Source organism: Lissotriton vulgaris, chromosome 1_2 (assembly GCF_964263255.1).
Source record: "Lissotriton vulgaris chromosome 1_2, aLisVul1.2, whole genome shotgun sequence".
Lineage (NCBI taxonomy): Eukaryota > Metazoa > Chordata > Amphibia > Caudata > Salamandridae > Lissotriton > Lissotriton vulgaris.
In genome coordinates this window covers 102,038,440-102,110,528 of record NC_141686.1, presented here as the reverse complement: position 1 = coordinate 102,110,528, position 72,089 = coordinate 102,038,440, and the positions used below count along the sequence as shown (strand labels likewise).

General features: G+C 45.4%; 1 pseudogene; it reads left to right on the top strand.

Annotated features, from left to right (window-relative positions):
* The first annotated feature begins 41,714 nt into the window (after window positions 1–41,714).
* LOC147734628 (uncharacterized) lies at window positions 41,715–69,427 on the top strand (annotated as a pseudogene).
* The last annotated feature ends 2,662 nt before the right edge of the window (window positions 69,428–72,089 follow it).

Here is a 72,089-nt window from a genome sequence, read left to right as displayed (position 1 = left end):
TGTCTCTGCCGATTTCGGGTAGAGACATTATTTTAAAATCACTGACCATTTTAAATTGATTGGTTGCACTCCTCCTGCATAGCGCTGCCCCCCCCCCCAGACGGTACAGCCGATTTCAGGGCTGTTTGACCTGCTGGCAAGGGTGGAACTATTGCGGCGGCCATCTTGAGTAGGGAGATCCTTCCTTAGGGGCGAGAGTCACCGCTATAAAAATTGACGGCCATGACTCCGCGCAGCGGACGCGATCAGCGGACGCGCCGGACTCGCGCCGGAGTCAAGCCAGAGTCCTGCCCGTCTGCGCCCGTCCGCGCACGGGCCGGGCACAGGGCTAAGGACTCTGCTGGGACCAATAAAAGAAATTACAGCAGGCAACAACTACTAGCATTAAAACCAGTCCATGATTGTGATCGTCACAACTTAAATCCTTCAGACTGGACAGGTCCGGTGAGCTGTCATAAATGCCACAACGCATTTTCATGGTCTCAGGTATCCGCCCTTACAACACTTACCGCCCCCACCCATACTATAAAAGTGGTTTTAATTAACGCTAGATCTCTACCGAAACATGCTCAGCACATACATGACCTCCTTATAGATGACAACCTGGATTGTCTCTTTATTACAGAGACTTGGCTCAAACCCTGGTGCACACCGGATCTGGTACATGCCCTCCCTTTAGGGTATGGTATCCAGAGTGTTGACAGAGGTAATGAGCAACGGGGGGGGAGTGGCCATTATACACAGAGATATTTTTGGGTGTGTAATGATAGAACTCCATGATATAAAGGATGCGGAAGGGATGGGCTTCAGTCTTAAAATCCATGACAACTTCTCTTTCTCTGGGGCCTTAATTTATCGCCCTCCCGGCACCAGTACTGACTTTTTAGGAAGTGTGGGAGAAGCGCTAAGCCCATTGATACTCAGATACTCCAACTTTACCTTGTTGGGGTATGTGAACGTTCATCTTGAGTCTATAACTGAGGCATCTACTGCCTCCTTTAGAGAAACCATGGAAGTACTGGGTCTCAAAATATGTGACACCCCAGCCACCCACGAGGCGGGACACACGATCGATTGTATTGCTACCAACTTAGATACTTTAACAAAAGACCAGCTGAAACCCCAAATATGGACAGACCATGTACTGATACCTTTCTCAATCATACCAGAAACCAATGCCAATAATAAACATACCTGCAAAAATAACCAGGCCAGACAAGAGGACTGGAAAGCCACTATGAAGCACCCCGAATTAATACCAATAGCTAGAGAGTGTAAACCTAAGTTAGCAGGATCCCCAAATCTAAACACCTTTAGGGAATGGATGACGGAACTAAAAAGCATGACCGGACAGGGAAGACACAAGCGTAAACCCGGGAATAAGAAGAGATCCGCCCCGTGGTTTGACCTAGAGCTCAAAAACAAACAGGGGGAACTTAGACGGGCTGAACGTAGCTGGCGGAAAAACTACCTCAGCACCAAACGCAGTAAATATAAAAAGACCAAGAAAGCGTACCACGCACTAATCAAACTAGCCAAAACAAAGTACTACACGTCAGTCATAGCAACAGCCGTACAATCAGCCTGGAGGAGTCAAAACGGGCTATCTTGACAACCAAGTCAGGATCACCGCTCAATCCTATGTCCCCCCTGAGTGGAAACTGGCAGCTGTAAAACCCTTACAAAAAAAACAACTCCCCGACCCCACCACACTATCTAATCTACGTCTGATTTCATTACTTCCAGCATTGTGCAAAATCACTGAGTCCACAGTGAATAAACAACTGACACGCTTCTTGGAAGAGAATGAGGCATGGCACCCCAACCAAGCTGGCTTTAGGACTCAGCATTCCACCGAATCGGCTCTCCTGTTCACTACTGAAACCATCCACTCAGCTCTAGACCAAGGCAAGAAGGCCGTCCTGATACTATTAGACCTGTCGGCGGCCTTCGACACGGTCTCACATGCTATCTTAATAGACCGGCTAATAACATCTGGCATCAAAGGCATTGCCTTAGAATGGATACAAAACTTTCTTAGTGACAGGCGACAAGTGGTGACCTTGGGGGAATTCCGTTCCAGTGAGAAGCCACTGTCAACGGGAGTACCTCAAGGTTCTAGCCTGAGTCCGACATGCGGAAAAACCACTTAAAATGTAACACAGGCCGAGATCATGCCCATAGGCCCAAACAATGCTTTCATCCCCAGACTGTGGTGGCCCGAGAAGGCTGAAATACCACCCCACACTACCTCCTCGGCTCGCAACCTTGGGGTACAGTTTGACGCCGACTTATCGTTTAAACATCAAGCGTCAAAAGTGGCAGGCACCTGCTTCGGGGTAATAAAAATGCTCAGAAAGTTCTTTGACTTGCTGCCCTCGAAGCTAGGAAAACAGTCACGATTGCATTAGTTACTTCTCGCATCGACTATTGCAATAGCCTGTATGCTGGAACCAATAAGGTGGTTACCCATAAACTCCAGATGGTACAGCATGCGGCGGCAAGGCTGGTTCTGAAATGGCCAAGAAAATCCTCAGCAACCAAAGCCCTCAATGTATTACATTGGCTGCCTATAACTAAAAGGGTCCTCCACAAAGTATTGACAATCACCTTTCGCGCTGTACATAATTCAGGCCCCATGTACCTAAGAAAACAATTTGTAAAATACTGTCCAAATCGCGCACTACGGTCCTCAAATGCCAATCTTTTGACCATTCCAGGTTTCAGACTCAAAACCCGCGGGGGTAAATCCCTAGCGGTATTGGGTGCCAAAGCATGGAATGCGCTACCCCTCCACTAAGAGCACTGGACAAGGAATCTGATTTCCGTAAACAATTGAAAACCTGGATTTACAATCTTCCAGACTCAATGGCCAGAGCACTGGTGTGACTCCAGTTTCGGTCTCCTTAAGCAGTAAGGCAACCTTTTCATCTGGTTGTCCCTTTATTGGCGCCGAGACGCTCCTTGGAGCGATTGTTAGCGCGATATAAATTGACTTTACATTTACATTTACATTGGGGGCTCTGCTCTGGCTTGGATCTGCTCATTTTTGGGGACCGCACCCAAGCCGTACATCTGGCTGACTTCTCCGCCCCTGCACACAAGGTGCAATGTGGAGTCCCTCAAGGCTCTTCCCTATCTCCCCTTTTATTTAACTTATATATTTCTCCTCTCATTTTTGCTTGGCAGAAAATGGAGGTTCAATTACGCCGATGACCTCCAGCTTATTTTTAATTTGTCAGACTCTCTTCACTCTATCCATAATTTCCAATGGGTGACGGTTTTCATCAGGGATTGGATGAATTTCAACCACCTTAAACTCACCCCTGACAAAACCGAACTCCTCCTCACTGGTGGAAATTCTAGTCCTTGGTCCTCGGTTTTTTGGCCCCCTTCCCTCGGTCTTCCACCCACTCCTTCTTTTTCTGTCATGACCCTGGGAATTACACTTAATCAACACCTCACCCTTCACTCCCAGATTAGTTCGGTGGTTTCCTCCTGTTTCTTTGCCCTACGCACTATCTGTAAAATTTCACGATTCTTATCCTTTCCAGCCCTCAAATTGATGCTTATGGTAATGGACCTTCCCCATCTAGACTACGGCAATGTTCTGTACAATGGTGTTCCCGCCTATGCTTTTTGACGACTTCAACTTGTACAGAACCAAGCCACTAGACTAGCCTATGGTTTATCTAAATGGCACCATGTCACCCCTCTCCTCAAATCCCTTCATTGGCTCCCCATTAGAGAATGAGCTCTTTTTAAGATGGGCTGTATGACATTTCAGGCTCTCGCTGGGACTACCCGGTTTTTATCAATTCCAAAATTACACCTTACATTCCCAGCAGACAATTACGGTCCTCCTCTTTGTCTCTCTTGGTGGTTCCCCGGTTCAGGAAGAGCAAAACGGGTGGCTCAAAGTTTTCTGTTCTTGCTCCTGTGTTCTGGAACTCCTTGCCTTTTTCCATCAGGATGACAGTGTCTTATTTGGAGTTTCGCAGCACGCTGAAAACTTTCTTGTTCTCACAGGCTTTTGTGTCCTAAATTAACATTCTCATTGTTTCCCATTAAGGTTTTGTCCCCTCAGCACCAAGAAAGCGCTAGGTATACGAGCGCTTAATAAAACACTTTCAAATTCAAATTCAAATTATTATTAATGGGTGACTTGCCTTCTTCACATATAGTGGTTGCCATATCTCCCAACATTCAGCTATTGTGCGACTGAGGCGACATGGTATTTTGGGAAGGTCCGTTGTCCTCTTTTGCGCTGCTTCGGTCGTAGTAGCGGGGAGTGGTCCGGGTGGGGAGGTTCTGGTTGATGGTGGCGCTGGGTGTTGTGGCCTTGTTGGGTGTCGGAGCTGCATGATCAGTAGCTCTATTACGTGTTGGTCTTTAGATGTGGCTGTGAGTTGGGTCGAATTCACGCAGTAGTCGACCTCCTTACACCAGTTAAAGATTGATGTTAATTTGTTAATGGTAATGCGGCTTATCGTCTGCTTTTTGGATAGTATTGCAGATTTGGCTGGTTGTTGAAAATATGGGGAAGTGGTGTTTTCGTGTTCTTTTTTGCATGGGAACGCCAACTATGCATATCATTAGCGTTAGTTGTGGCTCTCATTTATGGCGATTTTGTTGGCGGAAGGTATCGATGGAAGAGTGGTGAGATTTACAGTTTTCACCAAGCTGAGAATGGGATGATAATTAAAAAACACAGAAAAAAAAGATATGTTTAATGAACATTATAATAAGAAATTATCATTTAAAAAACCTTTGAAATTCCATGAAGAGAGCGAAAAGCAGAGGTGATAATGGATATCCCAGCCGCGTACCCGCAGAATTGAAAAAGTTGATGAGAGTGCCCCAGCATAGCTAATTTTAGCATTAGGGTCCTTATATAATGCCTGTATACTACTCAAAAAATGCCCTCTGAAACCGAATTGCCTTAGGACTCCCCACAGATATCCCCACCCCACTCGGTCGAACGCCTTCTCCGCGTCTAAAAGTATCATACCGAGTGGGGTGAGATTAGTTGTAGCCACATCGAAAGCAGTAATAGCCATATTGACATGTGTGGTGGTATCCCTCCCAACAACAAAGCTGTGTTGTTGATCATTTACTAATTGGGGCATAAGAGGAGCTAATCGTATTGCTAAAAGTTTAGAATAAACTTTAGCATCAGTATTTATCAGAGAAATAGGTCTGTAAGACCCACACTCCACAGAAGGTTTATTTTTCTTTAAAAAGAACATAATTTTAGCTGTCTTCCATGAATCTGGGGCCTTCCCAGTAACAGCAATTGAATTAATGACCAAGCAAAGCAATGGTAGGATTTCATCTGCACAAGTTTTGTATAGCTCTATGGGAAGTGTGTCCTCGACGGCCGCTTTATTAGATGGAAGAGAAGTAACAGCGAGACGAAGCTCTGTTAATGTAACCTCCTCTTCCAATTGGTCAGTTAATGTTTGTTCCAAGTATGTTGTTACAGGCAAGTTCTTATTAATATAGGATTGTATCTGAGCTTCAGTGCATCTACTTTTATTAACGCTTTGGAAGCTCAAACTAAGATTGCCCCTATCTTGCATGAAGGTAAAACTTTAAAAATTACTGCATATGCAGATGATTTAGCCATTTATACCACCAATGTTATTGATGCATTAATAGCGATAACGACAGAAGCTAAAAATGTTGGGACTATTTCAGGCTATAAATTAAATATAAATAAAACTCAAGTCATTATGAATTATCAGGCCAATCTACCAGTGCAAGGACTTTGCCAATCTGCAGTATATCTCGGGGTAAAGATATCATCTAACATTGCTGATATAAATTCTTTAAATTATGATCCCTTATTAAAAGAAGTGTCTAATCTTTTGAAAAAATGGCACAAGATCCCATTAAACCTCATAGGTCGTATGAATTTGATCAAGATGAACATACTGCCAAAGTTTTTATATCTTTTCCGTTCCATACCTTGCCACGTTAATAACTTATTCTTTCAAAAATTAGATGCCATCCTAAGTAGTTTCATTTGGGGCTATAAGAAGGCTCGTAGGTCACTTGTGGGACACCCCCGCGCCGCACGGCCACCAGCTGCTGCGTGTGCCCCTTGCCGCCCTCTGCCTCGCTGCTGCCTCGTTTTGCCGGCTGCCGCCGCTGCGAGTGGTTTCCTTGTTTTGACGGTTCTTTGTGCTTGTTTGAGCTAAACTTGTATTTTTCCCTGTTTTAGCGTGCATTTTTGCCTGTTTTCACTGTATTTTAATTTTTGTTCCGTGTTGCCCTCCTTCCTTGTTGTCCGCCTACCTCGACGCCCCCCGCCCTCCCTTCCCGCCACCGCCGCTTGTCCCCGCCCCTTTTTGCCTTCTGTAACCCTCCCCGCTCCCGCCTCCCAGCTGCTCCGCCCACCCGCGCACTTGGCCTTAAATGGCGACCGTGCGACGCAGGTGAGTGTGACCCACTTGTGGGACACCCCCGCGCCGCACGGCCACCAGCTGCTGCGTGTGCCCCTTGCCGCCCTCTGCCTCGCTGCTGCCTCGTTTTGCCGGCTGCCGCCGCTGCGAGTGGTTTCCTTGTTTTGACGGTTCTTTGTGCTTGTTTGAGCTAAACTTGTTTTTTTCCCTGTTTTAGCGTGCATTTTTGCCTGTTTTCACTGTATTTTATTTTTGTTCCGTGTTGCCCTCCTTCCTTGTTGTCCGCCTACCTCGACGCCCCCCGCCCTCCCTTCCCGCCACCGCCGCTTGTCCCCGCCCCTTTTTGCCTTCTGTAACCCTCCCCGCTCCCGCCTCCCAGCTGCTCCGCCCACCCGCGCACTTGGCCTTAAATGGCGACCGTGCGACGCAGGTGAGTGTGACCCACTTGTGGGACACCCCCGCGCCGCACGGCCACCAGCTGCTGCGTGTGCCCCTTGCCGCCCTCTGCCTCGCTGCTGCCTCGTTTTGCCGGCTGCCGCCGCTGCGAGTGGTTTCCTTGTTTTGACGGTTCTTTGTGCTTGTTTGAGCTAAACTTGTTTTTTTCCCTGTTTTAGCGTGCATTTTTGCCTGTTTTCACTGTATTTTAATTTTTGTTCCGTGTTGCCCTCCTTCCTTGTTGTCCGCCTACCTCGACGCCCCCCGCCCTCCCTTCCCGCCACCGCCGCTTGTCCCCGCCCCTTTTTGCCTTCTGTAACCCTCCCCGCTCCCGCCTCCCAGCTGCTCCGCCCACCCGCGCACTTCGCCTTAAATGGCGACCGTGCGACCGCGCAGCGGTCACGCGCAGCGGGCGCGCCGATTGTGCGCCGAAGGCGCGCCAAAGGTAAGCCCGTCTGCGCCCGTCCGCGACCGGATCACGACCAGCGCCAGGACCCCTGGACCTCGAAGACCCCGACCTACCCGCCTGACGTACTCAGCCGCCACCCTCATCGCTCTCAACACCGGCCGACTCCCAGAATGCCACCAAGCCACTCCAAGAAGCACCCACGGACCCTTCAGCTGCCACGCCTGCAAGTTCTCCTGCATCCGGACCAGCCCCGCACCAGCACCCGCCAAGTCGAACTCCAGCAGCACCCACCTCAAGTGCATCCTGCTCAACACCCGCTCCGTCCACAGACACGCCATCGAACTCTGGAACCTCCTAGACGCCACAGCCCCTGACGTTGCCTTCCTCACGGAGACCTGGATGAACGCCTCTTCAGCTCCCGACATCGCCATCGCTATCGCAGAGGGCTACAAGATCGTCCGGAGGGACCGAAACGCCAACCAGATGGGAGGAGGCATCGCCATCATCCACAGGAACACCATCCGTCTCACGACCAGCACCGACAACACCCTGACCAGCGCCGAACACCTGCATTTCCAGATCCACACCAACCCGAACACCACCCTCAGAGGCACCCTGATCTACCGACCCCCTGGACCACGCACGCAATTCAGCGAGGACATCGCCGACTTCGTCAGCCCGCATGCCCTCCCCTCCGCTGACTACATCCTCCTGGGAGACCTCAACTTCCATCTGGAGAACAACAACGACCACAACACCAGCACCCTGCTCGACAACCTCGCCAACCTGGGACTCAAGCAACTGGTGTCCACCCCCACCCACCTCGCCGGACACACACTCGACGCCGTCTTCTCATCCAGCACAGACATCGACTTCAGCCACGCCACAGAGCTTCAATGGACGGACCACAGCTGCGTCCACTTCACCTTCAAGAGAACGACGACCCACCAACACCAGCAACAGACCGCCCGCAGAAGCTGGAACAAGATCACAGCAGACCAGCTCGCCACCTCCCTGAGCCAACACCCTCCTGCCAGCTCAGCGAACCCCAGCCAGGCCGCCGACAACCTCACGAAGTGGATCAGCAACTGCACGGACGAACTCGCCCCGCTGAGGACCCCGCCTAGCAGACCCGGCAGCAAGAAGGCCCCATGGTTCACCGACGAACTCAAGAGCTCCAAGAAGAACTGCCGAGCCCTCGAGAAAGTCTGGAAAAGGGAACCGACACCGGACAACAGGACCTCCTACAAACTTGCCACCCGGAAACACCACCAGCTGATCCGCGCCGCCAAGAAAACAGCATTCAAGGACCGGTTGGACAACAACGCACACAACTGCAAGGAACTCTTCAACATCGTGAAAGAGCTTTCCAACCCCAGCGCAGGAAACAACGACATCACCCCATCGCAAGACCTCTGCAACTCCCTCGCCTCATACTTCCACAACAAGATCACGGACATACACAGCAGTTTCAACAACCAACCAACGCACACCACGACCGACCAGCCACCCCCCCCCACCACCACCCTCCACGCCTGGACCCCGATCAGCACCGAAGACACCATCCGCACGATGAACTCCATCCACTCCGGATCACCGACCGACCCCTGCCCTCACCACGTCTTCAACAAGGCCGACGCTGTCATCGCACCCCACCTGCGAGACATCATCAACACCTCCTTCGACACCGCCATCTTCCCTGAAAGCTGGAAACACGCCGAACTCAGCGCTCTACTCAAGAAACCAACAGCGGACCCCACCGACCTCAAGAATTACCGCCCCATCTCGCTTCTCCCGTTTCCAGCCAAAGTCATCGAGAAGACCGTCAACAAGCAGATGGCCGCCTTCCTCGAGACGAACGGATCCCTCGACCCCTCACAGTCCGGCTTCCGAGCCAAACACAGCACCGAGACCGCCCTCATCGCCGCCACCGACGACATCCGAGCCCTGATGGACAATGGAGAAACAGCGGCCCTCATCCTCCTAGACCTCTCCGCGGCATTCGACACGGTCTGCCACCGCACCCTAGTACGGCGCCTCAGCAACATCGGAATCCAGGACAAGGCGCTGGAATGGATCATCTCCTTCCTCAACGGAAGAATACAGAGAGTCCGCCTACCACCGTACAAGTCAGAGGCCTCCGAAGTCATCTGCGGCGTCCCCCAAGGATCATCCCTGAGCCCCACCCTCTTCAACGTCTACATGAGCCCCCTCGCGGCCATCGTACGCAAACACCACCTCAGCATAATCTCCTACGCCGACGACACCCAGCTGATCCTCTCCCTGACCAACGACCCCGCCGCCGCCAGAGCCAACCTGCACGAAGGGATGAAAGAGGTAGCCGAGTGGATGACGACCAGCCGCCTGAAACTGAACTCGGACAAGACGGAGGTCTTCATCCTGGGCTCCTCACCCTCCGCCTGGGACGACTCCTGGTGGCCTCCCGCCCTGGGCACCGCACCCAAACCGACAGACCATGCACGAAACCTGGGCTTCATCCTGTACTCCTCCCTCTCCATGACCAGGCAAGTCAACAGCGTCTCCTCGGCGTGCTTCAACATCCTACGCATGCTACGGAAGATCTTCTGGTGGATCCCCACAGAGACCAGGAAGACCGTCACCCAGGCCCTCGTCACCAGCCGACTGGACTACGGCAACGCCATCTACGCCGGGACCACCGTCAAGCTCCAGAAGAGACTCCAGCGGATCCAAAACGCCTCAGCCAGACTCATCCTCGACATCCCACGATCCAGCCACATCTCCGGACATCTGAGAGACCTTCACTGGCTCCCCGTCAACAAGAGAATCACCTTCCGCCTCCTCACCCACGCACACAAAGCCCTACACGACCAAGGCCCGAGCTACCTCAACAGCCGAGTCAACTTCTACGCTCCCCAACGCCACCTCCGATCAGCCAACCACGCCCTCGCCGCCGTCCCCCGCATCCGAAGAGCGACTACAGGAGGAAGGTCCTTCTCCTACCTGGCCGCCAAGACCTGGAACTCCCTCCCGTCCGACCTGCGCCTGACCCAAGACCACCTCTCCTTCAGGAAGAAGCTGAAGACCTGGCTGTTCGAGCAGTAGCGGCACCCCCCCCCCCCCCCCCAGCGCCTTGAGACCCTACGGGTATGTAGCGCGCTTTATAAGTGTCACTGATTGATTGATTACTACTATATTAAAACTCCCACTCGAAAAGGGAGGCTTAAACTTCCCTGATTTTAAAGCTTATTTTTTTGCCTCTTTCCTAGGTCGGCTTCGTAGCCTATTTGTCGTTAATATTCAATATTTTTTCCACCAATTTATGCTCGGTGGTCATTTCAAACAATTCCTGGAAAATCTACAAGACCCAAATTACTTCAAACGTGTAAAATTTAAGACTGCGAGAGATGCTGTATTAATATGGAAACAGATGTTGACTAAGTGCAATACTTAGTTTTTCCATAAAGAGTTGCCAATATGGGACAATCCTGGGCTTCCAGATATTTTTAGAGATAAAACTGCCCGAGAATGGGCTAACTATGGTATTGAGACACTAGGGGATCTTTATGGTTCGGACTTTTTTTTACAATTTTCAACATTGCAACTATTGTATAAAATGCCCGAACAAAAGAGATTCAAATATATTCAAGTTAAGGATTATTTAATACGTAAAATGAATCTGGTAGAAATTACCAGCTCAGATATATGGACTTGTTTTTATTTGGTGCATCGAAAATCATTAATTAGTCCGGGATACAAGTGTCTCAGTCAAAATAGTTTTGATGAAGCCCCTAGATTGGCACTAAAATGGACTGCTAGCTTAGGATTCAATGTGACAACCTAGAACATTTCTTCTGCCTTAGTCAATATTAGTAAAGCCGTCCAGTCCTCTAGCTTGAAACTCCAATCCTATAGGACGATTAGTCAATTGTACTACACTCCATTAAAAATTTCAAAATGGGCACAAAATAATTTCTATATTGATCGCACTAAATGTCCTAAATGCGGTCTGGTGGCAGCAGACCTCATACATATGATTTATTTGTGCCCATCATTAGCGAAATATTGGTTGGACATAGAAAATATTCTAATTCAAAATCAACTGATTAATTTTTCATTAAATGCCGCCCCGGTACTAATGTCCATATACCCGGCTAGCTTTATCTAAGATCTGCTAAATATTATATTGGCTTGTGCTAGACTGGTGGTAGCTAGGGCCTGGATTGCTCAGAACCCTCCTCATACAACCGAATGGTGGACATTGGTTTATGAAATTTACACTATGGAAGATGCTATTTCTAGGAATAGAGGAATTAAAGCTAAAAATAGGTTTACCAAAATATGGGGTCATTTTTTGCAATGCCAGTAACGATTAAAACCTTGTATGTTTTTTCGGTTTACGATGCTATTAATTATTAGTGATATGTCCTGACTAGGAATTACATCTTTTACTTTTGTCTCTGCTTTCTTTTTTTCATTTGTTATAATATGAACTCGCACCAAATTGTACTCGATTTATCTTATTTTTTTTGATTTTGTACTTGGATATGTTAATCTCCTTGACTTGCTTGTCAAATAAAATAATTTAAAAAATAAATTCAAAAAAACCTTTGAAATTCACTGAAAAAACCATAGGTTTCAGGTACGTTATAGTTAGAAATTAGCATTTCAAAAACCTTTGAAATTCACTGACATAAACGTAGGTTTTACAGACGTTATAGTTAGGAATTATCATTTAAAAAAACTTCGAAATTCATAGAAAAAACCATAGGTTTTAGGGACGTTATAGTTAGTTGGACATTTCACTCATACAAAACGATAGAAATTCCGCTGTTATAGTTAATTGAGCTAACTATAACTTGCGCACCTGCAATGCACTGCTGATGACGTCACATATTACATCATTCATTACATGGTCAGTGACATCACTGATGACATCTCAAATGACATCACTGATGACATCATCCCTGTGAAAATCAGCTGCATCTCATCAGACCCTAATATAACACTTGATACATCCACTCTAAAATACAGACTATATTTTTCGAAACCATGAACACACCAATACCAGTTATTACATATTCACTTACTAATTCCTAGATCTACACACAAATCCATTCATCGTCCCATACAATCACTCATATATATAGTTAGCCATCAATACAGCATTATCATATCCAGTCATATATCTGTACAGACACTCAGAGACTGCCTCTCATTCATAGAGTTATTCACATTCAATGGAAGTCATTAAATGGAAATAATCAATCACACTTTCATTTACTCACCTGTACAGTTATACACATACCACCTCACTTATTTAAACATATACTACCACAGACTCACACTCTAATACAATAACTAATACAAACACACAATGATCCATACAGGCACTCTCACAATCAGTCACTCTCACATATAGTCATTTATACAGTCCAAAACTCACATATACTGCCTTTCACATATGCAGTTACTCACACATGTACCACTGAGGCATCCATTTACTCACCAACACACCCATACACACACTCTCCCAGCCATACGGCCCTTCACAGATACAGACTTGAACACATATACCCAGTGAATTATCCACTTACACATCTATGCACAGAGTCACAGCCCCCACCCACACAGACACTCAGGCACCCATACAGATACTCAGACAACCAATCAATATGAATACTCATTTAATTGCTAACCAACCTATGCAACTGCTTACACACCAACTGATAACCTAAACTGTGTGAATGTCTCTATCAGTCGCTAACACATGCATTAAGTAATACATAATTAATCACTCAGTTATACAGTGAGTCACACACCTACTTAATCATCCATCCTGACTCTTATACACCTATTCATTCTTCAATACACTTTGGCATATATATATATATATATATATATATATATAAAACATATTTACATTGTATATAAACACACATTCACTGGATGATGTCATCAGTGATGTCATTTGAGATGTCATCAGTGATGTCATCAGTGATGTCACTGACCATGCCATGAATGATGTAATATGTGAAGTCATCAGCAGTGCATTGCGGGGGCGCGAGTTATAGTTAGCTCAACAAACTATAACAGCGGACTTTATATCGTTTTGTATGAGTGAAATGTCCAACTAACTATAACGTCCCTAAAACCTATGATTTTTCTTTGAATTTCTAAGGTTTTTGAAATGCTAATTCCTAACTATAACGTCTGTAAAACCTATGTTTTTTTCAGTGAATATTTATATATATATATATATAGGTTTCACTTACCAGTTTCTTGAGCCCACACTCTGTGTAAAGGTATGTGTGGTAAAGGTATCTGCTTGGTAAAGGTTTGCGTGGGAAAGGCAGTGCGTGGTAAAGCCACTTTGTAAATGCATGCGTAGCAATGTCATACAACCCACTTCAAAAGGGCACATAACTAACCATAACGCACAAAACAACAAAAGCAGGAAAAAATACCTTAGTGTGCCAGTTGCAAGGTGATGGAACAAAAGTGCTCTTGACTGGAACATTGAGGGCCAAGTAGAAAATAGAAAGTTCACATTTTGAGCTTTGACGATGACTAAAATGCAGGTGAAACTGAATGATTTAGCGGTCAGTTTACTTGAGGCATGAAACCGCGCAGGGGTCGAGGCACTAAAACTTTCAGGCTGTACGACAGGTTGGCAGGTAGTTTCACCACACTCCCTACACTCTGGTGGGAACAGCATGACTGCGCCAAAAGTTTATGGATCCTGGGAGGAGCTTGGGGATGGAGAAATTATCAAAATTGATGTCTGGCCCTGGGCAATGAAGGGGTTAAATATACAAATGGGTCACCATATCAATTGGTCAATTTCTCCGGGAACAAAATTTACATTTACAAAATGTGTGTGCTAAGTCATAGCTGGGTGGAGGCCAGGGAGAATTCAGCCTTGCAGTTGCAAATAGCATTACATACATCAATAAACCAAACTAGGCAGGTTGTTTCTAGCTCCCTGAACACGAGGGGAGCTGTCCCACTGGGATCACCACAGCACACATCCATGCCTATCACATTCGGCCACCAAACAGACGAGGGGCTGGTATTTACTAAGACAGGCGTGTGGCGCAAAACGATACAAAGCATTGCGTTGATATATAGTTACCATTATACCAGCCTGCAGATTTAGCGCATAATTGTGCTCCAGTGCGCATGAACCGCTCAACCCAAGTAAGTAACCCTGAAGTTTCTAAAGCGGACTACAGACCATGTCAGAAGATCAAAACTGTCTTCAGGGTGAAGTCCCTTTTAAACCTGGTATTTTTATTAATTATAATATTTGAAGTTGCTTGCTGCGGGATGTGGCTAGGTAGTTTGCTGAGGGGAAAGTCACAAAACGTCTTGTAGTATATAAACCAGATATCAAATATATTTCTACTTCGATTGTCCAGGGATTCCACGTATAACAATAGTGATAATAATTTTAAAAAAAAGTGTTACCCCATGGTTATTTTTTATTACCATTATCCACGGAATGTTCATTTGCAAGTACATTACTGTTAGTCTTTTGCTTTGCGGGTGTATTAATGGTGCAGCAAGTGCAGTAGCACCGGGGTCCAGAGTCCTTAGGACTGACAGACAATTGCTGAATTTTCCTACCATAGCTGCAGTCAAGGGGTCCCTTTTCCCTGCTTGCACCAGACCCCATTACCTCCTTGCTACGCTGCTGTCTGGATTTATTTTTTTAAGGTTGCGCCTAAAATGGAAAAGGGCTTGAAAGTACGGAAGATGTTAAATAAATATTTAATATTTCATGCTCTGAAACAGTGAAGTGACTTCTAACTGAAAAAAAAATAGCAAGGCTAACGAAAAAAAAGCAAGGTTAACAGAAAAGAACTGCAAGGTTACAGCCATTCCCGATCCAAGATTAGATATTTCAAACCGTGGACCCCCCCCCCCGTCCCCCCCTCCTCCCCGCCTCCCCCCTGCTGGCCCCGCCCCACCCGCTTCTTTAGTGAGCCCGCCCTTTGACACCGCACGCCCTTGCAGCTGTGCAGGATGTTGTGCTGTCTCTTGCAAATAAGCCCGATGCTGGTCGTGTTTCCTTACCTTTCTAAGGTCTGGCAAGGAAATGAAACGAAACTAAGTGCTCTCACAAAACAAGCACTGGCAAAGGCAATAGGACACGCTTTAGTGTGTCAACGCATACAAACATACACAAAATATGTTTGGTTGTGATAGCAAATTGAGGCGGCCATCCGATGACTGTTGTCACAATGCACCCTACCCTCAATTGACATCATCAGTCACACGAACATTCTAGAACTCCTATAGTTGCTGATTGATACAGGTGTAGAACGAGGCAAAGAGAACGTGTCTTTTTATCTGCACTCTGTGGCCCCTTTACGGGCAGGCAGAAGTGTTTGGGTTTAATAGGTTTCTACGAGTTCCAGCCAAGCCCAGGCACACACGTACTGCAGCTACACATCACATCAACAGAATGAGCGAATTAAAACAAAAAAACATGGAACGTTCCTTGTTGAAGTTTGGAGTCTTTCTTATCTCAAGTGATAGCCACACCCATACAAATGAGGTATCATTTTTAATGGGTGAAGTGTGGGAACAGATATAATAGAACATTTGTGCATATCAACTGAATGGCTCTCCAATTTTTACTTCCACGTGTAAACGAATGTGCAAGAAAACACATTTTGCAAAATGTCCTCTGAATCTCTATAATTGGGAAGAGGATGTGGTCTAATGGTTAGACCAAGGTTCGAGCCTCAGCCTGTGATTCTGGACAAGTCACTTAATCTCCCCGTGCCTACCAAAAAAATGAATGTGTCCTTGTGTAATGTAACTGGTGCTCATGTAAAGCTCTCCAATACCTTCGGGTCGAGTTTGCGCTATATAAATCTGCAACAAAAAAATAATAATATAGCAAAGCCAAATTCATTGGATTTAACATAGCTACTATTCCTAAACTCATGCTCTTGGGCACATTCCAAAAATGCAAAGGTTTACTTTATACCCATTTTTCATTCATTAGATTTTACCATTTGTATTTATAGTGTCGATACACAATAAAAAATTATTTTATGCTGCAGCTCAGCTGATGGCTCTAGGTATTATGGGGTCGATTATGATTGCGGTGAATCCGCATCCTCCGGGCCGGTGGAAGCCACCGCCGGCCCGGAGGATGCGGATTCACCGCCGCGGACCCTGAAAACACCCCCGCCAGATCATGATGGCGGTGGGATCAGCGGCGGACGTCAGGTCCGTTCGCCGCTGATCTGCGGGGTGTTGACCGCAATTTGGTGGCGGTGTCTGCAAGACACCGCCAGCCAAATTACCATGTGTGTGCAAACCTGCTTTTCCGCGGCGCATTTTCTGCCGTGGAAAAGCATGTGGAGATTTGTTTCTAGGGGGCCTTTGCGGACCCCAGGGTGTCAGGGGTGGGGGGTGCACATGGGGGGTACCTATCGTACCCCCCTGCATTTACATGCACAAAGCGGCAGGCACCGAGCGGTGCCTGCAGCTTTGTGCATGTAAATGCAAATCATGCATTTTGAACCTTGCGGCGGGTGCTGCTTCAAGCAGCACCCGCCGCAAGGTTAAAGATACCGGTTGTGACCGCCAGGGTGGCGGTCACATCCTAATTGGTATGGAGGGACCTCCGCTGCCCCTGCGGACGGTCCCTCCACCTCGGGGGTGGCGGACGGACACAGATCCGTCCGCCATCCTAATAGGCCTCTAAGTGTTTTTGGCAACCAGCACTCTATAGCCCTGCGGCCAGAAGACTCAGACACACATAATGGTATAGTATGTTTTGTAAAAATTACAGATGAGCAGATTTTCACCTATTTCTATTTTTTCCACTCGTTGTCGGTACGTTTGGATTTTATGATGAGTTATTTTGGAAAGCCATAAGTGATCTACGCAAATGATGCCTTGATGATTTCAGAATCTAGTCTACACAGAGCGCAAATTTTCCTGCATACGCTTAGAAGAAACAAATAAAGGCTTAAGCGCAAATTACCCCAAACATCAAAATAGGACTCAGCACTTAAGGGGTAGACAAGAAGGCAGTGTTGACACCTGTTGTGCCTGGGGAGCAGTCGCGCAACACCCATTGGGCTGAAAGGGCTTTACCCCCGTTGTCTGCCGTACACAGGCAGTTCTTGAACTGTCCTGGGCTGGGACTTGACATGGCTAAAGAATGGTGATGGATTAAACCCAGATCAGTTGACTGGGGGTGAGTGTTTGATTGGCTCAAACGCTCCGTCCATCATCCCCTTTTGTATCGCTTTGTTCGCCCTAAGTTGGCAGGGTATGCTCAGACGTGAGTCCCTTGCTCACTTGGCCACTGGATTCAAGATAGCCTGGCTGATGAGGATTATGAATCCGAAACCGGTCCCAGGATGCTTGTTTCCGGTCCAGGGAAGACATGGCTTGGCAGTTCGGGCTGGACTTTTCCCATGAGGCAGAGGGTCAGACTGATTTGCATATGGCCATGTCTGAACTGGGGTGGCTGAGTGAGCTAAAGAATGGGGATGGATTAAACCCAGATCAGTTGATTGGGGGTGAGTGTTTGATTGGCTCAAACGCTCCGTCCATCATCCCCTTTGGTATCGCTGGGACTTGGCATGGGCTGATGTCTAGACCTCCTCCAAAGTATTTTGCAGGTCTTCAAAAGACCATTTATCAGTCCACGAGCCTTTGTGTGCTTTAAGTTCTTACCGCCTTCCCTGATGTCCACGCTCTTGTTATGGGCTGTTGCTGACAGAGTTGGAGACAGAATGAACAATACCGTGTAGGCAAGCAGCACATTAATAGGGCTTGCTGAACCAGAGCCCAGCAAATGTTCTGGTTTGACTCTAAGCTCCGAAAAAGGAACTGAGCACTCTGCGTGGTATAAAATTTGTCATTTAAAAATGTGCTAAAGACCTACATTTCACAAAGTAAATTTCTTTAACTTGAAAGTGTTTTACTTCTGTTCACTTGTATGACTTTCTGCATTGACTGCAACATTTATTAGAAGCCACAGTTCCTAAAGTAAACTTTGAAACATTTCTTGCCTGCAATGACGATGCTATTAGCAGAGCCTCTGGAATTATGCAATTCTGGGACCACAGCATTTTTCGTATAGTAATGGCTTTATAGCATTTGCCACATAATCCTTGGTCTGCTGCATAATCTGTAGATTTCAACAAAAAGAAAATAGCTTCAATCAATCAAGACATTTGTAGAGCGCACTACTTACCCGGAGGGTCTCAAGGCGCTTGGGGGGGGGGGTGCTGCTACTGCTCGAACAGCCAGGTCTTGAGCTTCTTCCTGAAGGAGAGGTGGTCTTGGGTCAGGCGCAGGTCGGTCGGGAGGGAGTTCCAGGTCTTGGCGGCCAGGAAGGAGAAGGACCTTCCTCCTGTTGTCGCTCTTCGGATGCGGGGGACGGCGGCGAGGGCGTGGTTGGTCGATCGGAGGTGGCGTTTGGGAGCGTAGAAGTTGCGGCAGTTGTTGAGGTAGCTCGGGCCTTGGTCGTGTAGAGCTTTGTGTGCGTGGGTGAGGAGACGGAAGGTGATTCTCTTGTTGACGGGGAGCCAGTGCAGGTCTCTCAGATGTCCGGAGATGTGGCTGCGTCGGGGGATGTCGAGGATGAGTCTGGCTGAGGCGTTCTGGATCCGCTGGAGTCTCTTCTGGAGCTTGGCGGTGGTTCCAGCGTAGAGGGCGTTGCCGTAGTCCAGTCGGCTGGTGACGAGGGCCTGGGTGACCGTCTTCCTGGTCTCGGTGGAGATCCACCGGAAGATCTTACGTAGCATGCGCAGGATGTTAAAGCAGGACGCGGAGACGGCGTTGACTTGTCTGGTCATGGAGAGGGAGGAGTCCAGGATGAAGCCCAGGTTGCGTGCGTGGTCTGCCGGTTTGGGTGCGGTGCCCAGGGCGGGGGGCCACCAGGAGTCGTCCCAGGCGGAGGGCGAGGCGCCCAGGATGAGGACTTCCGTCTTGTCTGAGTTCAGTTTCAGGCGGCTGGTCGTCATCCACTCGGCTACGTCTTTCATCCCTTCGTGCAGGTCGGCTCTGGCGGCGGCGGGGTCGTTGGTCAGGGAGAGGATCAGCTGGGTGTCATCCGGGTAGGAGATTATGTTGAGGTTGTGTTGGCGTGCGATGGCCGCGAGGGGGCTCATGTAGACGTTGAAGAGGGTGGGGCTCAGCGAGGATCCTTGAGGGACGCCGCAGATGACTTCGGTGGCCTCTGACTTGTACGGTGGTAGACGGACTCTCTGTGTTCTTCCGTCGAGGAAGGAGATGATCCATTCCAGTGCCTTCTCCTGGATTCCGACGTTGCTGAGGCGCTGCACTAGGGTGCGGTGGCAGACAGTGTCGAATGCCGCAGAGAGGTCTAGGAGGATGAGGGCCGCTGTTTCTCCGTTGTCCATCAGGGCTCGGATGTCATCGGTGGCAGCGATGAGGGCGGTCTCGGTGCTGTGGTTGGCTCGGAAGCCAGACTGTGAGGGGTCGAGGGATCCATTCGTCTCGAGGAAGGCGGCCAGCTGTTTGTTGACGGTCTTCTCGATGACTTTGGCTGGAAACGGGAGGAGCGAGATGGGGTGGTAATTCTTGAGTTCGGTGGGGTCCGCTGTAGGTTTCTTGAGTAGGGCGCTGAGTTCGGCGTGCTTCCAGCTCTCCGGGAAGGTGGCGGTGTCGAAGGATGTGTTGATGATGTCCCGCAGGTGGGGTGCGATGACAGCGTCGGCCTTGTTGAAGACGTGGTGAGGGCAGGGGTCGGTTGGAGATCCGGAGTGGATGGAGTTCATCATGCGGACGGTGTCTTCGGTGCTGATCGGAGTCCAGGCGCGGAGGGTGGTGGTGGGGGGCGGTGGTTCGGTCGTGGCGTGCGTCGGTTGAGTGCTGAAGCTGTTGTGTATGTCCGCGATCTTGTTGTGGAAGCTTCTAGCTCAAACAGATCAAAAGTTACTAAAACATGGCGATACATGATCCTGTGCTCTTCAAGGCCCTTTGAAAAGGGTAAGTAGTCATATTTCAATTGCTGATGGCTGTATTCAGGTGTTACATTGGTACTAAATGAATTGAATTGAATTAGTATTTATATAGCATATGGCTACCCGAAGGCATCCCAGCGCTTGTAGAAACCAGGGCAGATGATCAGCGGGGATTAAGGGAATAGCCACGTTTTAAGAGATTTGCAAAAGGAAAGATGATTAGGTTCGGCCCGGAGGGAAAGTGGAAGGGAGTTCCATAGTTTTGCGGCATTAAGAGAGAACAGTCGGCCTCCACTTCTGGCTTTTTTAATTTTAGGAACAGATGCCAGCATTAGTGAGTTGGAACGGAGAGTTCTATTAGGCTCATACCGCTGTACAATGTTCTTAAGAATAGGCGGTGAATATAATAAGGTGAATTATTTCCAGAGACAGTGTTACTATATGTAAAATTACAAAAGAATGAATTAATACTATCACAAAATGCACCTTATTAAGCCGCATAATTTGCCTTTTCTCATAATTTAATCAAAACTGCTGCATAATTTGGTCCTCTTCTGCCACACAATTCCAGTGGCTCTATCTATTACTGAACCAAGAGGCAAGTCAGCGGTCATGTGAACCCCTCTTACATTTTTATAGAATATGAGCACCATTATAAAGTCTATTAAAACAACAAAAAAGTGGAGTTTTTGCAGAGGATATATCCTAAATGGAGGTTTTCTAAAGGTACTCTGAAAAGGACACTAAAAGAAAACCGCTTAATTTTTTATGCAAGTTTGACTGAGGTGTATTGGGTTGCAAATAGCCTTAACTACGCCGCTTAAACAATGTGGCTGAACCACGCAGGCGGTACCACGCACATTTAAGCCACAAATATGCCTTTACCATGCATATGCGCGCTTTAGACGTTAGTGGTTGTTAGCGGTCTAGACTTTGAGTGGAGAGTCGGAGGTGTTGCAGACTGGGCACAGGGTCGGAAGTGAATTTCTGCCTGGATGAGGAATGGCTTGCTGTGTACGATTTTTCTATAATATTGGTATTTATTATTTTTTATTTTATCAGGGGTTTTAGGGTTCAGGGTGGGTGGTCAGGATACTTTTTATGGCTGGGGGTGGTTTTAGGGCTCAGTGCGGGAGGCTGGGGTGATTTTAGGGCTGGAGTTGGGGTAGAACTCGGGGCAGGTGGCTGGGTTTTAGGACTCAGGGCAGGGCTAGGGCAGAATCTTAACCACACATATGCCTTTACCAATTATGCCATTGCAACTAAGGGCCAGATGTAGGTAATCCAAATTTACTGATTCTAAAATACCGAATTTTACAGATTCGGTATTTTAGAATCTGTAAATGCTATTTAGGAAAAAATTCGGTAAGTATTACCGAATCGGTACGATTCGGTAAAAGGGGGAACACATTCAAGGGTAGCAGGTTGTCCATTTGACACCCTATTGCACCCCTGAATAGTGCATGGGTGCACATGTGGCACACACACATGCCCAAAGGGCATGTATGTCTGGCACATGGCACTGTAATAAATTGCAGAAAATTGCTTTTTTTAGGGTTTTCGATATTTACCACCAACTTGTAGTTGGTGGTAAATAACGAATCCTGAAATGGGAAAAGCACTCATTTGAGTGCTTCCTACATTAAGGATTCGGTAATTTACCAAATCGGTATTTTAAGAATTCGGTAATTTACCGATTCGGGAAATTACCGAATCCTTAAATTAGGCCCCTACTTCTCAGATGCCTATTACCGGTCGGTAACGGCCGAAATTTGGTAATTTCGGCTGTTACCGATCGGTATTGGGCTACCTACATCTGGCCCTAGATTCTTTGTAAAGGCATGCGTAGTAAAGGCATGTGTGGCTAAGATGCAGTCATTGTTAAGACCGCATTGTTGAGCCATACATGGTTAGGATTAGGTGGTTCCGACATACAACCATATTGGATTCTTGCTAACCAGTTTCCCAGTACCAGTGTTCTTTCCCTAAAACGGTACCACAATTGGCACAACTTCAGCAACCCCTATAAGTCCCTAGTAAATGCTCCCTCTGGTACCTAGGGCTTTGGGACTGAAGACGGTCCACTAGGGTTGCACACAAATTGTGCCACCTTAGGGATCCCTCAACAAGACCATGCAAACTGCCTTTGCAGTCTGGATGTCTTGGTACAGAGAAAACGGAAGAGTCGCCATGGCACACATCCCTGTGTTCCATGACCCCATACACTGCATGAGGTATTAATAAGTCACCCCTACTGCAGGCCTTACAAGCCCTAAGTTAGAGTGACCTACATCCTATGTGTGGACATAACTACCTGATATTGTAAGTGCACAGGAAAGCCATAGAGAGTACATGTGCCGGATACTGTCATTACGAGTTTCCTAGCTCCATGATGGCTTCACTGTACCCCAAGATGTTTGGTCTTAATAAATCCTCACTGATGTCAGAGTTGGAGTTATTAATAAATGCACAAAGTAGGCCCTTAGAGGGTCCCTTGAAAAGCTGCCAAGCACTGGTGTGGTCTCTGATTAGCCTTAGCCAGCCTGCCACCACTAGACAAGTTTCTGACCTCATGGGCTGAAAGCCTGCGCTCTTGGAGGCCAGGAACAAAGCCTGCTCTGGGAAGTGGTGCTTCACACCTCCCCCAAGCCAGGATGGCCTGCCAAGGTCGGAAGCTTCAAGGGCAATGCCGCCTTTGAAATGCTACCCAGGCAGCTCCAGCTAGTGGAGGATGCCACCCCCCCTTTCCTGTTTCACCTTTGGTGGGAGGACAGTCGATACCCAGCCCAACCTGCCTGAGTACCGACAAACCAGCTGTGCTTCTGTGATCCTGAGGCCCTTGTGAACTGCTCGGACTTACCTTTAAGTCCCCTATGTGTAGCGTGTTTTCAAGGGGCCCCTTTCTTCATAGCGCAATAGCTATCAAGGACCTCAGCAACCTGCTCCCGGCCGAATCCGGGATGCTCCCGAGAATCTGCTGTTGGAACATTGGGCCTTGCCTTGCCACTAACCTAATTCCTGAAAGTGAACTTTGAGAGCCAACTGTGGGATTTTATATGCATTTTCTTATTTCTTCACATTGATTACAATGGTGCGTAATTGCACACAAAATTAATTCCTATTGTGAACTTTTAAAATTCATATCCTAAAACGTACTTTTTGTAGAATGAAGTTCCTAGTCTATAAAATGACATAAACATCAGTGTTATTTTTATAAATTGGTCTCAAATTTATTTTTGAGTGTGTGTCTCATTTATTGCCTCTGTGAGCACAGCAAATGCTTAGGACTACCCTTTGATAAGCCTAACTGCTCGCCCACACTACCACAAATAACGGGTTAGTATTATCATGTTTGCCTCTGTATGCCAATCTGGGTCTTTATCTACTTTTGCCTCTGTATGCCAATCTGGGTCTCACTGGATTCTCTTCACCAGGTGCTTCATTTTTGTGCGCTATATAGTGAGCCAGCGTCCTACACCAATGGCAAAACACTTTTTGTCTAGCCGGTAAATCGTGTTTGATACCAGTTTTCTTGGTTTTACAGTGCACAATTTAGCCACCAGATAAAGAGGAAGGGGCTTGGTGACTTTTATAAGGGTAAGGATGGCAGAAGCCACATGGATTCTTGGCTCAAAGTCCCAAGAGGACTTTTTCCAGACAAGAGCTCAGCATCTGGCTTTAGCATCTGTCTCTGGCCTGCAATGGCCCTCCCACCTCTAGAAAAGTAACTGTCTGCATATCCAAAAGTATGGCATTTGGGGGCAGGATCAGCTTCAATAATCAAAGTTCATTTTACACCTGAATCCAAATGACAAGTACATGATGAATTACTTGGAGTATCTAGGGATAAATCATCCTGTATCCACACAGCTCACACAGGTTCACTAGTCATCCCACCCTCATATGAGTGCACCTTTTACTCTCCTGATCCACTCACAAGAGCACCCTGGTCACCAAGTTCTCGCCTGGGCACAACACTCACACGACTCACACTGCACTTAAATAGGCATTCCTTTATCCCTGCACTCACACTGCTCACCCTGCACTCACACCACTCACTGTTGCTCAGCACTTACATACCACATTTCTACCACAGTACACATTACACTACCCAACACCTGTGACCAAGCACACATGCCTCAAAATGCTTCCATAGAATACTTGATCGTCCTGCAGTATGAGATGCCAATTCAGTTCCCTCTGTAACTACAGGTTCAGTGCAAGAAGAGGGAATGTACACAGACTGTGTGATGGAATGGGAAATGAGATTCAACTGAGGTTGTGGAGGCTGGTTTGGGAGGCAGGATCAGTCCTAGGTTGTGGGATTAGCCATGAGGAGGTGGTGAAAGCAGCCAAAGGCGGCAGGAGAGAGCACCACAACAGGCTGAAGATGAAACACTGCAACTGAGGCTGTTGTGGGGGTTGACTGGGACTGCAGGCTAAGGGTGTGGTGCAGTTGTGGAGAAGCAATTACAGCTCAAGATGCACTTGTTGGCCCTTCGCTGAGCACAATTGGCCTTCATACCAACTGATGTGAAGAAAGCTGGTGGGATTACCTGTGGCCAGACATGCTGTTTCCCCATTTTGGATGGGGAAATCCCTTATTCGGAAGCTCTTTTCACCAATAGGTCTACCAATTATACTGGTGCTTGCTCACAGAGCAGAGCAATATTCTTAGCCAGTTCTATTACATCATTGTGGAGGGTCTTTTTCTTGCACACTACCACATTACTGTGTTTTAATGGGTCAGCCATTTAAGGAGAGAATTACCACTCAGCCGTCAATAGGTGTGCCAAAAGTACTGCACTCTTTCTCAGCAGCACCACAAAAGTTCTTCCCAATCAAATGCTGTAATCAAGGTAAACAGTGTGGGTGGAACCAAAGTCTCTCTGACAGTTAGTTGTGCTTCTACAAGCTTTTTTTCTGTTGATCACACAAGGTATGGCTACAAGCCAGACTTAAAAAGTGCATCTCTGAAGTATTGAAACACATCTAGTAAGGTGCTTAAAACACATGTGGTAGCACTATACATTAACTTGAGTACATTAATGCTTCAAGAATAACAAATGGATTTATGGCATGTGATGTGGCGTACTGGTGATTATCCAAAAGCAGTGAAGTGGGTTTTATAACAGTATTAGTTTTATTCAAAACACCCTTTTTCATTCTATTCCTTTAACCCCTCCCCTGCTGGTGACGGAACCACTCTGTCATCAGCCGCGGTTGTGCTGTGCTGATGACGGAGCGGTTCCATCACGGCCCGCTCAGCACGCCTGCGCGGCGCGGATTCCACGCCTGCGCTGAGCGTTCTATTGAGCGGGCGGGGTCGTGACGGAACCGTTCCGTCATGAGCACAGGGCAACCGCGGCTGGTGACGGAGCGGTTCCGTCACCAGCATGGGCGCGCCGCGCGCCCACCCCGCCCCCTTAGCACTGCGGCGGAATAGCCGCCGCAGTGAAGGGGTTAATGTATTTAATGCCAAGACTCTTGCACCATTTCTGCCTGCACTCATTGTGCCCTTGACTCCCATTGAAAACTTAGTATTAAGTGAATGACTCTGACTACATAGATGTAGGTAGCTTACAGTGTATAGTTGGACACTCTGAATACGTAGGGCCCGATTCACAGAATGAACTTAAGACTCAATCCTAAACTTACTACTATTTTGGTATTCACAGAATGCACTTACTACTTTTGGCATTCACAGAATGAACTTACTACTTTTGGTATTCACAGAAGTTAGGATTTTGTCTTAAGTTTGTCTTATGACAAACTTAAGACAGACTTAAGGCAAAATCCTAACTTCTGTGAATACCAAAAGTAGTAAGTTCATTCTGTGAATGCCAAAAGTAATAAGTGCATTCTGAAAATGCCAAAAGTAGTAAGTGCATTCTGTGAATACCAAAATAGTAGTAAGTTTAGGATTGAATCTTAAGTTCATTCTGTGAATCTGGCACGTAGCCTTTCTGGCCAGGTGTCAGATTCAGTTCAGGGGGCATGGGGCAGCCAGGAACTACTGGGCCTCAGCTGTAAGAATAGGTGTAGTTTGCCTTGGATGACCCAGCGTCTGTTCTACTATGACTTCAAAAGCAAGGCCACGTACAACCCCTTCAACAATTGATTCTCAGTGGTAGCATTTAGGACCAGTCATGCGCTTCTCAGGGCGGTAGTGTAGGCATATGGAAACTCAGATCACTCAGCAGAGCAATAACTGTTTGACCAAACCAGTGCTTTATTTGGATAAGAAACATACTTTAATAGATATGCTTAAAACGGTCTTCAGCTGTAGGTACAATAATCTGCACTGCCACTTGGACTAAGGCATACTGTCTTTATTATCTTCCTCTTCTCTCTTTTTCATGAGTCGCTCCTCTTGTGAGTCTAGGAAAGTCCATATTAGGTGAGTTTTGTGAGACATTAATCAAGGCTCAGGTGCAGTTACATTATGGTTGTTCTCAGTTCAGTACAGCCTCCTAGATACAGTCTCACCACAATGAAGGTCTCTATTAGGCTTGCTTCTAGGATTAGACAGCATGGTTGCTGGAGTGGCCGTCTATCTAAGTTGACCACAGCAGGATGGGCCAGCCAGAGCCACAGCCATGAGTCCTTCAGTGAATGGAGGTAATGGGAGTCACTGAAGGCTCATGGCAGGCATCCAACACATCTCTGGAGCCCTGGGCAGGAGATGGGCAGCCACTTACATGGGTTTCACAGCAGCATGCTAGCAGTCCCGGAATGCACTTTGTAGATACTCCAGTGGCGACCTCAATGTAAACAAGTCTTGGCTTCGATGGCGACATCCACCACGGGCACAATTCTTGACTTCTGTGGCAATGTCAGCCCTGGATTCCAGTGGATACATTCACCATGGGCACAGCTCTTGATTTATGCAGCAAGGTAAACCATGATTGTTCATATTGCATAATGGAAATCTTGGCTGTCTGCCTGCGATTCCCTCTTGGAACTGCACTTCTGGAGAGAAGGTACCCACCCTCTTCAGACTTGCAGATCGCTCTCTGCTGTCTTCTTTCTCCTGGGCAACACTCCACACTAGAGTCTGGAGATTTGTTGCATTCACTGGACAGCCTAGAAAGTATAACACGTCCCTAACCAAAAATTTAGGATCATGTGTTGCTTTATGATACTAGTGGGGTTACACCAATTAAGTAATTTCACAGCAATACAGTAAGTATTGAATATTCTTCTGTCATATAATGTTTACGAAAAAAACATGTACATCTACTAGAGACATAAATGCAAAACACAAAGTTTAAAAAATAATAATATACAAAATCAATTTTTATTCATCATTATGGCTAAAATCAATATACGTTTAAAAACACATTAAGAAACAATCCATTATTTCAGTACATTTGTTTTAATCAAGAAAGCTAGAAAACTACACAAAAGTCGACGCAGCATTTCGGTGAGATTAGGATCAACCACCTTCTTTAGGACAGAGGTTTCTAAAACTTTTTGTTATTGAACAATACAATATATTAGTTTATATATAACAAAACATTTTCAATTTGTTTATATAATGTGTCACAGTATTAGTCTCTCGCTACAGAAAATAAAAATTGAAACAACAACATCCTGTATACATTATTACATACCCATGATGCTATATACATCATTACTTATCCCCAATACTAAACTCTTTAATAAAAGCCATAAGTAAAAAACCCCACTTGATCCTATTTTATCTCAACCTACCTATTACAATATATCAATGCTTCCCTTGTGTGATTCATATGGGAAACATTCTTAAAGTTGATTTTGAGAATAAAACCTTGGAATTTCCTGAAAGTAAATTATTGATATTTCAGTCAGGATTCATAAATAAAGTTTTGATTTAACAACCTATGAATTTAAAATATCAATTGAACATTAGTTGTAGCGTACTTTTTTATGTGGTATAATTCCTTGTTAAAAACGTTCGTGGGAGCCACCGATAGGTTTATCACCATATATTGGTGCTCTTAAAAATACAAATGCAGAGGTTTTGCCTACTATATAATTGTCCATTATTTATAATATTGGTAATTAGACGTGGAAAAGGAGGCTTATCAATAAAAAAAACAATCCCTTTCATCAGCAATTCAGGTGAGCCGTGATGAAGCTTCACTTCGTTATGGTTCTTAGGGATTTTTCTAAGATATACAAAAAAATTGTTTACCATTATCTATTGATCTAGATCTCCATACAATTGTAAATGCTCTCATATTCAATAAACAGGCTGAAAAATTACCTGGTTAGGCTGCTATCTTGGCATTGCAACTCAAGGAATAAAATCTATAATCACCAAAATAAAGCTTTTTAGTGAAGTCTGTATATTTGCATATATGCATTATGTTATTATTACAATTCTAAATCTATTAATCATATTACTTCCCATATTAGGTCTACCTTATATTTCTTACATTGAAGGACTATCTATCCATTTTAAATTCACTACCTCTCTGAAGAACACTGAGAAAGAGAGTTTGGCTCCGTTATGGAGACAATTTCAGCATGTCACCATCATGACTTGTGGCAGTGATAATCTGGGCTAACAGTATGGCAGCTGATGTTTTTGTTCTGACAATGAAATTGATATAGGCCTCAGTCATCTTGGTTGACGTACCTTGACCTTGTATAGGAACTCCTGAAAAGTAGTCAGCAGGATTCTGATTTTTTCCTGGATGATGCACAATGGTATAATTGTATTCTTGCAATCGTAACCCTCATCTTTCATGGCAAGGAGGCATCTTGGCTGTTCTATTGCCAAATATAGATTTTAAAGATTGATGATCAGTTACCAATGTGAAAGGTTTTCCACACAGGAACACATGGAATTATTCACAAACCCATACTGGATGTCCAGTATGCTGTGCAAGAATAGTGCCTAACCCAACAGGCTATCATCAACAACAACCTCTCTATGAAGCTTTGGATTGAAGAAAGCCATTTCAGTAGCACTTTCGATGGAGTGTTTGATTTTCTTAAAACTTTTCACGCATTCTTGCGAACATTCAAATTAAATATTTGTATTTGTTAACCCTCGTATGGAGCACCTACAGTAGAAACGTCTTTTATGTATTGTGTACAGTAAATGGGCATGCCAAGAAATTACGGTACCATAAAAACATCTTGTGGGAGATCAACATCTGACAGTGCCTATATGTTTGCAGAATCAGGTGTCGTGCCCCATCTGAAAAAATGTGGCCAAGGAACTTCAACTTTGCCTTGTGGAACCCACATTTGTCTGCATTTAATGTCAAACCTGCATCTATAAGTTAAACAACAGACTTGTGTGAGAGTTTTATCGTGCTCCTTTTGGGTAGCTCTGAAAATCAATGGCATCGCTATACTTTAATGCATTCACAACAGGCTGTATGATATGTCGAATTACATTTTGGAAATGTTCTGTAGCTGAAGACATACGAAAACTGGGTCTATTGTGATGAAACAAGCCAACAATTGTAGACAATGTTGTAATGTACAAGCAACTCTCATCAAGTTCCAACTGATGATAACCTTTGTTTAAATCAAGGCGAGAGAACCCGTTTAAACTGTTTAACTGTGTTATTACGTCATCAATATGTGGACTTGGATGTCATTCTCTTTCAGTGGCCTTGTTTGCCTGACCATGTCAACTCATATGCGGACAGCTCCTTCACTGTCCTTTTTTGGCACTACCACTATGAGAGAAACCCATGACGCTTAATAATGTCTTGCTTTAGTAACAATTCAAGGTTCTTTTTCAACGTTTCTTGTAAGTGTAAAACAATTTGTCTAAGTCTCTGAGCAACAGGACGGACATCTTCATTAATATGCAATTTCACCTTCATAGTCTTAAGCTTTCCTAACCACTGAACCAATGAAGGGAATTGACTTACTATTTCATGATGAGCATTCATGTTGTAATTCACGGAGGTCAATCAAATTCCAGAAGCTGTGCTGAAGCTAAGTAGACAGGCACTTGATGCTGTACCTTGAAGCACATGGATGGGTGCCTGCACCTTCTTTTTTTTGCATTCATCGTCGCAACAAATTAAACAAATTTTTATGGGCGCCAATACGGCCCATGTATACACTTTTGTTTTTGATGGTTTGAGTTGTGGTAATTGAGACAGTTCACTATTGTATTGTATTGTAATTGCATTTATATAACTTTATATAGCTACTAGATTTGTCTTCAGGCCTTATGTTTATTGAGGCACCACTGTAAATGATAAAAGGTATCGAACATCCATTTAATTTCACTGTAATCTTTGGACAATATTTGTACGACTTGTGTGTTTTAGCATGTCGATTTGTATGTGACTGACATTTTTTTCCACATGCGGCCAGTCCAACATTCACACGTTTCTCTGAGGTAAACATCAACATGGCACAACCATCTTCTTCACTTTCACTCGATGTCAAGGCATATGAACAGTTTGATGATGATGCAAATGGAGAGAAACTTCGTTCAGTGTCGATTTGCTTCAACTTATGTTGCCCTGTGGCCTTGTGGGTGTGCGTCGAACGTTGTTTCTGGAAAGTTCTGGCAGCCATTTTGCCTTTGCGCCGCAATGCTCTTGCTTTTTACTTCACTTTGCAAGATGTCACAAAATGGTTCTCCTTCCCACAGCCTTTATATATCTGTCCAATGGCAGGATGTTTATCTTTGTGTGGAAACAAAAATACACATATAAAACACAACTTGTTTTAATGTGTAGACATCATTTTGTGTCCTTCGGTCTCTTGTTTGGACTTAATTTTTACATTCATGACTGATTCACTTGGTGTACCGCTGGCCTCCATGTCAGCAGTTTGTCGTTAAGTAAGCTCTTCAGCTCTGACAGCTATCAACACTCATTCCAGACAAAGAGTTTCTCTCAGCATGCATCGGCTGAGTGAGTATGACAAGCATCCATCTGTAACTCTAAGACATATAGATTCTTCATCATTGAATTCATTGAACTTACAGTGTCTGATGAGCGTCTTCAGTCTCTTCACAAAACCATCAATGATTTCCCCAACTCTTTGTCATTCTTGACTGAAAATATATCTTTTGTAAACAGCATTTTGTATTGGAATAAATTTGAGGTTCAACGTTTCTCTAATCTGATGATATGTAATTTTCTTTATAACTTTTTTCATACCATCACCAGCAAGATTGTTGAGATACTTGATAACGTTTTTGTTATCAGTCTCTTCAAGAGCATCAATAAAATCATCAAATGTCTTTAACCAAGCAGTCCATCTATCACCAATATTTTTCTTTTTGGCAGTATCGAAAGGTGATGATGGTTTGAGGAATGTAGCAGCATTGTAGACCGGTGTGAACTTACTTACACTGCAGGTGGATTACTGGGATGTGGTGTGGATAATTGATCAGTGAGGCTTTGTGACGTGCTGCTCTCTAACTCATCTTAAATGATTGGGGGAAATTCTTCACAGCTATCTGAGAAATGTCACTATTTCCAGGGCTCTCTCTGCTCTTTATTTCTTTAAGAACTATGGAGTTGTTTTGGGCCCCACTCTGCACATTTGTGGACCCCCACTTTGGGTTGGGATAGCTCCGTAAGAACAAATCTGTGCACTTCTCCCTGAGCCACATCATGGCTTGCTGTGATATGATGATTCTCTTTAAAGAATTTGGTAAGTCACTTCTTTTCTTTGGAATGTCAGTTTGTATTTCTTCCACATGATTTATTCGGCTTTCTGTGTTAAACTCCATATAATGTACAATTCTATCTTGTGTGGCTGTGCAATGCCTTTAGTTATAGCCTGACCAGTAGGTTCTCGGCCAATGATGTGTAGATTCTTTACACTGTTTTTAAAATCTTCATCTGCTTTGCAGCGGCTGCAGCTGCGCTTTGACTCCATATGCAGGAAGCATTGATTCCGTACTTCGACAGCGACATACTGGCACACGCAAGCAGTCTACCTGACCACAACAAACTCTCTGAGAGAGCGCTGTCATTCTTCCCATTAGTTATCTCCTATCTCATCACCAGTTGTAGCATTTACCCAGCCCGCCAATGACCACGCCACACTCAGAGCTTAATATTGCACATCTTTATTCTGCTGTGTGTAAATGGGAACTCAACATTATAAACCAAGCTTTCATTGCGTTCCACTCTAACACTGACGTCACGTCTGTAGGGCGTGCAGTAGGAACCAAAAAAAGTAGACAAGACACTACACAGATGAGAAGCTTTAAGGTCACAAACAACAGCCTTGCTAGAAGATTTCAGAGGAAAAAGGGTTCACCAGCCATAATATCTGAAGTGACCGTATGACATTCTGAGTACAGGGCAGTGCTGCTGAAGGCCTTTTCACCACTGGCACTTGCAGTTTGAACGGCAAACCTGCATTACTGGAAACAGGGAGGGAGCACACTCCTGACCTCTTAACCGGGTCGCCCCTTCGCATTGTGGTCAATGCAGTTCATACACCTCAGGATAAAATTCGTGGATATAACACCAAGTTGGTGCAAGCAGGTGCTAGTATCTGATGTCTCTAGACGCGAGACATGGCTCGCGTTTCTGGATAGTATCCGTCATCAGTAGAGATAAAACCAGAGTCCTTAGGGGTGACACCGCCGGTGTGTGAGTAGTGTGCGACCCCACCCCCATTTGTAACTTTAAAGCTCCCTTGAGCAGCGGGCTGATGAGCCTGGGATCCCGCACCTACGCGCCTGAGTGGTACTATACCTGGCAGATATTGGCAGCCATCGGCAACCCCAGTACACGGCCTATCCCTGCTGATGAGGGGTAATACCCCGAAACACGTGTCCAGGGATGGCGAAGACAGCGAAGATAGCAGAAGATCGAAAGATGATGCATCGCGAACACTTTACTACATTGACCAGAGTCCTTAGGGGCGACACCGCCGGTGTGTGAGTAGTGTGCGACCCCACCCCCATTTGAAACCTGCATTACTTCCCACCCACTAATTTCACTCTACTTGCATCCCTTCTCACTGCTCAAATACAATTACAGAAGCTCAGTACAGTTCACCATATTACCAAACGCAAAAACATCTCAATCCACTCACCTTTCCTCTCAGCATGGCTTCATCAATCCTTCCTCAATTTTGCAAATGCCTGTGGGCCAGCAGGATCAACTGCAGACCCATGTTCTCATCAAGAGCTCTGCAGCTAGTCCAACTAAAACAGCCAACAACTTATTGATATGGGTATTTTCCCAAAGGAACACTAAACGGCTTACATAAAACCCTCTCTAAACCAAACAGGCTTTGATCCAAGAGAGCCTTCTAACTGCTGGCTAGTAACAGGCTGTTTTTAATCAAACAGATAGAACAATTGAAATATCTACCTCAAAACATATAGCTACATCCAAAGAAAATAACTTGCTTTCAGACTACCAAAACAGATTGTGGAATGACTGACTCACAGAAGCAGCAGTGATTTCCATGTGGGATGATTTTAAAACTGCAATGGCTTAAAAATGGAGCACTATCACACCTGTCTCTTGAGCTCGCTCTTGCCTACATTACTGTCCTTCAACCCAACGACTAAACATAGAAAGATGTTTGTGAATCACAGAAGATTAAGTGGAAAAAAACTGTAACCTATTTGGGACTGCGAATCACAACAGAAGAAAGGCAATCTCTTCAACAGAGCCTTGACAACTTCAGAATGCAGGGTGCATAATTGAAGCAGATTGCACCTCTTCTGTCAGACAGATCATCCTCTCACTCTTCTCTTCAAGTCAGCTCCATTCAATTCACAACTAATTTATCAGACATTATTAACCCCTCTTTAATATTTCCTTTAGCTCTCTATTGCACCCAATCTTCTCCTTCAATCTCAAGTGTTACTGTTAAGCAGATGATAAACAAATCATACTTATTATTATTATTATTATTATTATTCGATTTTATAAAGCGCGTAGTCACCCGTAAGTATCCCAGTGCTAAGATCCACACTTATGAGGGTCACTGGAGCGGAGGGGAAAGTCAGATCAGGGGAAAAAGTCAGATATGGGGAAAAAGGTGCGTTTTCAGCTGCTTCCTGAATCGGAGATAGTCTGGTTCCGTTCTAAGGTCGCGGGGTAATGAGTTCCACAAACAGGCAGTGTTAACAGAAAAGCGCCGACCACCCGTACGCACCTTCTTAACTCTGGGGATGGTAATAAGGTATTCCTGGTCGGATCGGAGGGATCTTGGGGCTTTGTAGGGCCTAATAAATTTTCTTAAAATAGGGGGGCCTTTGTCTTGTAGAAGTCTGTGAGACAAACAGAGGGCCTTGAACATCACTCGTTCTCTCACTGGAAGCCAGTGGAGGAGTTTCAGGGCTGGTTTGGCCGAAGCTCTGGCCGGGGTATTGGTAAGGATCCGAGCCGCGGCATTCTGGATCCTTTGTAATTTGTTAAGGGTTGCCTCGGGAGCGCCTAGGTAGATGGTGTTACTGTAATCCAGCCTTGATAAAATAAGGCCTTGGATTAACAGTTTCTGGGAGGCAGGCGGAAGTAGGGGCAGAATCTTTCTGATCGATTTGAGAAGCCCAAAGCAAGTCCCCGCGATTTTTTTGGCTTGTGTCTTGAAAGACAGATCTTTTTCAAGCCAAATACCCAGGCTTTTAATCTCAGACTTCGGAACAGGGGGTTCACCTAGGCAGGGGGGCCAGATGTTCTGCGAGAGGGAAAGCCCCTTCTGGCCAAGGAGGAGAATATCTGTCTTTGAGCCATTAAGTTTCAAAGACGAGCTATTCATCCATCCTTGTATTTGTGTCAGACAGTTGTATAAGTCCGATGGTTCTTGATTTCGGTGAGATAAGGACACCACTAATTGAGTATCATCAGCGTAGCTGATGATACTCACTCCAAAAGGTTTGACAACCACCTCCAATGGGGACATGTAGACATTAAATAATGTCGGACTCAGGGAGGAACCCTGAGGCACGCCACATTGGAGGGGGGTTTCGGGGGAACGTGTGTCATTCTCCCAGACCTGAAAGGAGCGTTGGCCAAGGAAGGAAGTGAGCCAGGTCAGCGCGGAGCCCTCCACACCGATGTTCCTAAGTCGATGGATAAGGACCCGATGGTTAACTACTTAATTATGAAAACCCGCCTGACTTTGACTCCTACTCAATCGGACAATGTCTCAGTCAAATAATGGCTGAGAGCTATCCACAGCAAAATAAACACGTCATAAATCAAAGTATCCATTTGCAGTAATTGGATCAAATACCACCCATCAACAAAATGGCCTCAGCAAGTAGGTACACCACCAAACAACTGAGCCCAAGCAAGGAATCTAGGGATAAATGCGGACTTCAGTCTGTCAATCAAATTAGGATTGTGTTTGTCCAATACATTTAAACTGAAATTTGGCACTTCTTTCCCTCATGTTGGCTATAAAGTTATCTCCACCTACATTGCTTGAAATGCTTGCCCTACCTCATTCGACTAGAAGAGTAAGCCTCCCCTGAAAGTCGAGTCTAGCTGCGCCCTTGCTAGGGAGGCTGCCAGGGCAGAATGCGTCTATATAACAGCCTTTTTTTATCAGAAACGTGGCACTCCTAATGACAATGCTCTCACTCACTTTGTGCACTTTTCTCTCTCTAGCCCGAGCTTGGGAACGTCGCCGGTGTATTTCCCAGAGAGCTGGCTATGAAAATGGTGAGTAGGCCTAAAAATATCCTTGATAGTCAGTTATGAAATACCTTGTGAACCTGCAACTGATCTTATAAATGCAGAGTGAGCGTGCTACAGTAAGCGCGGCTCAAACACAGGGTGTAGCTACCCACTGTGCAGCAGGTGCAGTGGCACCGGGGCCAAGATTTGCATTGTACCCTGATCATTTATGTATTTTAGTGCACAGCGGTCAAAGGGGCACTTTTTCTTGCTTGCTTCAGGGCCAATGTCATCCTTCATATGTTACTGCCCAAATACGGAGAGACACATAGGGTATTAAGAATTCTAATTTGAAGCTTGGAGTTGGGGGATGTGTGAAATTTTTATGACGCAAGCAAAGTTCACCGTAGGTCTCGACTAATGGGCTTTAAGTAGTTTCCAGCAGTGCTTAGTTTGAGCCAGTGGTTGTCCGTGGGGAAATTGGCATTCTTTTTTTGGTGGACTGGCACTTATTTTTTCTTCAACAGTCTTTGATCTAGAGTAAGAGAGGGGAAAACACAAAACATGGAAAGAAAGAGCAACAGAAAGACTGAAAACAGTGAGAACGAGAGAAAGACAGGATGAATAGGAACGTGTAAGAGCGGAACCTGTAAGAGTGAGATAAAGTGGCAGGGAGTGTCTGGCAGTGCACTAAAGAGGCATGAGGTGGAATCACAACCGCGCAGTCCTGGTATTTGACATCCCGATCTTCAATAGTGCTTCACATGAGCACCAGCACCTATTCTTTTACAAATTAAGCACTGCTTTTCAGATGTTCTCACTTTCCCATCCCCTCACCTAAGCATAGTTTTTCCACCTAGCTCCAGCGTTGACTGGCACTGATTTCCCCTAATTACTATGGGGCTTGCTTATGTCGCCGTTGCATCACTTTTAACCCCTTCCATGCTGATGACGGCCGATAGCTGTCATGGCACACAGTGCTCATGTGCTGATGACGGCTCCCGGCCCTCATGACCGCACCCGCGATCGGAATGTGCCGCACAGGTGCAGAATCGCGGCCGCGCCCAAGGGGTTAATATGGGAAAAAGTGACGTACCAGAGGCGCAAGGGGGATGTAAATAAGACCCTGTGAAACCAAGTCGCACAGGTAACTCGCTGGTTTTGGTATTTGCACGGCCATGCCCTGCTTGACATTCTCTCGTCCGTGCTTCAGCACCTGTGAGGGAAAGGTACGTCACATTAAAATCCCCTAAAATGTTCAAAGTGGAGCTTATGTAATATTAAAGGATTGCGAAAGTCCTGATTTTCACTCAGAAGCTGAATGGTGGAACCTCCTGACTGTCTCATATTTCACAGTTTTGCTGGGAAAGGCACAACACTTGTAACCTTTCAAGCTTGACCATGATGGTGGTGGCATGGGCCTGAGTCTGAAGAATCAAGAGAGCCTTCGGGACAGGGCGGCTCTGAACACAGATCTCAAGGTGCAGAGAAAGGAGGATTTAAGGGTGAAATATGTCCGCGTCCTGCAGAAACTCATGGCAACTTTTCCAGACTCATAATGTAAAATGACTACAAGTGTGGCTGGGAGGAAACTTAAAGTAACTTCAAACAGTCTATAAAGACAGAGTCTGGTGGGAACAGGTGCCATCAAAGTATGCAGTCGCCAAATCTATGAAACAAATATTAATGAATGGGTGCATGCACGCACCTGCCACACACCCAACTTATGCATTAGAAAGACACACCAAATTCTTAGTTCTAGCCCTGGTAGTAGCCAAAAGGGACATAGCCAGAAAATGGAGCCAGATGTACCCCAGCTAGGGGAATGTTGTTCGGGATCGAGAGAATGTGCCTAAAAGAACTAGTGAACTGCAATGGATGGGCATCTGAACTATGATACTGGGGTATTGGACCTTGCAGGAAGTGGGGGCTCCCTTAGGTGATACATCAATCACCTAAGGGAGCCTGTTTCTAGTTCCTTGAAACAGAGACATCTGACCTGCTTGGCACACTGGATCAGGGAACTGTACTTGCTGCTAGAGAGCATTACCTAGATGATTTCTGCAGATCGACACCAACTTCTTTGAGTTCTCGCCTCTCTTGTAACGCTCTTTTTTTGTTTAAACAGATGAAGGAATAAATGTACGAATGGTGTGAATTGTGGGGAATTACCTGAACTTTGAGGTGCGTTTAGATAATCATCAGGCAGGTGTGTAGAGGAAGATAACCAGTTTCACAGGTCAGATCTTGTAAGTCCCGGTACTTTCCAACGCACCTGCCTTTTATTTACAATTTATGTGAGTCTGTGGTGAGATAAGAACAAAGGCCAGTCTATAAACGCAATCAGTGCCAAAACCTAACAAAAAGCAACCCTCCCTAGGGTTCAGAGCCAGGTATGCACATAGTGAGCTGAGGGCCTGATTCACAAAAGTCATCTGAGACAAAATCCTAACTTGACGACTTTCGGTATTAACAAAGTGCATTTAGTAGTAGTAAAGTAAGAAATCCTAACTTTACTACTCCTAAATGCACTTGTGAATTCCGAAAGTCTTATGGTTAGGATTTTGTCTCAGTTAAACTTAAGTTTTGGTCTTAAGAAGACCAAAACGTAAGTTTAACTGAGACAAAGTCCTAACTTTACGACTTTGGGTATTAACAAAGTGCATTTCGGAGTAGTAAAGTTAAGAATCCTAACTTTACTGCTCCTAAATGCCTTTTGTGAATACTGAAAGTCATAAAGTTAGGATTTTGTCTCAGTTTAGGAGTAGTAACGTTAGGAATCCTAACTTTACTACTCGTAAATGCCTTATGTGACTACTGAAAGTCATAAAGTTAGGATTTTGTCTCAGATTACTTTTGTGAATCGGGGGCCCTTAGATTCCAGTACCAAATGTCATGTACACACACCCATTTGGTAGTGCCTAGACATGTTCGAAGCGCTGGATTCTGACCTAGAAATACCTCTGGCTGGTGACCTTTTTCTTCCGGTAATGCATCACTCTAGTCAGGACATTTCCAGCATCCCTTTACAGGAAGTGACTTGCTTTCATTTGAACTTATGAATGCACGAGAGGGAGGCCAGTGAATGACACTTCAACAGCCAGAACAGCGGCCCCAGTCAGGTCAGCCACCTGTACGTCAACACCCCTTGGATATCCTTTGCGGCAGCAATCACAGTAAGGTACACTTATAGAATACTTGTAGGATAACTTCCTATAGGACACCAGTCTAAGATTTAGAAACTAGGGCTAGTCCCAGCATGATCTCCCCCAAGGTTTGCACTTGGTGTGCCCCATCCACACCGTAACCCTTTTCCATCAGCCTATCAGACTCAAGGCACATTGAGCCACCATGTCACCCTGCCCACTCTAGAGACACAGCGGCTGACTAGCCTGCCCACGTTCTCACGAAGACTTATCCAAGCACTAGAAAAGGTGGCGAGAAGTGTCTGGTGTTCAGTGACCTCACAGACAGAATACAAAGCCCTACAAACAAAAACTGCCATTGCATTGGTGGATTGCGCTCCACAAGTCAGTTGAAAGTGGTGGATGTGCACACTCACCCTGAACAACCAACCTCCAGAGGCCCTCTTGAAATAGTATTGAGGTGACACAGTACCACACATACCAGCAAAGCGTTGAGTCAGCTTTAGAGTCTAGAATGTAGAGATATGCAAATTTTGTTTATCATCTATTTTATCAATCAATCAAACGAGACTTGTAGAGTGCGGCTAATCACCCGTGAGGCGATTGAGTAATACTCCCTGTTACATCTAGTGCTATATTTGTGATTTAAGAATATGAAAAAAAAGCTCATTATAAGAAATATTGTTTAGAAATTGAGATGATTCATGTAGTGGTTAGCAAAATATTTAATTCGGCCTCTCGGCTTTGGTGGTATTTTGGCCACTCCACATTACAGTGAGATTTGGGATCACCAAGTGCGATTTTTTAACATGGGCGGTAACTGGCATTGGTGAGTGGTCGCGGTCAGAGGGCTGCCATTCAAATATATTTGTTGCCACTGAGGTAGCTTTCCTACACGAGCGACAGCAAAATCAACTCAAATGGCTGCACGCCCTTGCATAGCACATGGTGCTGCTTGCGCTGATTTTCAACGCAGCTCGCACTACAGGCACTGAGTTTCGGCGCAAGCTGCATATTTTTTTCCTGCTGGCGAAATTCGTAGGAATCTCACTGAGTTTTCTGTAACTCGCGAGCTCCGCCAACCTAGTCTCATGAATATCCTACACCTCCTGAAAGATCAATATTTTACACATATATACGTCTATTGGCAAAACTATGATCTCGTAGACATATTGTCAAATCACCAGCTCTAAAATGCAACTACATGAACCGCAACCCATAAACCTTTCAAATTACCGACAAGAAACAATATTCAGCAAATATCCTTTGTTCCTACTTCACCTGTCTCTGGACCAGGAAAGCATAGTGCATACAAGACATTATCAAAGTATTCTAAAAGACCAAACAGTGACAAGCCTTAAAATAGCAGTAACCTCAGTTTTAAATAGCACTTTAAAGATACTGCACTCTGCTCAGCAGATAGTCTATGCAAACAAGATCTTCGGTTGCCTTTGGGTGGCCCCATAGATCTATTACTGAAGTGTTTTGCTTTGCTTCGGTTGCACCATTGCCTCTTCTGGTCTTAATCCATCCTTTCAACAACATTTGCTCCACAGGTTCACTGACGAATGCAGACTAACACTGGTTTCATAGAAATACCAATTGATGTAGGCCAAATCACAGCCTCTACTGGGAGGTCAAAAAGACCCATACACTTCCGCTCCTTAATACTGTGTTAGAGTTGGCTTCTTCACTTCACTGTGGATTATGCATGTGATATGTAACCTGGCTATTTTACTTGCTTCTGGGTGTGACCCACATGGTATGTAGCCTGGCTGTATACTGTATCTCTCGCGCTCCTGGGTGGACAACATATAGCAAGTGCCTTGGTAAACTCAACTGAACCACTTGTTACTGGCCTAACATGCCAAGTTTGAGTTGAACTGGAAAAAAGACATTTTATTATATAGTATACTGATTTTAACGGTATATAACTCTGACAACAGTCCCAGAAGAAATAAAATAGAAACAATTTTTAGAGGGGCTGTCACCATTCACCAGTTGTTCAACAAAAAGCTGCTTGTTATCAAACACCTATGAAAGACATCTCACAAGAAGTATGCCATATCAAATTACACATTCATTCATTTTGGTAATATGTTATCCAATTAAGCCAAAATACCTTTTTTGTTTGTTTTTGTGCCGCTCGAGATTGTCAGTGCAACCTGGGACTCACGCTCGCTACAGGAGTAGCTGGGAGCCAACGCGCTGCTTGGGGCATTCTTCAACTTCTTTTCCCTGGTGGAACCGGCTGCAGAGGAGGTGAGAGGCGCGGCGAGCGGGACTGCGAGGTCCAGCATCCCTAGTAACATCGCCAGCTGGTTCCTCTTCCCGCCGCGCCGCGCCCCCTCCCAGTGCCACGCCCCCCCGCCCGGAAAGCTCATCACCTCTCGCGGCCCCCGCTTCGCGGGAGCCGCTTGAGATTGTCAGTGCAACCTGGGACTCACGCTCGCTACAGGAGTAGCTGGGAGCCAACGCGCTGCTTGGGGCATTCTTCAACTTCTTTTCCCTGGTGGAACCGGCTGCAGAGGAGGTGAGAGGCGCGGCGAGCGGGACTGCGAGGTCCAGCATCCCTAGTAACATCGCCAGCTGGTTCCTCTTCCCGCCGCGCCCCCTCCCAGTGCCACACCCCCCTGACGTACTTAGGCGCTCCTAGGTACGCGCATCGCGGGACGCGCGCGGGGCGAAGACCGGGCAAAGATCGGGCCGTTCTAGGCCGTTAGAGGCCGGCAGAGACCGGACCGGGCCATCCCTCTGATGCTCTCTGCCCCACAGCCCCCTTATACTTCCCCACAATGGCGACCAGAACCTCAAGGAGTAAGTCTGCTCAACAAGGATTAAGGACTATGGAAAAATTCTTCCCTAAGGCGAGTATCCAAGCTAGTAAATCTCAATCAGTCACAGAAACGCACCCTGAGATGGGGCCCGAAAGCGTGTTCCTGGAGCAAGGGGATACCTCTACAACAGATGTTACCACACCCATTCCACTGGACGCCACCCATATGTCACTAATGGACAGCATTGATCAGACTATAGAGTCGGTCCTTCAGCAGTTGAGAACTCCCTTAACGCAGAGGGATAGGAACTCCTCCCGTCCATCTGGGACTTCTGATCTCTCTGCCACTCCGGATATTATGGGAACAGACTTGCAGGAAGCGGGGCAGGCTGCCCTGCGCACAGAGCCTCCAGGCAGTGGAATGGTACAACCCCCAAAAAGGAAAAGGTCCAGGAAACTAAAGAAGGCAAAAAGGGCCAAAGTTGATACAATTGAGCCAATCCATGATGCCAGTACAGATATTTCGGCTTCCCCTGAGCTTATTCTGTCAGGGTCTAGGTCAGATCACTCGGGCTCTCCAGCAGCTGCGGCCCCCTTATTGACCTCGGGCCCATTTATCTTTGGTGGGGTAACTTCTAACAGTACTGAGACATTAATCAATTCACTTACAGTAACCATCAAGGAATTGTTAACCCCCATCTCAGCCAAATTGGACGCCATAGAGAACAGACTCAAGGCCTTGGAAAACCTTCACACAAGGAAGAGCCCTGGGCCAGCTACAGATGCCCCCTTGGCTGCCCAGGTTTGCTTTGGGAATAGACCGCCGTCCTCTGCACTGTCCCAGGTCTCTCACATGGCACTGCAGAGCACAATTGGTGCGTCGGCTTCTCAGACGCACCCTGTGCCACCTCCAGCGCCTAGGCCCCCTGTCCCGGCCCCTAGGAGATCTAAGCAACTTCCTGCGCCCCAATCAGGGCTGGCAGTGATCTCTACCAATGACACTACTGGTGGTACCACTCCCCCCCTTGATAGGCGCAGGGTGGTCAATTTGCCCCCAGAAGCAGTCCCATATACGGCAATCATGGTGGGAGTACCTGAGTTAACTGGTGATAAAAGGGAGTCTCAAGACTCACTACGAAATAAGGTTATAAGTTGGCTTAGTATTAACAGGCCGCTGCCACCAAACCTGAAAGGTGAGGTTTTGATGGTTAGGAGGATCCCTTGGATTGGCCTTACCCAAAAGAACAGGGCAGGGGATTGTATTATCGTAAGTTTTAAAAGCCCACATGTCGCCAACTACATTTGTAACTGGCTCGTTAGGCCTGACAAGTCCAATATTGAATTAGTACCCCTATCACACTTCTACCCTAATGCTAACAGCACAGAGGGAGGGAGGGAGAAGGAGTGGACAAGAGTAGGCTTTGCTGTAGATGGCTCACGTTATAGACCAAGGCATTACTTACCACCTGGCCAGGCCAATTTTATTCATCACAACAGATTCTCCTGCTTAGATCAGGTCGACTGACCACAAACCGGGGAGGCTTCTTTCAGCCCTGGGAAGATGCTGGCTGGGGTGCAAAGTTGCGGGGGTTGAAGCTCAGCCCCCACAACGGAACACGGCCCGCAGGATACCGTTAAAGATCGAACGGTCAACACGGACGATAGTCTGGGTCAATTGGGGCCCCCATCAAACACCGGGTCTGACCATATCCTGCAACCTGGGGTGGCGGAATTGGTTGGGCCATCCGCCACCGCGGTTTGCAACATTGTTCCCCCAGACACTCACCCACCAATAGCCGCTGTGCAACCTCCTACTGTAGGTCAAGGTACCCTACCACCAGATTCGGGGCTGAGAATTCTTTCCTGGAATGTGGCAGGAATTGCTAACAAGGAAGGTTCACCGGAGTGGGATCAGCTAGTAGGTAGCAGTGACATCCTCCTTCTGCAGGAAACATGGGCGAGGGGCACTCAATCCAGGAGAGGGTTTGAAATATTTGAAATCCCTGCCAAATGGAGTGGGAAGGGGAGGCCGTCAGGCGGCTTGGCAATCTGGATTGCGAGTCACACTGGGTGCCAGGCAGAACAGGTGCTTACGTTCTCGCAGGACATCCAGTGTGTCAGGCTCACATGGCCTGGCGTTCCACCGTGGGCCATTGTGAATGTCTACTCGAGACCAGTTGCCGCGCCAAATGAATCACCAACCCTAAACGAGCTATCCTCCTTCTTGAGTCAACTTCCGGGAGACCTCAAGGTGGTGCTTGGAGGAGACTTCAATTGCCACTTTGAACCCCTGGAAGGCCTACTGGAGGGTGCCCTCACGGCCGAGGATGACTACTGGGGGGTCCCACCCTCGTCTTCCCCCCACCCCAAAGCTTGGTCCCCCCTAGCAATACAACTCATGTCCCTCACCCTGAACTACGCACTGAGGGCTTGTAATGGTCGCACCCCTTCCGATACCCCCTCAGTGTGTACTTTTAACAGAAGGGGCCATGAGTCGAGGCTAGACTATATTATGCTAGATATTACGCTCTGGCCAAAAGTCCTCGACTTTAGGGTAATAAAGAGGTTTGATAGTGACCATAATGCCCTTTGTTTAAACATCCAGTGGCCACTGGCCCCAGTGGGCACATCAGTAGAAAGTGGCGGAGAAGACATGGGGGAATTGCTCCTTACAACCAACAGGCGCCGGGTTAAGTGGGGGAAGCTTGCAAGCTCTGAAGAGGCCATCAGCAAGCTCTATGAGTTGGCACTCCCTAGGTTCATGGAGGTGGACGCACTTCTAAATGTACCATGTACCCCAGAATACAATGAGAAACTGGGCATCATACATCAGGATTTAGTGAGGGACTTGGCCGAGTTATTTCACCCGGAGATGCCAATCAGAAAGAAAAGGACCCATGTTCCCACCTGGTATACCTCTTCTTGTAGGGCAGCAAAATCTGAGCTTATTGCTGCAATAAAAGAGGGGTCAAATAACGCCAAGGTACGTGACCTTAGGAAGCGTTACAAATCAGTGATGGCGACTGCTAGGACCGAGTGGGACTGGAACCATTGGCAGGACCTTCATGATGCCCTAAAAGTTAGGGACTCCCGGAAATTCTGGGCACTTGTAAACAATGGCACAGGGGAACTTAAAGAAGCATTTGAACCCAACATCGCCCCTGTGGTGTGGGAGGCGCACTTTGGGGCACTTTATCAAGACACTAACACCTGCCCTGATACATCTCTTTTGGCGCCCTCAGGCTCCCAAGACTCTTGTATGGAACTATCCCTGGGGGAAGTGGAGGCGGCCCTAGAGCACTTATCGTTGGGGAAGGTACCAGGTCTGGACAGGCTACCCGGGGATCTTTTTAGGCACCACCCGGACATCTGGGGCCCATACCTCCTTATTCTTTTTAATGCCATTTTAGGAGGTATGGCAATCCCCGGGTCTTGGCTGGGGGCAGAGATTGTTCCGATCCACAAGAAAGGATCCACTCTGCTCCCCGCCAACTACAGGCCTATTAGCCTAATAGACGTACCCCAAAAGCTTTTTGCGCGCCTCATTCTTAACCATCTCCTGGACTGGGTGGAGGACAATGACATCATGAGCCCCCTCCAGGCTGGCTTCAGAAAGAACACGTCGACCATGGACCAGATCTTCCGCCTCCTTCTCCTATATTGGAAGACGGTTACGTTAGAGGGAGGAAGGCTGTACATGGTCTTCGTGGATCTGAGGTCAGCCTTTGACCTAGTCCCAAGAGGGAAACTATGGGAGGTTCTGCAAAAGCTAGGAGTACCCCCCCACCTCCTTAATATTATCATCAGGTTGCATGAGAACAACTATGCACAAGTGAGGTGTGGGAGGGATGGTAAGCTCTCGGGCAAATTCCCGGTCCGTCGAGGAGTCAGACAGGGCTGTGTCTTGGCGCCGACCCTGTTCTGTCTTTTCATTAACAGTGTCATCCAACATCTTGACACTGTTAAGGACAATGATGCTCCACTTTTGGCAGGAAGGAGGGTTCCGGCAATAATGTTTGCTGATGATACCCTCCTGCTTTCCAAATCCCCCATGGGGATTCAGAGGATTGTGGATGGTTTTGGCCTTTTCTGTCACCAACATGGGCTGGAGGTGAACACGGAAAAAACTAAGTTCATGATCTTCAACCCCCCTGCCAAGGCCAGACCAAATCCTAAATTGGGGGATGTTAGTCTTGAGAGGGTTTCAACCTTTATATATTTGGGGGTAACACTCGAAGAAAATCTTTCATGGGACTGCCAGATAGCGAGATCCAGGCTGAAACTTTCCCAGTTATCGGGTGCACTCCTGAAGGTGGCTAACAAGTCCACCTTTAAGCCTGTAAGCCCGGCCCTGGAAACATACAGGTCCCAAGCGAAGCCAGCAGCCATGTATGGTAGTGAGCTGTGGGGACACAAAGCAGGGAAGGCCCTGGCAGGTGTGGAAAACTGTTTCCTGAGACGCTTACTTGCTCTCCCGCAAGGTACGCCACTCCTCCCCTTAAGACTCGACTTGGGCCTTCCCTCTATTGCTGAAGACCTTTTGTCGAAACCCGTGAAGTTCTGGCATCGGGTATGGACCACCGTGGAACTGCACCATTACAGACAAGACCTTATGCATGTAATGAGGCTGAATGCCAATAGCAAAATTCCCTGGCTGGCTTTTATCAAGGCGGAACTGTTTAGCCTGAACTTGCCAGACTTATGGGATGACCCAGCCCAGGGATGTCAAAGGATCACGCGTAAATCTCTTGCACAGCTGTATAAAAATAAAAACCTTGTTGATATGGACAATGCTCATAATAGCGGCACCCTGACGGGACGTTTTATGGTATCCAAAAATTCTTATGCTTTTGAGCCCTTTATGGATTTTATTTTTCCTCTTCTGGCAAGGAAATTGTTCCTCCAATGGAGGTTTGGTACACTCCCCACCAAAGTATTTACCAGTAAATGGTCTTCAGGGGGTGACAAACTTTGCCCATGTTGTAAAGCCCAGGATGAAGACGACCTTCACATAATGTTTGTTTGCCAGGCTTACCAGAGTCCCAGGAAGCGTTGGATAGCACCGTTGTGTCGGAACCTGGGCTTCAGGAAATACCTGCAGGCCTACAGGGTCATGAAAACTAACACTTTGGGCCACATTGTCTTCGCTGTTTCAAAATTCTTAATGGCAGCATGGATAATAAGGAAGAAAATGTCCCCCTGAACTGGTGTTACCTTGTATTTTTTAGTCCATGTGGGTTCAGCAGAAATTTTTTATATGTAAATACTGTCTTTTATATATATGTATGTATTTTATTGCATCTTTTATGGCCCATGTGGCCGAAATAAAGAATTTTTGGAATTGGAATTGGTTACAGTCTTAGTAGTTTTCTTCCACCTCCACTTTTTGTAATCTTATTGACCCGAATTTTGACATGAAACATACAGTGCAGCTGTGGTCAAAAAGTGTCCCATCTACATATCAATGTAAAATATTTAATGTGAGCGTCATAGCAAGGTCTAAACATTGTGACTGCAAAAATATTGTAGGTAAAATATCAAGGTATGTACATAATTTCTTTGTACATGAAAAGTTTAAAATATTGTTTGTTATAACATTGTTTTTATTTAAAATCCAATTTAGGGTATGTTTTTTATTTAATTATTTCTGTTATTGTGAAATTTATTTTTAATTATTATTCAATAATATTATAGTAAAGCATATTTTTTTCGGGCTGTTGGATTTATTTGGGGTTTGGGTGGGTAATGTTTTGAATTGCATATTAATTATTTTAATTGTGTTATTTGTATTTAATAGGTTTACATATATAATACAGTTTTAAATCGTTTATTACATTTTAATTTGTGGGTTCTACTTGGGGATTGGGCCAGTAGCGTTTTTATAATTCTATATTACCAATGGTAACTGATTAATATGTACATTTCTTGATTGTCGTTTATGTGTTTAAATTTTAATTATTTTAAAATTATTTGAATTACTTTAACATCCGGTTGTGGGGCTTACTATGGTTTGGGCGGGTAATGTTTGTATTAAATATATAGAAATTGATAGGAATTAGCATTTATTATGCATTTTTTTTCATTTAGAAGTTATTTCTATATATTTTAAAAACATGTTATTTATAGAAAAGATTTGAAACAAATGTCTAAGAATACTAGTTATTGACTTTTGTGGGAATATGAAATATTATTAAGGATTTTGAAAGACTTATTTTTTTAATGGATTGTCGGGTGTATTTGGATTTGGGATAAGGTGTATATTGAGGGAATGGGTAGGTAGTCGTTTTTAAAAAGTAGTTAAATTATAATTAGGTAAAAAAGAATGTTTAGTGATGTCAAATTTTAATACTTTTATGATTGAGTATTTTATCAAGGAGTTGACGGATCCTATTTAGTTTAAAATGTATTTATTTAATACATTTAAACACATTTTTCTTCATTTCTGGTATTCTTGTTTTAGACATAGAAGATTTGTAAAGTTTTTATTTAAAAGAATGCAATAATGCTTACTGTGTAGCAATATTATATGGCTTATTGAATCTGAATCACCACCCCAACACACACACACACACCATGTATATACTTTTCCTAATGTATGTTAGACTGTAGTTACAATGGTAAGGTTGACCCTCTCCCTTAATGTATGCATATTCTCCAGTTCTTGTTAGAGTGGAGTTGGTTAGATTAGTACATTCGACACCCCCAGATATGCATATACTCTGATTTGTGTTAGAATGGAGTTACAATAGTAAATCTTGTTCCTCTCCCAATGTATGCACTTCTCCCATAGTTATCAGGGGATGGAGTTAGAATAGTGCATTCACCCTTCCATGAAAAAGTATACATTTACCGAAATGTTTGTTAAACTAGAGTTGGAATAGTAAATCTGACCCTGTGAAATGTAAGCATTTCCCCCAATGTTTTTATACTCAAGTTAGAACAGTAAATCCCTCCCATCCCCCTATAATGGGCATGATTCCGATGTCGGATGGACCAGTGTCCGTCCCACATCGGTCAGGAACTCTAACGGAATGACCTGCTGTTGTTGGTTATAGACCTGCAAGTAGGACACGACCGAACCCTGTTAAGTTGCATGCCTATACCTTAAAATGAGAGCATGCATTCCGAACGGAATGCATGCTCTCATTGAAAGAGCAGGGGTGCAGTTCATGCATGCACCCTCTGGCAGGCACCTCAAGGTGCCTGCCACTGGGTGCAGGGATCAACAGGGGGCCATCATTTGGTGGCCTCGCACCCTTGGGGGCCTAGCTGGGGGCCCCCAAAGTCAGTTTCCCACTGCGGTTTTGTGCCAGAAAGACCGCCACAAAAAGGCAGTGGAAAACTGCTATTGTACTCCCACTTGTTTAAGTTTTTTAATGATTTTAGATTGAAATTAGGTTTCTACATATGACTTTTCCCTTTAGAAGTTCTTCAAAAATATTGTGTGCATGTGTACTTAGAAGAGTATATTTTTTAAATTATATTTTTGATTGTGTTTTGTTTTTTATAAATATTCACAAGTTTGTTATGTTTGAAACTTTTAAAAATATTACCTTTGTTACATATGATTTAACTATCATTACATGAATTTAAAATGTTTTTAGATAAAAAAAGAATAACATGCATATATTCTTAAATCATGCTTATTCTGTAACATAAATAACTAATATTATATTCTGTGATTTAAAAAGTATTTATTTGTGTAATGCGTTTACTGTCATTTATAATTTGATATTATCATTTATTTTATTATTCAATGATACTGTGGTTTAAGTTATATGTATTTTAAAATAATATTTTAATATTTTATGTTGCACATTTTAAATATAGTGACATAAAAATACTTTTACTTTAAAGTATGATAATGTTAATTATAATTTAAAAAACGTGCCTACAATTGTAATGTCAACATTTTGAACCACATCATATGTATGTAAAGCTGATATTTGCGTGGTTGACATTTTGACCACAATAATTTTGGAAAGGGGCGACCACTCGGTCCCCCCGAACGTATGGTGGAGTGCCCCGACCCCCCCGGGAAGCCATCTTGGGCGGGAGGCGAGTCTCGGCTGGTATGCCCAAAGCGGCGTAGCCGGGGCGCGCTTTTTCCCGCCCAAGAGTGGGTTGTCCTAGACACTGAAGCCGCCAGCCACGCCCCGGAGGCGGGTGGAGGCGGGTTTACGCCCGCCCGAAGAAGGATAAAAGGAGCGACAAGCCAAGGAAGCATCCTCTTGTTCCTGTGCTCTGAAGCTGCACCTCCCCGCTGCACGTGAGCTCGAGACGGAACGAAGAGCCAATTTTGAGCGTTTTAATTTTGTCTTTGTTCTTTCAGAGAATCAGAGTTGGACAATGCCGGGCAAGAAGGTCGGAAAGCGGGTCGGTACCGATCAGATGCTCCGCATGCTCGTGAAGGACATGGCCGAGATGAAGAAACAGATGGCGGCAATGAACGGTGTAGGAGGCCCTAAGCGAGTCGTCGGACCAGCATTGCCGGGAGTAGTTCCTAACGGGAGAGGGAGAAGGGCCAAGAGGGGACCAGCTGGGGGAGAGGCCCCGGTTCCCGAGACGCCGCCGGCGCACCCTGATGCACCGACTGAGGCGCCGATCCCGGTCCCGAACGAGGGACAACGAATTCCCGTTGTAGTTACCCCAGTGAACGGGGAGGATATGCCTCCCGAGTTGGCTGCACAGTTGGCAGCATGGTTGGGGAAAGAGAGTGAGGGGGCAACGGCAGATGACGCCAGGGCAGTAATGAAGCAGTTGCGGCAATCAAGAGAAGCTGCAAAGGCACCATGTCCTTTTGTTCCCCCGCAGGCTCCAGTGGGACAACCCGCAGCGGGCATGAGTTCGGCAGCGACTACGGTCACAGCTTCCGGTTCAGGTAAGCAGCTATTGCCGATTGCGGGGGAGGGGTCAGTACCCTCGAGAAGGGAGAAAGTGGCTCAGCATATTCCGATGGAAATCAAAGAAAGGATATGGGCTGAGAAATATATAAACATGTTTTCTTTATTAACTGATCATTACGAGATTGAGCATGTGAAAATGCAAAAAGAGTTTCTGCACCCGAGTGTTTGGCGCGCCAAGATGGCCGTTTTCAGAGTTGATGAAACGATAGGTAATTGGGGCAGAGCGTTTGGGATATTCACTGCAATTATGGGGGAACGGAGGCCTGAACTGTTGGCCGAGTTACCCGTGTACCAGACACGTATTATGGAGTTTTCTCAGACATATGAGGGCAATCAGTGGTTTTGTTATGATAGTATTTTTCGTAAGGCCAAGGAGTTCGACACATCTCTGACGTGGGATTGTTACGACTCCATTTCCTGGCAAAAAATGGAGAAATCAGGCATGACAAAGGCGCCATTGTTGGGGGGGAATGGGGGCGAGTTTTCCCGCCACTCATCAGGGGCGCCCTTTCGGGCGGGATCGAGTAACGAGCACCGTTCAAGGTCGAATGGCAATACAGGTAAAAAAGTGGTCTGCTGGAATTTTAACAGGGGAAAGTGTACAAGGCCCCAGGGGTCATGCAAGTTTAGGCACGAATGTGGGGGGTGTGGACAGTCCTCGCATCCCGAGACCATGTGCAGAGCCAAAACGGGTGATAACGGAAGTAGGGGAAGCGCCAAACAGGTCTGAAATAGTCCGAGGGGCGCCTTTACCTACCCCGGTTGATACCATGGCAATGATTCCTTGGCTCAATGAATACCCGGATCATGTCTCCGCTGGGGTGTTGCGAGACGGTTTTTCGTATGGTTTCCGCATCCCGGTGGGGAATTTTCAGGGTAAAGCACAGTGTAGGAACCAACTGTCGGTCCTGCAGAATACGGCGGTGGTACAAGCAAAGATTGGGAAAGAGGTGACCCGGGGTCGGGTTGCTGGACCATTTGACATGCCACCAGTTGCTAATTTTGTTTGTTCACCCTTGGGAGTGGTCCCCAAGAAGGACCCGGGTGAGTTTAGATTGATACATAACTTGTCAGCCCCGAGAGGTCTTTCGGTGAACGATGCGATAGACCCGGAAGTTTGTTCGGTGCGGTACGCATCTTTCGATGATGCCGTCGCCATGTTGAATCGCCTGGGGCCCGGAGCGCTGATGGCCAAGTCAGACATCGAGTCAGCGTTCCGGTTGCTCCCGGTACACCCAGATGATCAGCGTCTCCTTGGTTTCATGTTTCAGGGACGCTATTACATGGATAAATGTATGCCAATGGGATGCTCCATATCTTGTGCATATTTTGAGAAATTCAGTAGTTTTCTGCAATGGGCATTCACAAGAATGACGGGGTTTCAGCATGTTATCCATTATCTTGACGATTTTCTGTTCCTGTGGGCAGCCGGGGACCCAGAATGTGCACAGGCTTTAAATGAATTTTGTGGTCTGATGAGTCAGTTTGGTGTGCCATTGGCGCCAGGTAAGACTGTGGGGCCATCTACTTCGCTCGAGTTTCTTGGAATAGAGCTCGATTCCGAAGAGGGTTGCTTCCGGTTGCCCAAAGAAAAGGTAATGAAATTCAGGGCCTCCCTTGAAACATGTATTAGCGAGACTAAGGTAAATTTGCATCAATTGCAGCAGACTGTGGGTCAATTGAATTTTGCCCTTAGAGTGATGCCAATGGCCCGCCCTTTTTCCCGCTCGATTGCACAAGCCATGGTCGGTCTTAAAGAGGGGCATCACCGCACGAGGCTCTCGGCAGAGATTCGCCAGGACATGCGCATTTGGTTGGCATTCCTGGCGGATTTCAATGGTCGGGTTGTCTGGAACAAACCGGCGGTGTCCTCCGGGGAGTTGGGGTTGTGGACAGATTCGGCGGGGAGTATAGGCTTTGGCGCCATATTTGGTAATCACTGGTCAGCCCAAACATGGCCGTTATGGTGGCACAAGAGTGGGCTTACAGGTAACATCGCTTTCCTCGAGCTGTTCCCTATTCTGGTGGCCTTGAAAACATGGCCTGAGGGGTTTCGGGATCACTCTGTGGTGTTCTGGTCTGATAACATGACCGTGGTTGAGTGTATCAATAGTCAGGCAGCACGATGCAAATGGGTTCTGAGGTTGCTTAAGGAAATTGTCTTACTATGTATGCAATTGAACGTGCTCTTTAGGGCAAGACATGTGCCAGGGGTGTTGAATCAGGCTGCTGATGCGCTTTCTCGTTTCCGTATGCAGGCCTTCTGGGGTTTTCTGCCCACAGCGGACCCGGTGGCGGCACCATTTCCCGAAGCTCTCTGGTCTCTCGGTGCCCCGAACTACAAAACCTCGTGGGAGAGAGTTTAGCACCCAGGACAAGGAAGGCATATGAAGGGGCGTTCCGTTCCTATTGGTCCTTTTTGGGTTCTGCTAGGGGGGAGCTTTGGGGCCAAGAAGAGTATGTCTTAAAGTTTTTGCTGTCATTACATCAGGCAGGCAAATCGGTAGCTACGGCCCAGAGGCATCGGGCCGCCATTTCCTTTATGGCACGGGCTCATGGTATCCAGGACCCCACAGCGTCTTTTGTGGTACAGAAAGCGCTGCGTGGGTGGTAACGCCTTGAGGGTCGCAGAGTAGATGAAAGGCACCCGATAGGTCTGGAAAAGTTGGCCCTGTTACTGTCCGTACTCCCTGCGACATGTTCATCTCATTCAGAAACAGTGTTATTCCGGGCCGCTTTTGCATTAGCATTCCATGGGGCTATGCGGGTAAGCGAACTGGTGGCGAAGAACAAGCAGGATACGGGGGTGGACTGTGCCGAGAGCACATTCAAGTTAAGGGGGAGACGTTGATTGTCTCGTTTGCCAGGTCCAAGACCGATCAGGGTGCGATCGGGGACAGTGTAGTAGTCCAGCGGATTCCCGGATCTCCCATGTGCCCTGTTGCATGCGTTGAGGAGTATCTGGCGCAGAGGGCGACATCATGGGGGGGGACCTTGCTGAGACACGCTGATGCCACCCCACTGACGAGGTTTCAGTTCCAGCGGGTGCTTGCTATGGCAATTTCGGCCGCGGGCTTGAACCCGGGCGAGTTTGGGACCCATTCCTTCCGGATAGGGGCTGCTACGGAGGCTACAGCCAGGGGTCTGAGTGTGGAAAAAGTAAAACAGTTGGGGCGTTGGTCCTCGAATTGTTACAAAAGGTATGTGCGGTTGCACATGTTGTGAAGCTGATATCATGTACTCACGCTTCTTGTTTTTGTTTGGTTTACAGTTTCGCAAGCTTACGAGGCGGGGCGGACTGTGCAGTCGACCCGACACCTGGGAACCAGCGGTCAAAGTTCACCGGCTGAGGAAAAAGTGGTGTGGGTCGTGGGCCACTCATACGTGAGGCGTGCCGCGGACGTATTCAAAGCAGGTGACATGATTCACATGGCTGGGGAACACGGGTACAGGGTGACCTTCTACGGAAGGGGCGGGCTCTGTATTGACCAGTTTCAAACTTTTATGGAGGGTTTGTTAGGGCGGACAAGGTCACCGCCAGCTATAATCATAGTGCATCTTGGGGGCAATGATTTGGTGACCACTGGTAGACGACTACTTCTCGAGGCGATACTATCCACAGTAAGTTGGTTGGCGAGAAGGGTTCCAGGATGCACGATTGCATGGTCCCATATGATTCCACGGAAAGTGTGGCGGGGGGCTATTTCGGTGGCTGCTGTAAATCATTCTGTGAAGAAAGTAAATAACAAGCTTGGTAGACTGTTCCGTACAAGTACATTGCATTCGATTCCTCATGGATGTATCAGGGGGGACCATATGTATCTAGAAGATGGGGTCCATTTGTCCCGGGTGGGGAATTCTTTACTCATAGGAGACCTCGTAGCCTGGTTAAAGAGTTTACAGCATGACCTTTAGGTAGGAGTTTTTGTGGGGGGTCCGGATAGCCGGTCAACTATCCGGCCTGTGGTGGTAAGGTCATGATCGGTGAGCAGTAATTGGAAGATCCCTAGGGGGGGGCGTCACCCATTACGGATGGGAGCGCCCGGGGGGAGGTGGCCATTGGCCCCTCAACGGGGAGGCGGTCCCTTCTAAGGATGGGACGCCGAAAGGAAAGGGAAGGCGGTCAAGGCCCCTCCCTGGATAGGAGGGGCTACGGGCCCCTCCTGGGAATTTCCCGGGGCCAGGACATCTGCGACGGCAGATGTGGTAAGTTGTGTGGGGTGGGGAGGGGAGTCTACGCTACCTTCTAGACACCTCACACGAGTCCTCGGACGACCATTAAGATGGCGTCGAGTTAATTGGGGCCCCCGTCAAGACAAGGGAAATTGGTATGTGCACATGAGGTGCAGTCCTCTGTGCGGCCGCCCCTCACAAGTGAGGGGGGAGTTCTGGTTTAGGGATCTGACACCGGTTACGACCTTGCCGTTGGCCCTTAACGTTAGGATGTACAATTTCAATTTGAAAATGCATTTGTAGGATGTTAGTATCGGCTAGGAGAACCTTTGTATTAGAAATGTGTTAAGGTCAGCCAAAAACATCGTAATGTGGAAATAAAATTGTACATGATATGAAACTGTTGTTTTAATGTTTTAATTTTGTTTCATATTTTAATAAATACGGCCGGGAGGGTAACTCCCTCCCGCCTTCCAAAAAGTTCAGCACTGTTTCCGTATTCCCATTCTTGGGGATTGTGTTGAGAGGGGGTGGCGGGTATCTCAGCCATATGGAAAGGGGCGACCACTCGGTCCCCCCGAACGTATGGTGGAGTGCCCCGACCCCCCCGGGAAGCCATCTTGGGCGGGAGGCGAGTCTCGGCTGGTATGCCCAAAGCGGCGTAGCCGGGGCGCGCTTTTTCCCGCCCAAGAGTGGGTTGTCCTAGACACTGAAGCCGCCAGCCACGCCCCCGGAGGCGGGTGGAGGCGGGTTTACGCCCGCCCGAAGAAGGATAAAAGGAGCGACAAGCCAAGGAAGCATCCTCTTGTTCCTGTGCTCTGAAGCTGCACCTCCCCGCTGCACGTGAGCTCGAGACGGAACGAAGAGCCAATTTTGACCCACCCACCAGCCCCTGAGGACAGCAAGTTGTTTTGAAATAAAGTCATTTGACGTGGTAATTAATTTTTCTTACAGGTTGTTCTGAATAAAGTTGTGATTCAGTATGCAATAAAGTGGATAATTCTTTACAGTATGCTTTATTGAATAAAAGTAGTTGCAACAGAGTTGATCAGTGATGTTTTAGACAGTTCATACTGTGAATGTCTTATTGTCTTTCTCCTCTTTAGTAATTAGCCTCTTTTAGTTTGTCGTATTTATTATTTGGTCGGGCGGTAAGGTCATGATCGGTGAGCAGTAATTGGAAGATCCCTAGGGGGGGCGTCACCCATTACGGATGGGAGCGCCCGGGGGAGGTGGCCATTGGCCCCTCAACGGGGAGGCGGTCCCTTCTAAGGATGGGACGCCGAAAGGAAAGGGAAGGCGGTCAAGGCCCCTCCCTGGATAGGAGGGGCTACGGGCCCCTCCTGGGAATTTCCCGGGGCCAGGACATCTGCGACGGCAGATGTGGTAAGTTGTGGGGGGTGGGGAGGGGGGTCTACGCTACCTTCTAGACACCTCACACGAGTCCTCGGACGACCATTAAGATGGCGTCGAGTTAATTGGGGCCCCCGTCAAGACAAGGGAAATTGGTATGTGCACATGAGGTGCAGTCCTCTGTGCGGCCGCCCCTCACAAGTGAGGGGGGAGTTCTGGTTTAGGGATCTGACACCGGTTACGACCTTGCCGTTGGCCCTTAACGTTAGGATGTACAATTTCAATTTGAAAATGCATTTGTAGGATGTTAGTATCGGCTAGGAGAACCTTGGTATTAGAAATGTGTTAAGGTCAGCCAAAAACATCGTAATGTGGAAATGAAATTGTACATGATATGAAACTGTTATTTTAATGTTTTAATTTTGTTTCATATTTTAATAAATACGGCCGGAAGGGTAACTCCCTCCCGCCTTCCAAAAAGTTCAGCACTGTTTCCGTATTCCCATTCTTGGGGATTGTGTTGAGAGGGGGTGGCGGGTATCTCAGCCATATGTGCCACAATATTTTTTTGTGGCCGATATTGTGTCATACAACCGGCTGGAACACTAGTGGGGCATAGCTGAAATATATGATGCCAACGAAATCAGAAATGTAATCATGATAGTTGACCCTATTACAGCAATACCTGCCACCAATCAACAGAGAGAGATATGCCATGCAATATCAGAGCAGTGAGGGTTATTACCCCTGTTATCATCACTCTGCCTATTTACAATCATTCTAAACTCTGGTCACACAATTTTGGACCTTAATCTCCTATGAAATAGCTTGCAAAATATATCGTTAGTGTAATAAGAGTAGAACAGAAAGATGGGAGGAACTATGGTATTAGTAGAGTGACATCATCCTATAAGAAATAATTGTACTGAACCTGAGGATTCTGGAGTGGCTCTATTGCACAGTATCAACATATCCCAGCACAAAACAGAGTATATCCACAGAGATAGGATCAAGGGACATGTTATCCTATGCGCCCCCTCCTGTGTGTCATGTACTAAATGGCAAGGACAAAACGGGTCTATGAAAACTGTACAAGCATGGCTAAATCTACAGCAAGCATTTGTGTAGTTTGAATCAATTCTCTGCAGCCAGGATCCTTAATGTATAGATGGACTGCATACTTGTGGTGTACACTGTGTAGTAAGAATACGTTTATAGTCATGCCCATGATAGCGAACCAGTCTTTTGCAAAACTGCACTTCTAACATCCTAAACCCAGGAGTCACCAGTTACGTGTTGCCCTTAAGCTCTTGAGTATAGTAAAGACACCACTGCAGAGAGATCAGCAGCCTGTGCAATGGGAAACAACCGTTACAATGCATGTATTACAACACATGCTTTTACCCCGCATGACATTACAACGAAAACGGCTTTCTCTAGAGGGTATAAAGAGTTGGATTTAACTCCAACACCTTCCCTACTGTTGCACAGACTGGAGTTGGAATAGTAAATTATACTATTACAAACTCCAGCACACCCCCACGGCAAGTAGGGGTAAAAAATTGCGTTGTAATGGCATGCAGAGTAAAAGCATGCATTGTAACCTCATACAAACCTGTGCAATATGACAGGAAACGCAGGCCATTTCAACAAGTGCGGATCTATTTTCAAAAATATTGTAAAAGAATAAGGGGCTTATTACGATGTCGGGCGGACTTGCACCCGCTCGACACCTTTGTGGATACAGGTCCGACCGACCTCCGGTCAGCGGTCCTGACCACCTAATTATGATACAACCGCACATGGTAAGGTCACATACTCACATTTCCCTATTGGAGTATGCGTTACAGCCGTAAACCGGCCGTAGCACAAGGTCCCATAGGGAAATGGGAGGTTGTGTACATCCCTGCTCTGCGTGGCAGGCACCTCAGGGAGCCTGCCACATGGTGCAGAGATCAACCGGAGGCCGGAAACAGAAGGGGGCCCTGCTAAGGGACCCCAAACATGCTTTCCGACAGGCTTTCCATGTCAGAAAGGCCAGCATGGAAAGTCTGCCGTAAACTGTGCATCGTAATCCAGATGGCGTAAAACGTTGTCCATATGGATTACGGACCGATTTCTGACTGACCGACGGGCTCGAATCCAGCCGGCATGACCGTCTGGTTTCACTTTCGACCACCTAAATTGTAATTCCGACAAGATCGTACTTGGCCCCTAAGTGTGGAGACACCAGCCCTATCAAATATTCTGAAAATAGAAAGAAGCTCACTGTTCACTGGAATATCTTTCCACCACTAGATCTTAATACACATACAACAGCATTTTATGGCTTTGTCAAAGTCAAGCACATTGTAAAGAATACCCCTAATCCTAAGAATATAGGGCCAGATGTACATACAATGCATTTGGTAAAAGTCGTCACAATTTGTGCACCAACTTTTACCAAATGCATTGATATTTTGCAAACTGACCCATGTACAAATTGGTCGATTCACAAAATAGAAAATCTTAGTGGGTAGCAATTTGACCTACCCCAGTAATGGTAATGAAGTAGGTCATAAATCCACTGTGATTTGTTGCCGGCACAGGGATGCTGAGGTCAGCAACCACCATGTCTATTACTGCATCTAAAAAATTATTATTATTTTTTTTAACAAGCAGCTCATTTTCCTTAAAATGAAATAGAATGCATTTAAAAGAAAGAAAGAAGTTTCAGAAAGATTAATATATTTAAATATTTGTAGAAATAATGTAAAAAAGATTATAAATATTTTAACTTTAAATATTGATTCGTTTCTGGTTGTCTGAAGTTATTGTGGTATTGGGTGGGTAGTCCTTTATAATACTTTTTTGTTTTTTTTGTATGTTTTAATTCATAACTATAAATAAATTTGGAAATAACATTTCTAATTATTGTATTCATTCCTTATTTTTTTGCATTTCTTTAATGGGGTTTTAAGTTTTTATTGGGAATAGGATAGGCTGTGTTTTAAAATAAAAACTAAGAACTATTGATAATTCTATAAATGTAAATATTTTTTAAATACTTGTAATAATTAAATGATTACAAATACTGATTTATTGTTTTAGATGAATTCATGAGAGATTTAAATAACTGTCTAGATATTTGATTTACATTTATTTATTTTATGTACTTATATTCAATTGAATAAAGTTATAGTTGGAAAACATATTTTAATATATGTTTATAATATTTGTATTAATATGTAATTGTTTTTAATGAGATTGATTATAATTTCAAATAATTTCAAATCTTTAGTTGTTCACTGTTTATAAAAATGTTTTAAACGTATTACTGTTTAGAGATGGCTTAACAGCGCAACTGGGTAAAAAACTCAGAACTCTCTGTAATTCATCACTTCTAAGAGGACTCTTATGGTCCCACTTGTCATCACTATTATTTCTATTTTTATTATTTCACTATTATAGCTATCCGCACCACCCTCCCGCAGTTACCAATGCCCCCAGTATTAGTAACTTTGGGGACTGATTCCCCGATGATATTAAGGACATAATGACAAGGGACTTAATGATGTGGAGCAAAACGAAAAAACTCACCTCTTTAAAGAGTTACATTTTTAGGGCATCAGTAGAAGCACTTTCAAGCATCTTTTGGAGCTTTGCTGCATTACTATTTGGGAGGAATGAGTACCGCGCCACAAATAGAGTCATTTACAGAATGCCCATAAATATATTCACTTTCTCTAAAGCTATTTGAATTGGAGTTAGAAAAGTAAACGTGTTTCCCTATAAAAATATGCATTTTAGTCAATTTATTTGGTTTGAAATTGAAAATCTGATACCCAAATACATGTGCTTTCTACAGTAACAGTTGGACTGCAATTAGGATTAGAATATAACTCCCTTAAATATATTGTTGGATTGGAGCTAGAACAGTATATGCAAACTCCTGCAAATAAAGTTTATTCTTTATACATTTTTATAATTTTAGTGAATGATTATGTATTATATCTTGATTTATGTTTCTTTTAGATTTTTAGTTTGGGTTTTACTATAGTTATGGTTATGGAGCTGATTACGATGATAGCAGGATGGGGACTGCAGTGACTTTTCGGAGGTCCTCGCTCCCGCTTTCTTGGTGGTCCGACTGCCTGATCAGGAAGTGAGTGGGAACACCGCCTCAGGACCTCTGCCACAGCCGACATTTCTGCTACAGAGGACGCAAAGGCAGCCCATGGAGGCAGTCCAATGCAGCTTATTGCCAACCTAATCACGACCTGCCTTTCTGCAGACCTGATCCTGGCACCCCCACGCGATTGTCAGCGGGAAGGCAGGTAATGAGCCAAAGTACTGGCTCGAGTGTGAATATCCCCATGTATAATGTAGCTGGTGCTCATGCAGTGCCCTCCAAGGCCTTCAGGTTGGGTGCAAGCAATGGTTCACTTGCTCAACAGAATGAAATGAAGCAGTGCACTTGACTGGCTGTAGGCACTGCAGTATGGCCGGCATTGGCTTCTGGCTTATATCCAAAGCTGAAACGTGCTGTCCCCATGACTCCACTGCCCACACGCTGCCAGCCCAGCGGGAGACTCGTAAAACTGCGTTTTGGGATGTTGCCGGCTTCGTAGCATTTTCTGGACTGCCACCGCGGCAGACTGTCGGTAAGACTGCCCAAGTCATAATTTGGCCCACAGTCATTTGAGAATTAGTTGTGTTCTATTTTCAAAAATATTTAAAATATTCAGTTACTTCAAAGATTGGGGCTTATTGTGTTGCCAATGCCGTGTCGGAATGGTACCCCCCCAACTAGCAGTTGGCAGTTCCAGCTGACAAATTAGGATGCGACCACCCACTAGGCAGTCGGAAACATCCATTTTTCCATTGTGGCTTGTGCTGCGGTTGGAAAAGGGCTGCAACACAAGTCGTACTGGTAAAATGGTTATTTTCAAACATCCATGCACCGTGTGCCAGACACCATGTGGTGCCTGGCACGTAGGGCATGGACATTTAAGGGAGCACCACAGGTGCCCGCCAGGCCTCATAGAGGAGACAGAGGAAGGACGAGGGGCCCCCAAAATGCATTTTCAACAGCTTTTCAATGGTGGTCGGACCACCATTCAATGGCTGTCTGAAAGGGACATTGTAATCCCTACGGCGGTGCCTGTGCAGGTATCGCCCTTATTGTAGGGAATTACATACCGACTGTCAGTCGGCGGACTCCTTGAGCCTGTCAGAAGCGTTGTTCGGTCCCTCCACCCACTGCCTTCGACCGCCGGGCAGCTAATGCGGCGGTCGGACTGCAGCAGCAGATGTCGCCCCGACCACATATATATATGCCCAGCTTCTTAAAAATTTAAATTTACTTTTTTTACATTTTGGAATATTTGAAAACAGTTTTATATATTAAAATAAATAAACATGTATTTATTTGTGTAGATATTTTGTTATATTTATAAATAGGTGTTTACAAAGATTTATTTCATTTTTATATTTGATCTTTTTTAATTATGCAGTTTTTAATATAATAAAATATATTTTTGATTATTTGCAAAATAAAATATATTTGTATTAAATTCTAAATACAAAATATTGTAATTGTTATATATGTATAAACAACATTATCTATAAATATATGTGAAAACAACAAGTATTATTTATTTAAAAATGAAAATGAATATAAATTAAATGCATTTAATATTTTTAAATACTATTTTTACAATATATTTTAATTTTGGATATTTCATTGATCCTAATGTTAATTTTAAAAGTCAGTTCTATTGTAATATACATTTGGTAGCAGATATGTGTAAACGTTTAAGATTTTTGCGGGACAGTATTTTAGAATCAATATTTGTTATTTTAATTGAAAGTATTGGGCATGGCAATATTTAGATTGGCAATATTTGACCTCAATATTACTGTGGGTCGATTTTGTTGAAGTCAGTGTTCAGGACTATAACCCTGTCACCACTCCCAATTGGCAATTACACTTTTGGTCAATTTTAGGTCTAGGTTTCACAGTGCAGCCAGTCATACAGACCTATTGCTAATAATATACAGAGTGGGCTTTGCGTCTTCCCCTTTAAGGGACTGGATTTCTTTAATCAGCATATATATTTCAGTAATTGGCTTGAAACCTTTTCAATCACATCTTGGCTAGGCTGAGTCTTCATCTCGTCTAATGATATTGGCTGTTTAAATATATCCTTCCACCTCTACTTAAGTGCTATCAGGATGCACACCCGGTCCTGCTTCCCTCTATGTGCCTGTTCTGCACAATGTGCTACTCTGAAGCCCCTGAACATGCATGTGTTCAGGAGCAGAAGAAGTTAGAGAGTTAAGTAGAGTGTGGGCGTTGTCTGGACATAAGTTACACATCTCCGAGGAACGCACTACGTTAAACATCTGAGCAGAGGCAAGACGAACTACATGTCTGATGAAGCCACAGCACTCTCCCAAAACTTGCCAATGTTGTCGGCCATCTTGAATGCTTAGAGTAGAAGATCCTCATGATCCATAGTATCCTTGCTAGGCAATTGTGATACAGAGTTGCTACAGGTGGGATTTGCCTTTGGAAGTTAGTATGGATGGAACCTGTTATCTGGAGAAGTTAATGAAAGACATCATTGAAATCAAAGACGTATTCTCCTGTCACACTTGCAAAGGATATAGAACTACTTTTTGCTGTTTTCCACAAGGCGTTATCCATTAGGTTCATAAACTCTACCTTACCCAATATTATTTATATATGACGTTTTATGATTTTATTAAGAACTTGAGGACTTGATAATGCAATTATTTACTAACAGATCTCAGGCCCTAATTATGATGGTTGTCGGCTGAACCGCCGACCGTCATCGTATCCGGCAGGTGACCGCCTGACAATGAGTCGTCAGTCGCACCTGCTCTATCATGATAGGACCACCATGCAGGTGGTCGTAAAGTGCTCTGCGGCTTGTGCTTTGGCCCAGAAAAAAGTCTGTATCACAAGGTGCAGTAGAAAAAGGCACTTTGTGCACATCCATGCACTGTGTGCCAGGCACCATATGGTGTCTGTCACACGGTGCATGGATATGTGGAGGACACTACATGTGCCCCTAGGGCCACTTAACAGTGGACTACAGGGGATATGGGCCCTGCTTGGGGCCCCCAAATTCCGTTTACGTCTGTCTTTTCATGGTGGATGGACCGCCATGAACATCCAGTCAGAAAGAGATATCTGAATCCCTACGGTGGTGCCCGCACAGGCACCGCCTCCATTGTAGGGTTAGAAATCCAACTGCCATCCGATGGGATCTTTCATCCTGTCAGAGGCGTCTGTCCTACCCCCCAACATCTGCGGTCCGACCGGCTGCATTGTTATGCAGCGGTCAGACCGGTGCCTTGGATGGCGTGCAGACCGCCACCGATTGCCTGTTGGTGGTGGTCCGCCCAACATCGTAATGAGGGCCTCAGTGTTTATGTGTTGGCACTGACTTATTATTATTGGTAGACAGGTATGATATGAAGACATTGATAATATCAATAGAGGATTACCAAGGGTGTAGGAAAACTATAAGACATTAACAAATGCAATTCATATTGCAGCGCTCAACCAAATATATTGAATGTAAGTAGAACCACAGAAAGTTTTGCATACCACTGAAAGTAGCTTTAAAAAACAAACAAAATACAGCAACTCAGAGTGTTGTTCTCAGATACCCTATCAACTTTAATTGCATTACAACCCAAAATAAACATTGTGTTTCATTTCTATTTAGACATGCCTATTCGCAAACTGCATTTTGTAGTATGTGAAATAGTACAATAGTAGAACTGCTTCACATACTACAATATGTAATTCATTAACTTCCACTTCTCCCATTTTTTCTGTGCCAAGATTCTGCCATGGTGGCAGAGATTGCCACTCTCTTCAGCTATTTAGGGGCCGATTCCGATGTCGGACGGACTCAGGTTCGTCCGACATCAGTGAGGAGCCGTAACCACTGACCTGCTGTGGTCGGTTACGGCCCTGCTAGTATGATGCGACCGAACCCTGTTCGGTCGCATTCGTATGGTTCACAATGCAAGTATGCATTCTGACCGGAAAGCATGCTTGCAATGTGAAATGCAGGGGTGCAGTTAATCCCTGCACCCTGTGGCCAGCACCCCAAGGTGCCTGCCACACAGTAGAGGGATCAACAGAGGAGCACCGTAGGTGCCCCGAGGCCGCCATTCGGCTGCCTCACACCCATGGGGGCCCTGCTGGGGGCCCCAAGAGACAGTTTCCAACTGCCTTTTCATGCCGGACACACCGGCACGAAAAGGCAGAGAAAAACTGCCATCCTACTCCCTTGGTCGTAAAGAGGCGACCGGGGGAGTACTGGAGGATTTCCAGATATTCCTTTCCGACCGAGCCCATCAGAATGGCTCGGTCGGAAAGGAATTTGTCCGACACGTACCAATACGGTCAGAAGGACTCCAAACAAGGTTCGGAGCCCTTCCAACCGAATCGGAATCGGCCCCTTAGTAGTAAATGTGGCAAGGGGAAAGGCTGGAATATGGGAAATACTTGTTGCAAAGTGGGAGGTGTTTAGGGAAAAGTAGATAGAGGCTACTACTAACATTCATCCACAAAAGAGTATTCCTACTCATAAACTACAATTCTAAACTTACTATGACCTTAAAAGGGACAAAACAGTATAACATTTACTACAGCCTTGCTTTGGAGTAAGCTAAGCACCACATATGACCGTCCGCAGGTACTTCAACACACTTCCATAGAAAAAAATGGAGGCAGGGGGGAACATAATATTAAATAAATACAATTATTTAGACTTTTAACATGCATATAAATGTTATATTAGATAAAACATTATAAATAATTATTTTTATTTTACAATGTAATAATACATTTAATTTAAAAAATAAAATTACATTACGCTTTGAAATGCTTGGCAAAAATTATTTAATTCTACTTAAAACTTTTAACAAGATTGAATAAATATTTTTAAAAAAATTCTTGTGTGTGAATTAAAAAAAAAATTATTTCTGAAATATCATGTATAAATTAAGCAATATATTGACATTAACAGTGCACTTTAACTTGATGAGTTAATGTGCTGTAATATTTTTTTTAATAGTTCTAACTTTATTCTAAATATTTTGGATTATTTTACATTTTTATATTAAATATTCAAAAAAAATATTTTTATAAAATAATAAACTTTAATATTTTTCCCCATACTTTCCCGTAGGGAGCTCTTCACCACAGAGGCCGAGATCGCCACTTATAAATTATAAGTTGCAACACTCCCAAATACTGTTGTAGAAGGCTCCACCACAGAGTGGAGACATGTAAGCCTACATTTAGGTGTCAATTTACATTTGGAAATGGTAAATAGAATAAAAGCGTAGATTTACACCTAGGCACGGTAGTAGATTTACAATCTAGGGGCCCGATTCACGGAATGAACTTAAGACTCAATCCTAAACTTACTACTATTTTGGTATTCACAGAATGCACTTACTACTTTTGGCATTCACAGAATGAACTTACTACTTTTGACATTCACAGAATGAACTTACTACTTTTGACATTCACAGAATGTACTTACTACTTTTGGTATTCACAGAAGTTAGGATTTTGTCTTAAGTTTGTCTTAAGACAGACTTAAGACAAAATCCTAACTTCTGTGAATACCAAAAGTAGTAAGTTCATTCTGTGAATGCCAAAAGTAGTAAGTGCATTCTGTGAATGCCAAAAGTAGTAAGTGCATTCTGTGAATATCAAAATAGTAAGTTTAGGATTGAGTCTTAAGTTCACTCTGTGAATCGGGCCCTAGATGTGTGAATTTATCTTTGAGAATCAGGCCCAGAGAGTGGGAGAATCATAGAGTGCCAACAGGTACATTAAATGCGATATCAGAAGTTAACTTCTAAATTCTACTTGATAGCTAGACTAAAGGCCTGATTATGAGTTTGTTGACCTCACAGCCATATTGCAGCGGCGTCCCAAGAAGACTACTGCGCCGGTTGTCTTTCCCCCGCCGTATTACGATGCATGCAGTCGAATCGCTGATCACCATTGATGGAGTGTGTCCCTCCTGGGCCGCGGCAGACTGCAATGTTAACGATGCGGAGTCCATCGCAGTCAGGGTCGCGGCTTCCCGCCAAGCCGACTATGAAAACACAGTTGTACTGGTGGTCTCCTTGCAGAAGTTCCTCGAAAGCAGTAGGCCGTTGCAGTGTGCTCGCAGCAAAGCACCAGAACAGTGTCAATTGGATGGATACAAAAACATCACAGCAAATATCCATTGGCCAAGTTGGCAGACAGACCTGCAAATCACACTATAAAACACACCCTATCCCAAACCATGATTCTTTGCCTCTCCACTGCAGCACAGCACGACAGAGACCACACTTTTTTTGTTGAGATAAGGCAGGTCTTTTTTTCTATCCCAGTTAACACTCTCCACACACTTTTGTTGTTTTATTTTCCAATTAACCCTTCTTTTTTTTAAATCATTGTCACTCATTTTAATTTAGAGTTATGTCAAACAAATCCATGTTTTTCAGCGGCAGATTTAACAGTCATGGTGAAAGAAATTATAAGAGTAGAGACACCATCGTTTGGAGGCCAAGTCCAATATACTCGTCTCAGTAGGAAAAGGGAAATGTGGGACAGAGTTGTTGACAGAGTGAATGTTGAAGGTACCACCTTGAGCACAAAGGAAGAAATAAGGACGAAGTGGAGCAACCTGAGGGGAAAGGCGTGTTACCTGGCCTCTAAGCAACACCTGGAGGACCAGAAGACTGGTGATTGTCCTCTCAGCAACATCTATATCCCTGGGAGGAGAAGGTCATGGCCATTCTGCATTCTGAGGGCTTGACAGGAATAACTGGGGGAATGGAGCCTGGTAAGTTGCACCTCACTAACTGTCCCAAAACTTGAATGTCCCATATGCTCTCAACTCATCCTATGCTAGTGTGTTGTCTATCTACTTTCCTAACATGGAATACTCAAAGTAACAGAGATCTTCTATTGTCAGTGTCAATGTGTGTTGTTGCATATAAGATCACATGTATCAATCTCCATTACATGCCACATTTTGGAATGCTGTCTGTGAGTGTATTACTATTAAATCATCATCCCAGGACCCATAAAATGTGTCAATATGTAAATGTATGGTTCAGCCCAACTGCATTTTGACAACAGGTATGTAACACTACCCATTTGTCAAGTGTTGGAAAGTTGATAGTGAAATGACTACAACTACTACGAGGCCCTGTTTCTGTAACAGAAAACAAGATGCCATAGTGAATTTGCCCATTTTAACTTGTCTGACATGTTACAACTGATGTTCACTTCTCATGGAGTAAACCATTTGTTAAGGGGTTTGAAGATGATATTGAAATAACTACAACTACCACAAGGCCTTGTTCCTGTAACAGAAAACAAGAAGCAATAGCGAATTTTCCCACTTTCACTAATCTGACATGTTACAACTGATGTTCATTTCTCATGCGCTGAGCAATCTACATACAATGCTCTACTCAAAGACATGTCTGCCTACTTAGCTTGATGTTCTCTAGGTCTCCTCAACTGAAACTATTGATGGCATGAATGACACCACACCAAGTGTGTACCTCAAATATTTGTAAGGCATTAAGCTAAGACAGCTCATCAGAAGTAGCAGGTGACCCATTGACTTTGCGGTACCCACATGATGACTGATGCTAAATATAGAACTAAGGGGCATATTACCAACGAGTAGCGATATTTATCGCTAACTAGACTTTGCAACGATTTTTTTATCGCTAAGCATCGCCGGAAATTATCACTGAGATAGCTTGCTATTAGCAACGTTTATCTCAGAAGTGATAAAAATCCTCACGCTAACTGCCAAATGAGAGATTATCGCTGGAAAACCAACAATAATCTCTCAAAGTTTATTGTTAGCTTGATGATAGGGGCTCACAAACTTAGCCATGATATCCACCTTCCATAGGATATCATGGCTAAGTCAGGAAAATACCAGGTGTAAAAAAAGCAGCGCAAACCGCGGTTAGCGCTGCTTTTTTTTTATCACTAACAGGGTTAGCGATATCCTTGATAGTGGGAGAAATGTCGCTTAACAACATTTCTCCTATTATTTTTCTCTGGAACGCCCCCTTTGCATCTCATTTGAGATGCAAGGGGAAGCGTAGAGAAAAAGAGTGCTAACATGCGAATTTGCGTGTTAGCACCCTGTTGCTGATAGGGAGATTATTTTATCTCCGCTTTCTTGGCTTTTAAAGCCAAAAAAGCAGAGATAAATCCCTTGATAATATGCCCCTAAGTTGTATATTCACCTGTATTGTACACAACTAGGCCTTGGAATGGTAAAAAAACATATTACTTCTCCACTGTGTTGCTTTAAATGTTTGTGATATGCCATGTTAATTCTTTAATCCAAAATGCAGCATATCTGCACATCTAATGAGCTGCTCATTTCTAGTACATGTATTGAATGTCTCCAAATGTTTTGTTAACAAGTTCAATATCATGGAAATATATTTCAATAGTAATCTCTTCCTATGTTGTTTTTCATAGGTCTCTACTACTGTGACACTAAACATTTGAATGTAGATACCACACTGCCATCAATAACAATGTTCTCTGTTTCATAACAGGTCAATCTGGCACAGCACCTGGGCAAAGCTTGGCAACTGAACAGATACCCACTCCACCCCTGGATAAAGCTCTCAGTGATGACAACACTCCTGGACATATGGACGTTAATGACTGTCCTGGCACATCTGGTCAGCCTGGGCAGAAAGCAACAGTGAGTCTCACTGTGCCCACACCAATACCTCCCACTCCAGCTGCAAAACCTCAGCTAACCCCAGTCCACCCAACCTGTGTACCTAGCACAGTCACAACCATCCTGTGCCCCCCTGAGTCCTACATTCTGAGCTGAGTATCGCCTTCCCAGTCATAGAAGAACCAGGACCCAGTGGGAGAGGACACCCTGGACCAAGGGCACAGGCCTGTGGGGCTAGGGGTCGTGGGAGGGGTGCTGTGGGCTCACTGAGTGAGGCCACTGGGGCCGCACACACCCAGGCCACCATCAACCAAGTCTTGGAAGTCTATTAGGACTCCCAAGACATGATTTGCCAGGTATTGATGGAAATCTGAGAGATGAAGCAGCTGATGAGGGAAGTACACCAGGAGCTAGCCACCAACAACACCAACATGGTCCTGCTTATTGGGGTGCTGCAGCACATCAACACAGCCCTATACAGGGCTTTTCCACCACCATCTACCTTTTGTTGGAGCACATTATGGCACACATAGTGCATTAGGGTCACCACACAACAAGGAACAAGTCCAAAGGATTCCTCTTAACTTCCATCCTATCACTGTGCAAGTTGTCTTGGTAAAGGTTTTTAACAACCAAAGTCTGTGACAGACATTCTCTGGAAAAATCCATGTCCACTTTGGTACGTCCGAACAGCATCATATACCTGCTAATGTCACGCCTCTGAAATGTCCAAATGAAGATGCCATGGTGAAGGTACCTAAAACAGACCAAAACAAAGAGATTAGCTCTGAAACCATACAAATGACACAATTCACAAATATCAACTTCTGGAGAACATAGTCCATGCTCAAAATCTAAGCTAAACAAGGCAACACTAACAAAATGATCATGTGTCAAAACTTTTCTCCACAAACAACTTTCACTAGAAATTGGCAGAGCTTCCTAATATTTTCCTAAACATACCCCTCACATCTACACAAGAAGAGTTGCTTTAATAGGCAAAGTCATGACAGATCACAAGATCACGAGAAGGAGTTGTCAATAAGATCTTGATGCAAGTCAGCTCTTTCCTTTTCACCACTATCATTATCATTTGGCATTTCAGGATCCTCACACAGTGGCACTTCCTGGTCTCTAACTCTGCAACATAAAGGATGTTACGTCTCAGGGCAATGTTGTGGGGCATGCAGCAAGCCATGATGATTTGACACATCTTTTCGGGTGAGTAGAGTAGGGCTCCCCCAGTCTTGTCTGAATCTGGCCTTCAGGAGCCAAAAAGCCCACTTCAGTTGACGTCGTATTCTTCCATGGGCCTCATTGAAGCGGACTTCCCATGTTGGATTCCTCAGCAGTGCCAACAACCATGGATGATTGGGATACACGGAGTCTCCTAAATGGAAGACAGACATAAGTTCAACAATAATTAATGCACTTTCTGATCATACTACCTGCCATCACCCACACAAAATTAGGACAGATCAAACTTACCAACAAGCCAAGCCCTCTCTGGTTGTATTAGTTGTGAAATCAACTGCGGTATAGTACTGTTCTGTAGTATGAAGGAATCAAGGGATAATCTTGGGAACCGGGTCGAGACATTTGAGATGTAAAAATCTGGTAAGCAGACAACCTGCATGTTGACAGAAGAGAATTGCTTCCTGTTACAGTAAACTTATACTCTGGCTTGCGGTGACACTAAGGCAATATGGGTGCCATTAATGGTTCCAACTACATGTGGGATGCAACCACATGCATAGCAGTCAACCCTCACATTTACTAAATCCTCACATTTGGTGAACTGGATGTAGCTGTCAATGTGGCTCATCATTGCTGAAAGCACTTCTTGTGTAACACCACTGAACATTGGTTGTGACATACCACCAGATATAGCCACAGTGTATTGGAAGAAAGCTGTGACCAGAAAATCTTACAATGGGTGGGATACATATGGGATTAGAGTTTTGAGGAAGGAGATCAGGCTCCAACTGATGACATAAAGCCTGTATTGTAACAGATGGTGGCTTACCTGGAAGGCATCCACAGTGCAATGTCTGTTCTACGGAGATCTTTTCAGGCTCCGCACTCACTGCAGTCTTCCTCCCATCTAAAAATTTCACCCTACCGTCTACCTCTTTCCTATCCAAATTCCCTATTCCCATATATGTTCCAAGCACACTCACACATACGCATGCACACACTTCAACAGCCCCAGGCAGCATATGCAACCAGAAGCACCAAAAAACATACAAGCATGCAACCACTCACATGACACTCACCCCCTCACTACCACCCCCAACCCCCAACATACTCCCAGGCACCCACACCCACAGACACTCAGACTCATCCCCAACACCCAGAATTCCCACAGACACCACATCCGCACCGACAAATCCATCAACGACCCTCAGCATTCCACGAGACACCACACCCATACCCACAGACCCATCCCCAATACCCAGTATTAATCCAAACACCACACCTGTACCCACAGGCCCATCCCCAACACCCAGCATTGCCCCATACACCACTGCTGTACCCACAGACCCATCCCCAACACCCAGCATTCCCCCAGACACAACACCTGCACCAACAGACTCATCCATCACCCCCAGCATTCCCCCAGACACCACACCCACAGACCCATCCACCACACCCAGCATACCAATCACGTCCAAATCCAACACACCATCAAAAAATGAAAAACATCGACACATTTACCCACACAAAAGACACATATAAAACACAAACAAGGTATATCAGACACACAGACACATGTACCATCCACACACCTACCGCACCTGACACTTCCAGTTCATCTACCTGCTCCCTCATGAACATCCTGCCCATTTTACCTGTGAAAGCATGTTATTTGCCCTTGCCCTTACCTCTGTCAAATTCAACCGCCCAAAGCCAAAAGAACCTCTTCCACACCTCAACCCATCCCTTCCGCATTCCAATCCACCTCTGAGAAACCTCATTCCCCCCACTACTAACCCCAGGTGTACCCCTAAGAACAAAATTCTCCAAAAACCAAAGACACTCCTCCCAGTGTCAGGAACACCCCTCCCAAAACCAAACCCACACCTCCCAAGTTACATTAATAAAGTGACTGGGCTGCCCACTAGATGCCCTGTCAGAGGGATGGGCGGACACAGAAGCGAGGTGGCCGTATTGGGTTATTAATCGGTGTTTTAT